Source organism: Epinephelus fuscoguttatus, linkage group LG24 (assembly GCF_011397635.1).
Source record: "Epinephelus fuscoguttatus linkage group LG24, E.fuscoguttatus.final_Chr_v1".
Lineage (NCBI taxonomy): Eukaryota > Metazoa > Chordata > Actinopteri > Perciformes > Serranidae > Epinephelus > Epinephelus fuscoguttatus.
Window position 1 is genome coordinate 18,108,320 of NC_064775.1, and position 72,089 is coordinate 18,180,408.

The following is a 72,089-nucleotide window of genomic DNA, read 5'->3' on the forward strand; positions in this document are numbered from 1 at the left end:
AGTAGTCGATCGCCCACATAAACACGTAACATGTCATCAAAATGTCACACCTGTCCCATCCATGGTCCCATCCTGATGACTGTTCCTTTTACACAGACATTGATTCCAAGCTTTTACGACCTCCACTTGTATAAAGGCGAGGCAACTCTCTCTCTACATTCCGCTATTATACCTTTAATGGAGAACAGCAAGGCAAAATAATGGCGTGGTATTCCTGCCATGAACAGGCAGTGTAAAAGAGGCTGGTGTGATTTTCACTCACTGACAGGCTCTGCTGGCTGTGCTGGCGATTTACCATACTGAACTGGCTGAAACAGCCGACAAGGGTCAACCAGTGCCAACGGTGCAGAACACACTGCAAAAAACTAGGGCGACAGACACTCACCAACGACATACTGTCTACATAGTTTGTCAGGATCCTTAGATAATAGCATATTTACAACTTTGTGGCAACAAAGCCCTGACCTCAGCCCCATCCAATAGCTGGCCTTATCACCCATCATCAGTCCTCACTGATGCTCTTGTAGCTGAATGGGGGCAAATCCCTGCAGCCAGGTTCCAAAATACTGTGGAAAGCCTGAAACCAGAAGAGTGGAGGCTGTTGAAGCAGCATATAAATGCCCATACTTTTGGAATGAGACGCTCAACAATCACACATGGGTGCGACGTCCACATACTTTTGTCCATACCAAGTAGAAAGAGGCAGAGAACACATCCAGATATGAGAGATGGCTGTTTTACATTGTCATCACAGAGATGGCTTGACCTGCCGCTCACCCCTCCATCTTGTTTGTGTACTGGTTTATTTGTTGGAAACAACAACAACAACAGCAACCAGCCTCTGTAATTATTCCTTAGTGCTGCTTCACTCACTGTAATTATATACCCATGCGGTGTGTGTTTTGCGCATGTACGTGTGTGAGATAGTCAATGTGAATATGGGAAACGTGTGTCGATCTGTGGATGGGGTTGTGCATGTGTGCGTGTGTGTGTGTGTGTGTGTGTGTGTGTGTATGTGTGTGTGTGTGTGTGTGTGTGTGTGTGTGTGTGTGTGTGTGTGTGTGTGAGACAGATGAAGAGTGAGAGAGAGGGGGATGAAGGGACAACAAGCTGAGGTCTTTGTTGCTAAATGACAGTGATTCACCATCAGGCCACCCATTTAGTTTAAGTGTGCTGCTCATTTGCCTGTGTGTGTGTGTGTGTGTGTGTGTGTGTGTGTGTGTGTGTGTGTGTGTGTGTAGATACAAAAGAGGGAGCGAGTGTGTGAAATGAAGATGAGAGGATGTAACAGACATAGACGAAGAGAAGGAGCAGGACAATGCAATGGTAAGAGTTTGTGTGTGTGTGTGTGTGTATGCGTGTGTGTGTGTGTGTGTGTGTGTGTGTGTGTGTGTGTGTGTGTGCACTCTCTCCCCTCTCAGTGTCATCAAGAACTGGCAGTACACCAAACTCTGTGTGCTACTTTGTGTGTTTTAGAGTGTGTATCTATGTAAGTGTGCATAAATATGTGTGTGCATGTGTGTAGAAGCATCTGTATTTTTTTGCCTCACATTTGTGTGTGCAAGCATCTGTGCATGTGTGAGTGTGTGTGCACAAGGGCCTTTTGTAAGTGATAGTTAGCTTGCGCCCTCTCCTTGTCGCTCCTCTCATGCAGAAAAATTTTAATTTTTGGTTCGTCTGATTTTCAATCTGGCATATAACCACTCTCGTTGGGAATATTTAAACTCAACCTCTGGGCTCTTTCGGGAAATGTTTTGGCATTTTTCTGTAATTTTACTTGAATTGAAGGTTTACCTTGTCCTTTTAAGGGTTGCAGTGTAACCACATGTCTCTCCTCACAGCTCATTTAAAATCAGACTCAGTGGGGGATTCAGAATGATTATCATTTCAAGCATCTGATTGAAACAACCACCAATCTTATTTACATTTACAGATTTTGGATACTTTTCCCCCATGTTTTTGTTATTGTTTTTGAAACACAGATACTTTCAAAGAATGCCAGATGATGATATTAACTGCTGTGATGACCAAGAAAAGTTGCTCCAAATATAATGCGATATGTTTTGAGGAAGTATTTCCTGTCAGGGACTTCTATTTCTTCCTGTGGGAGTCAGGTGTTTAACAGGAAATAAAGGGTCACATAATATGGCAGTGATATGAAAACACTCATGATACAATAACCAAAACATCCGACCAAAACAAACTTCATTTCGATATAAGTTAGAACAAAACATGAAAGTCTCTTAAGGTTGTGTTAACCACAGACCTTATTCCAGGCGTCTAACCAAAAACCCCTTTAAAAATCCATTGACTTTGAGACAAGGAACCAGAAGTGCAAGACTCATCTGAGGACTCATTCATGTAGCACTCTATCATTTTCTAACTTTCATGTATTACCATGTAAGAAAGTATCATGTGAGTTTCATAAAACTATCTCAGTTGGCAAAAAGTTTACTGAAATTTAAAGGAGCATCATACGAGCACTTTTCTCGTCTTTCCTCAGGTAAATTCTGCGAGGTGTTTCCTTGCCCCCTCCAGCTGAGCCTTGTCAATTATTAATGTCTGAACATGGTCTCTAAGGATCTGCAATCCATTATTAATGCCTGACAATTTCTCTCCTTCTCTTCCAGGATCTTCTTCTGTCTCCCCCTCATCCTTCTCATCGTCCCTCCTTCGATCTGCTCGTCCCAGAACTTCCATCCGATCAACCGTCTGGAGAAAAGCTAATAACAGGTGTGTCTTCCTCCCTCCTCGTATCATCTCCTCCTCCTACTCTCTTGCTCCTCTTGTTGTCCTATCTTCAATCTGTCTGTGATTTCTTCTGGGTCACCAGGGGTTTTCACAAGGTGTTAAACGCGCTAAATGTGTGTGTGCGCATGAGTGTGTGTGCCACCTGGGATAAGGTGGCAACCTGCTAAACATGTGTGTCTTTGTATTAATGATGCATGAAGGCTTGTCTTACTCCTTCAGACAATTAACTTGCATACAAACACACACACACACACACACACACACACACACACACACACACACACACACACACAGAAACACACCCTCAAACTTGCACATCATCTTTCATGTGTGTTTACTCACACCTGCCATTGTGCTTTTAGTCCACATCTGTGAGAGACTTAAAACAGCAAGCGCTATATTTGATTTTCACATTTTCATCAGTGGATTGTTTTTATAATTTGAAATACGAGAATATTTTTCTGTCAGTAGAAAAAAGACCAAAAACGTGATAGCAGGGGTTTAAGATTAAGTCATCTCATGCTGTACGTTTGTATGACACTGACAAAATACACCCTTATGTCAAACCCATCATCTTGTGACAGGTGTGGAGTTTAATTTCCTATTTAAAACATGAATGCAGTCTGTTACTATACAAATAAAATGCTGCATATTCAGTTGGCGTACTAGTGATGCAAGCGCCGTGAACTACATTGTCGATGGGTCAAAACATCCGGAGATCGACTGATCTATTTAACATAATAAGCTGGTGGGGGAATTTATATTTCCGTGAAGACATCAATAACTTTTAAATGGCCCCTTTACATATTGTGACATTCTGTTTAAAGTAACATAAATGGGCATCACATCATTGTATAGGAATAACCTTAACAATTTGAAAAAGAAAAATCAAAAAGGAGGCCAAACGTGCCAATAAGAGATGAACATTTGTTGAGAAAAAGAACACAAGATACAATACAAAATCTGAGGATAAAATTAAGAGGAAAATGAAGTGCTAAGAAGAGAGACGGAGGATGTGTGTGTGTGTGTGTGTGTGTGTGTGTGTGTGTGTGAGTGTGAGAGAGAGAGAGAGAGAGAGAAAGTGTGTGTGTGGCAGGAACAGACGGCGCTGTGGCCTTTTGCTGGCAAGTGAGTGTACTCAGGTGCAAGGATGTGTGTGTCTGTGTGTGTGTGCGGTGACAGTTATTCTTTCCTCAGGTGCATGTAGGAAGGGAGTACTGGGTGTTGTCTTTTGGCAGGAGCCATTCATGTGTGTGTGTGTGTGTGTGTGTGTGTGTGTGTGTGTGTGTGCGCGCACGCTCACTCGCTCCTGGATCATCTTCCAGAGAGACGAGAGTCTGTAATTACTGTAGTAGGAAGACTCTTGCCAGCCGCAGAAGAATCAGGCATTCATCTTACTGTATAACACACACTCTCTTGCACACACACACACACACACACACACACACACACACACACACACACACACACACTCACACTCACAATTATCTACCTGTGAAGTATAAACTGTCCTTTCCAATTACAGGCTCCCCCCTGCCTATTAAACACAACTTTAACAAAACCTACCTGAGGCTTTCTCTGTGCAGCAACTTTAAATGCAAAGACCCGTTAAATAACCTCAGTGTTTTTACTTTGCCTGCTGATAGTTGTTCTCTAAAGCCCAGTTCAGACCAAAGATTCACCACAAGACGAGTTGAAACAGGCAAATACTTGGAATGTGCCGTTCTGCAACATTCTAAAAACCTTCTGATTCACACCAATGCAACTAGATAAGACGGTGTATCATCTCTATGCAACAACTCTTTCTACTCGTGTACTGATTTCCAGCTTTTCAGGCTTATTTTGTGGCGGAATAAAATTTGTAACTTCTTAAGAATGAGGATACTGATGGTTAGATGTTGTGTAGATGCGAGAGGATAGTTATATGCACATCAAAAAAGGTGCAAGGCTGGCACAAAACATGAATGAAAAAGAGGTAGAGCCTGCACACTTACTCCATGCCACAAACTTTAATGAACAACGTTTCAATCCTAGAGGGATCTTCGTCAGGTCTGAATGTTGGAAAATGCAAACCACACCTCTATTTATAACGTTGTGTGCAACAGGTGTGGTTAATCATCCAAATATCATCTGGGGTTATTTTTTACCCCCCAAACCCCAAAAACAGTGTTCACAATCATGTCCCAGCAGACTACTTAGACATGATTGTGAACACTGTTTTTGGGGTTCAGGATCTGTGAGCTTAATCATTTGATTTTTTTCCATTGATGAGGTCTATTTGAATACATGAGATAAAGTCTTTGCTGTTAAGATGTATTTTTGATGTTTTGTTTAATTGTGATGATTTGTTAACGTCAATGTTATTCTGTTGAAGAGACTAATAGCTCATGCTGATTAATTGAATTTAATTGAATTTAATTCACTTAATATGATTTCTGCTCATGATACATTTTTCGATGTTTTTTAATTGTAGGTTCCCCCCCTCCTTTTTTCTGATGGAATTTTATAATATATATATATTCTCAGAGTGTTTATGATGTACTTTGTACTGAATTGTTACCCTGGATTGAATTTGATGTTTGTTTTTTTCTGGTCGGTGTTTTTTTTTAAAAATAACCCCAGATGATATTTGGATGATTAACCACACCTGTTGCACACAACGTTATAAATAGAGGTGTGGTTTGCATTTTCCAACATTCAGACCTGACGAAGATCCCTCTAGGATCGAAACGTTGTTCATTAAAGTTTGTGGCATGGAGTAAGTGTGCAGGCTCTACCTCTTTTTCATAGATGTTGTGTAGATGCCTGTTTGTCCAGAACTTAGCCCAGTGTTTTCCATCCTGGCAGCTGAGACATGTAATGGTTTTGGGAATAAAACAATATTGGATACTTTTACCTTTTCATTGACACCATCTGAGAAGTGTCAAGATGAAAATCACTCTTTGGTGGAACTGCTCACAGCTCATAGACATCTGACTGCTTCAAGTGCCAAAAAAGGCTGGTAGCCATTGGCCCTGTCATGAATAGAGTAGTCTGACTCACCGGATGTAGACTGGGGTTATCACCCTGCCATAAGCCGGCTATTTATTCCAGCATTCTCCCCACCTTCCTCTATCTGCACATTACCTTTTTCAAAATCCTCATGGATAGGGGAAACAGCAACCTTAAAACTAATAACCCAAATGCTGGAAATGACAAGTGTTGAGGAAGATTTGGATCGTGCAATAAGGCCTGCCCACTGTTGATCCATTTTCTGACACAGGTCCAATGACTTCCTCCAGAGCTGAAGTATAGTCAGGCACCAATTATCAAATTATGTTTTTCTCTTTTACCACTAAATATTGAATCACACAGTTGATTTATGTCTGTTATTGTTTTTTGTCGAGAATTCGCCATCTTAATGAGAGCGCTCCCCTCCTCACATGCAAATATTCCACCAAGTTCCCTCCCTACCTATTTTGCGAGAGCACCATCACTGCATCCTGGGCTTGGTGCCACCCAAGACGATTGGTTTAAAGAATCACAAACAAACCAGAGCATGTTTTCTCAATAGCAAACTAATAATGGGTGCTTCCAGACCTGTCTCTAGTGCTGACACAACATTATGTACAGAGAGGTTCAACACAGCAAGATTCAAAATGCTGTTATGCATATCTGGGGTAGTAAGTCACACGTGAAAATCATAAGCAAGTCTCAAGCAAGTCCCAAGTTACGGTGGGGAGAATCAAGCAAGTCAAGCCGAGTCCCTGCTATAAATTGACTAAGACCAGTCATGTCATGGCTCATGTCATGTCAAGACTAGAGATGTACCAATCGCACTTTCTCCTTCCTGATACCAATTCCGATCCCTGAACCTTAGGTATCTGCCAATACCAAGTACTGATCCGATGCCAGCATGTAAAATAAAAATGGATGGGATATGAATTGTTGTATGTCTCAACTCCTAAAACTGTAAAATATTAAGAAATAAATACATAATAGCAGAGTGAATGGCATGAAACTTTTTTTCATTATTATTATCCAGTGTTGACACAGATCAAGACACAGGTTAAAGTGCAGTCACACAATTTGGTAAAAAAGACATTTTAAAGGCTACATGTAGAGCTGCATGATATTGAAAAAAAAACTGACATTGCTATATATTTTTTTGTAATAATATATTGCATTATTAAAAAAATCAAGAATTTCCACCTGGTGACTTAAAGTAAGAAAATTTAAAAAAGTAAAAGTAATAAAAATAGGACAAGAATAACCTGATGACATCACACACGTCGTGAAAGATGACCGGGGATAATTGGTGTGTACCATCGTGTAGTGTGTCATGTCTGTCGGCCAAGTCACGGCACGATTTTATGACTTCACAGTCATGTAATGTGACATAGTGACTTTCAGAACGGGCAGAAAAGTCGTGTAGTGTGTACCAGGCATAAGTCCTCCTTAACCGTTCCTCCCTCCTGCATGTCGCTCATTTTCAGTGCGTGACTGCAGTGTGTGCATGAGAGGGGGAGGGGCTGCTGTTGTCAGAGAAGGAGAGAGAGAGGGAGAGAGAGAGAGAGAGAGACAGAGAGGCGAGCGGAGCTGAGCGGAGCTTCAGAGCTGCTTTTCTGAAGCAAAACAAAAGTTTACATGTTCTAAAAAAGAGAAGACATTTCATGTCCTGCTATGGCGATGGCGATGTTCAAACGATAGCGTGCATATCCGTAATGATGTGAGGCATTACGTGGTATCGGATTGGTCATAGGCTGTACTCGCTGATGCCCGATGCCCCATTTTAGGCAGTATCAGAGGCATTTCCGATACTGGAATTAACTCTAGTCAAGACATGGAATTCTGATGACCAGCCAGTAAGCTAATAAGTTAGCTGAAAAGACATTCACCTCCCTTTCTTTGTGGGTTGTGTAGTGACCAGTGAGATTAGGTATTGTGGTGGCTGTGTCACTGATTTTTGATTACTACTGTCATCGACAACATAGTCATTCAGTACGTTTACATGCACGGTTTAATTCCACTTTTAAATCAGAATGAAAGGCCATTCCAATTAAAAGTGGTCATGTAAACGGTCATTCCGATAGAAAATTAAATCCGATTAAAGGGGGTGGTTTATTCCGTTTGTCATTCCGAATGAAAGAATTTTGTGTGCATGTATACACTCATTCCTCTTTAAATTCATTCCGGTCTTCCTGCGCATGCTCGTTTCCTTGCCCTTCTGGCGCGATTACGTATATAGCTCGTATAGCAACAGGCTGCATAGCAACAGGCTGAGATAGAGCAGTCGGACTTGTTGCACTCACCGGTTTCCATTCGCCACAGCACGGTCTTCTATCTCCCTTCTTCAACCTTCTACCTCCCTTCTCCTCCTCAACAGATGAAGCATTAGCAGAACAAGGTTGTTGTCGTACTGCTGCTTCAAGAATATAAGCAAAACACGCCCGAAAAAGGCACTAAGAACGGCGTCGTCAAACATCTTGTTATCCGGAGCGAGGACTACAGTGTATTCTTCCGGTAAACGTAAACATGTAACATCCGCCCCGCCCCCTATCCAATGAGAAACCTTCCCTGCCCCAAACCTTGCGCAGACCTGAATAAAGGCGATTGAACTGATCTCCCGTGTAAACCCTCATTCGGAATGAATATTTCCCATGTAAACTACCTGGAAAGACTTTAATTCCGAATGATTTCATTCAGATTTATTTCATTCCGAATGAGAAGCTATCATGTAACCGTAGCCAGTGAATCCAGATTTTATTATTTTTGGACTGGCCCACTACATGAAAACTGCCTTGTGCGGTAGCTTGATGGGCAGCTGCGTCCTCATATGTCACCAGTTTTGCACACATTGTTGTGGTGAGCATGGCCCTTCGGCTTTTATTTTTATGTACATTTCCGGAGCCTTCTTCCTGTGTGGGTTGTTTGCTGCTGTGCTTACCTGTTTCCAGAGGCTTCTCCCTTCCCCCCGCTCTGCACTGAGGCTGAGTACACACACCTGCATTCCATCTGCAATCAACGGGCTGTTAAGACTGCCGCCGTCTCTAGCCTCAGTGCCAGAGTATCTACAACTGCTCGCAACGGTATCTCGGCTCTTCAGAGAATTAAGTATATTGCAAGTTTGATGGTTAATCCTGTTCCTCGTATGCTAACCCTCGTTCTCATGCTTTTATTCCAGTGTCTCCCTCCGTGCCTCTCCGTAACCCACAGCTCAGCACTCTCACCCGGTTTCCACACTCAGAACCTCGGCTCCAGATCTCCTCAGTTCTCTGCACTATTTTTGTACACAATAAAACCTGTTCACCCTTTTCCCCTCTGAGTCTGCATTTTGGATCCAACACCTCACGCTCATCACAATTGTGAGAGAAATCACTCAATCATGCTTTAAAGAGAAAACCTAATCAATATGTCAGTATCTGTTAAAAAAAAAAAAAAAAAAAAAAATCCATAATGCCATATTTGTTTGTAGTTACCTTACATTTTAGGTGCAATTTTATTTATATTCTTTTTGGAGATGCACTGTATTAAGGTGAAGAAGAACATGAAAGCAGTGATTTGTTGTTTTATTTTTGGTATAAAGCTTTGGTGCCATTTTATTTTGTTTATAGGGGATGCATTGTGACTAAGGACCAGTCTTATTAAGATTTGCACATTAGCAGCAATGTAGCACAACATACAAGTGAAGGCAGTGCTCTGTTTATTTAAATGTGACAGAGCAAAGAAAAATATTCTGTGCCTAAAATCAACGAATAATCATAATGAATAACTGTGATCTCAATATTGATCAAATAATCAAGATTATCATTTTTGGCTATTATTTTGCAGCTGGAGGACCTACTCCACCACCAGTGGGTCCAAGGGACTCCCTACATTGAAAACCTCAACATCACTGCTTCAGTGGTAAAAAAGTCAACAGTTTACTGGTATGACTTTAGAAAAACATTTTAACATATTTATGTTGCAATAAGGAACCATCATTCCAGTTATCATGCCGCGTGTGGGATGTTGTTAATACTCGCTCAGTATCTCCTCATATGTTCTTCTCATTTGTTTTAAAGCACCACTGAACATCTCTCGCTCCTTAACAGATTCTTGTAATGAAACACAGTTCTTGGGTTTTAATTAGTACTCAATCTGCTTTTGTATTCCTGTGAACTTCATAAATACCACATATTCAACAAATAACAATTAGGCTTAATTAAGATGATTAAAAACTCCCACCTAATCCGTCAACACACCGTGTTCATATTTTACACTTTCCATGTGTGTGTGCTTCTCCTCTTCACGCTTGACAAATCAAGAAGATCACTGTATAATGACTGCATAACGAGCATGTCCTTAAGATACACAGACACGCACCCACACACACACACATACATATTCACAAGCAAACATGTCCTTAAGACAGACGAAGCTTATCAATAGCCGTTAATTAAATTCTTGTGCGTATTAATAAAAGACATAGAACTGCTGTTTACGGTGCTCTCTAAGTGTGCGTGTGTTCTCAGCTTGTTTGTTTGCTTTAATGAAAAGATTTCACCTTGCAACAGTATTGGTTGTGGCAAGTGTTTGTGTGTGTAAATATGTGTGTAATGCCTGTAGATACAGTAGTTTGTGTGTTTTTTACCACAAAGTAAATGACAAATGATGGACAAATTGGACAAGAGGAAGAATCTATCAGTTAGTCAAGGGTGTGTAAGAGTGTAAGAGACGCTGTGGAGGAAGAAAGAGAAACATTTTTAAGGGTTGGTTGACTTAAATTACAAAAGAGATTCTCACTTCTAGTACTATGCAAAAAGGTTTATTTTGATGTGGCTCCAACCACATTGGTCCAGACTGAAATATCTCAATAACTATCAGATGGATTACCATGGCACTTTGTATGAACACTCAAATGGATGAAGCCTTTTGACTTTGATGACCCCCTCTTTTTCCTTTAGCACCACCATGATGGTAACATTTTTTTTATCTTTTGCAAATTGACACAATAGCTGCGGATGGGGATTATTTCTTAAATGGTGCTAAAATGCTAGCGTATACATTTCTACATTAAATCTCTGTTTTCAAATGAAAAAGTTTTACTATGGATGTGGCTTTAGTGCTAATTGGGACATGTAATCTTACACGCAAAAAAACTAAGATGGTGACCATGATAACATTGTATCTGATAAACATCAGCGTCTTGTAAATGTGATCATGTTGCCATGATAGCATTAGCATTTAGCTCAAAGACCTACTGTGCCTAGGTACAGCCTCACAGAACAGCTAGCATGGCTGTAGCCATCTAGTCTTGTTTGATTCTGTGAGAATCAAACATGCAATTCTAAGATCCTATGGTTTCCTTGATATGGAAAACATGGACAGAATCATCGAATTTGATAGTAAAAATGGAATTGACTGTAAAACACAGAGTATTGTGAAGTTAAGGCTGAGCAATATATGAATATAATATCGTTATTATTATATGAGACTAGATACTGTCTTACATTTTGTGAAAGCACCAACAGTCAACCCTAGAATATTATCATAATATTGACATCAAGGTATTTGGTAAAAAATATTACAAGCTCAAGAGCAGGGTTCGGCTCCTCCACACACACCAGCGGCTTGTTTGACCACAGAGAATCATGTGACAACTAGCCTGACTGCAGTTATTTTTTGGTCAGCCAGGGTGGGAAAAATCCTGTCCTCCTGGGCTTCTTGGGTCCACCCAAGGCAACATCTGATGTCACTTGCATTTCCGTGGTCAAACCAGGTGCCACTAAATTTGGAGTGCCCCAGTCCTCTGACTTGTAAATGCATTGAAACAGCGCAGGATACACATAAAACTATGTCTGCTTTTCAAAATAAGGTGTTAGCACAGTGTTAATACATTTTAGGAAAAGAGATTAATTGGATTATGTTCACAGGAAGTATAAAACGTTATCTGCATCCCTTATAAATTAAGAAATCCCACTACATTATGAGGTAAATTGTGAGGCCCTGCAGTCATGTGGAAGAGACCCTCTGAGATGCGACGTCATCCAAAAAACTGAGGAATTCAACACTATCAGCTAAATTTAGAGCAGAGTGATATGAAGCTCAGGTGTGCACTTTATATCACAAAAGGCTGGAATGTTTGGTTGTATAACTGTATTGAAGCACGTCCTTTGATTAGAAAATAGTGCAATGGTGTATTACATCAAATTGATTAGTATTCATTTAATTTTGAGTACTTTCTTATGGAAATTTATACATCCTCCACATGATTAGACATTCGCTCTGATGACATAATGTGCTTAAATAGCAAAACACAGAATTCAGAAAAAATGAATAAATATATAAATAAATAAAAATCAGGACAAAATGAAAACAGATTTAATATGGATCTTAAATTCTTATCATTGCAATTGTACTGACATTGCAGCAAAAATCTTTTAGAAAGATTTCTGAAAACCAAAGGGAATATAAACCACTACCTGCATAACTATATACTACTAGAGCTAAGTAGGAAAGTATGTTATTGTGTAATTTGAGTGACCACATATATTTAAAAATGATTATTATATGACTGTTTCTTTGGACGCTCAACCAAGACTGAAACACCAAGGCCAAGTTGATGATAAGTCTTTGAAAAGATCATTGATGAAAGATTCTGGTTCTGAATACAGATCATGACCCCATTATTTGACATACATTCCCCATTCCTTGGAAACATCCAAATAATTTCAAAGTTACTATTGACATATATTTCTATTGTCCATTTTTCACACAATACCATTGCCAATACCTTTGAGGCAGCAAAAGCAATCAATAACCTGAGTAACTTTTCTTGAGCTTTAATTGTGGAGTAAAATACTATAAATGCATTCTTTTTGTGATGGAGTTTGGTCAGTTAAAATGATCCACTTTTCAGAAACAAATGTGGCAACTCTTTCTTGAAATCCCCTCATCCCTTTCTCTCTCACCTCATCCTGTCTTATCCTTTTATATCTCCTCTTTCACGACCCAGCACCATCTGTTCATCTTTAATCGAGAAGGAGCTCACTTTCCTCTCTGGCTCTCTTCTGCTCTCTTTTTCAGACTCATTCTCTGACATTGGCCCTGTGCCCTTAGCTCTAATTTATCAGAAAGTGAGAGCTTTTCTTTAAATCCTCATCCTGACTGGCCTTGGAAGGCCTTCAACATGACCTACATGATAATCTGACACTCAGTTTGAGTCAAAATAATAGTTGCAGAGATTTTAAAAATTTATCGCATGATTTTTTAACATGCTACAGATTATCTAAAGTACAAGTGTATAAAATAACCCGAGGATGCTCCGCCGATTCTTCCCTTTCACCCCTCTTCCATCATTTCTCTTATCCTATCCTCATTTCCTCTGCTCTTTCCTGGCTCCTCCAGATTAACGCCCTCCTCCTCCCTCCTTCTTCCCCCTCTGATATTCCCTGCCTTCCCCTCCAATTCCCATCCACCCTGCTCCATCTCAGGGGCATATGTCAAGAGGAAGCAAGCATCTGCTCCTTGAGAGGGATTTTGTGTCCGCAGCGCTGCCATTTTGTGCCAGAAGTCCGTCAGTTGCACGGCGGCAGTATGGCCATGTACTGTCTGGCAAGGAAATGGGACATGGACCCAGGAGGGAAGCTCTGCTTGATTTCATTTGGGTGTCTGCATCTTGGTGTGAGTTTCTCAGCAGATTTCTGTGTAGCGGGGCCCAATATAAGAGAATAACAGAGCCGCACCTGGTGTTGAAAGGAATCAGAATGAAGAACGGTGAAAGACAAGAAGTGAAAATGAAACAAGGAATAAAGGTAGGGGGAACAAAAGATGCAAGTGCAAGTGTTTGTTGGTGGGGAGGGTGAATTATAAAGCAGCATATGAAGGCAAACTCTTAAACATGAATGCCAACTGAAGCATTGTGTTGAAGAGCCAAGTGCGAAGCAGGTGGGAAGACTTGGAACATTTAGGAGAATGTGGTAGATTAAGTTTTTTTCTGCTTGCAGGTGTGTGATCAAAATGAAGAAACCCTCCATTGCTACCACATGTTTATTGTCATTGTCCTACACATCAGTACCCAATTCAAGGGTAATTTTCTGCAATAATGAGCGTAAATAAATGAGGTTTTAAAATAAAAGGACTTTAGTGCATCTCAGGCAATTGCTTGGATTTACTTTAATGAAGACATGCTTTACATCACAATGTTTCCACACCTTATTAAAGCTCTGTGCCCCAGACCTCATCTGTCGAGGCACCAGTTTAGGCTTCGAATTAGCTGATTCACAGGGATACCATCAACTTTAAACTGCTTGGATCCTAGAAATGATCTGCTTTGTTATTTATTTATTTCAAATTAATAGCCACTCATTTTTGAGTTGTTTTGAGGATGGAGCAATTATATCTGAAGTTGATTCAATCAAACTTCAAACCATTAGAAAGTACTGTTCTACATCCAGAGCAGTGGCTTTCTGGGGGACATGAACTATGGCTCCATAACTAAATGTGGACCCTGGTTCCTCAAGTAAAAATGCATGTGAAGTTCATGAGCTCCTGAAGAGCTTCTCTGGTTCTTAGGAAAATGACTGCAGTAGAGGATGAGCCGTCTGTATGTGATATCCTCTTTTCTTTGATTTGCAGAAGTGAGGGTGAACTGTTTATTTTTTTGAAGTTTGGTCTCATAGCTTCCTTGGTGATTAAAATATGGATCCCTTAGCCATGTCTAGTCTTGTATGAGTCAGGATGAGTGATAGATTTTCCTACACCTATTTTGTGTCTTGGATACTGTCTATTATAGGTCTTCATGGATCCAAAATGACGGACCTGAACCCTAATGGACCTGAGGCCTGTACTACGAAGCAGGATAAAACAGATAATATTTTATTAGTAAAATAATCCACACACTGTTGCGTGCCAGTCAAGGAACCAGGACCCAGTAGCAGAGTTCAAACAAAATGTTTTATTGCCAAATGTTCACAAAAAGGACGTCACGAGGAACATGCTCAAAAAACAAAGTAACAACTGAAAACGCTTGACAAAGCACGAGGAAGACGCTGAGGACTACACGTGGCGACAGGCAGGAGATCACTGAGAGCTCGAGCGAGGTGCACAAGCATAGGGAACAATCCGGCACAGGAGACAATGAGAGAGTGGCTTAAGTAGCTGGCTGATTAGGCAGAAACAAGCTGCAGGTGTGCTGGAAGCCCTGCTCCCAGTGATCGCCCCGCCTCCCGGCACACCCCCTGCAGACGGAGGGAGAGAGATATCAGAAACATGCTTTCACAGAAAACGACAAAAAACAGGACCATAACACACACTGTTAATCGGCTCCCATTAATATAAATGCCACATTTCGGTCAGATAGACCTCATTTGTCATTAACTAGGCTACTTTTCCACCCTTTACTTCAGCAGCAGAAACAGTCTGGCATCACTTTAAAGTGTTTTATGTTACGTCATCATCCAACTAAACAGCAAAAAACACTCTATACTGATGTCACATAAGCTCATCGCACAGTGATAACTGCACATAAGTCTCAGATGACGGTGAATTTTTGGATAGCATTTTCAATGTTTCTAGATTTTCCACTTTAAGAATACACAGTCTTGTCTTCATCCCGCGGCACTGACATTTTACTGTCTCGTAATTGCAGACACTACCGTTAGCGTTTCATCAGCCTACTTCATTCATGGTTCTGATCATGATGCTCCTAATAAACAACCCCGCCCCTTTTACATGGACACGCTCGTGGCTGGAGAGGAAAACCCAGATTGACTAAAATAGTTGATAACCAGCTTCGTAGTACCAGTTATCCAGATGGCCAATGTTAGGGTTAGTCAAAACAGGAAATGAGAAGATATTCTGGGTAAGCTGAAGTGGCGTCGTAGTACAGGCCTCTGGAAAATTCTTTTTGAGATCTGATTGGACACAATAAATTTAGAAACATAGTAACCCAATTCATTTTTGTCCGAGATGTTACAGACCCGACCTGGTGCATGTCAGAGAGGAAGGATTTTACGGACCCAATAAATTTGGTAATTAATATTGCAACAAAAAATTGTGCTTAAAACTTTTTTCTTCATGTTGAACACAACATACTGTTGTTACCCATTTTACTGTATACAGTGTTTAATGTTTCACATGTTTTATATTATTTTATTCTATTGTCACCTATTTTATTGTTGTTGTTGAGATGTGAGCTGCCGTAATGCCCACAGTGACCAGATCACAATAGTTCTAAGCACCTTATATCGTGCACACAAATTTAAGTGTTTACACTATTGTCCTACACCTTATTAGCTTGGTTAGATCTTTCACAATTCAGTTGTTCAGTCTGTTTTATGGAAACCATGAGCACCAAAGAATGACTCAATCAAACATGGTTAACAAGCAGTACCATATACTGTAAAAGTGTTGACTCCCTACCTACCTATATTATGTCTATTCTTTGATTATTTAAATTCTTTTAGTCTGTAAGGGTCCACCGATCAAAAGACCCAAAAGGGCTTTCCATGAAATTAAGCAGAGTTGTGAATATTGTCAGGCTCACTATCCATCTGTGTTTCACTCATGATCAGTGCTGGATCTACTCGGGTATTACACATAATGATAAACGGACCCAGGATCAGCGGTAATAGAATGGGACCCAATCTGGACCTGATTGACCATGATAAAACGTGGACCCACCCTGCACATGTCCTAGGTAGTCTCAGCTCCTAGGGTCTGGGTAGAAGATCTCTACTGTCTATATAAACAGACTAAAGTGAATGTGTATATGTACTGACCTTGATGTGTACTTCAGTGCATGACAATGTCAGTGTCCTCACCATAGCTAACTGTGAAAGACACACAGTGATTGTGGCCATGAGCACCTGCTGAACTGCCAATACACTGACACACACACACACACCAAAACCAAGAGACAGAAGCACGCAGGTATTGATACATAAGCACATGAACACAACTTGTATACTGTAGTGTACACACAGTAAATAGGTGTAGCACCTTTAGGGGCACACAGCATGGGACTGAACACTTCCGCTCCTGCTTAACGTGTATTATCTTAGTCATCAACCCCTGCTGAATCAGTGAGGGTCACACAGTAAACAATCTGCATTTCAACTGACTGTAATCAAGACAAAAATGGCTTTTCTGACCTCAAGAAAGGAGGAAGGTCTGACTATTTTTTATAGTGTCAGTTATGCCAATGCAATATGCAGGGATTCCCTGTAATTATTAATTTGCGTCTTTCTCTGATGTATGAATCTTTGATTAACATTTAGTGTGATGGAGTGTAGAGTCATGTTACACAAATGATCATCATTTTCACTTAAATACACTGAACAAAAATATAAACGCACCACTTTTGTTTTTGCTCCCATTTTTCATGAGCTGAACAAGATCTCAAAGATCTAAAACATTTTCTATCCACACTAAAGACCATTTCCTCACAAATATTGTTCACAAATCTGTCTAAATCTGTGTTAGTGAGCACTTCTCCTTTGCCGAGATAATCCATCCCACCTCACAGGTGTGGCATATCAAGATGCTGATTAGACAGCATGAATATTGCACAGGTGTGCCTTAGGCTGGCTACAATAAAAGGTCACTCTGAAATGTGCAGTTTTGCTTTATTGGGGGGGGGTCAGAAAACCAGTCAGTATCTGGTGTGACCACCATTTGCCTCACGCAGTGCAACGCATCTCCTTCGCATAGAGTTGATCAGGTTGTTGATTGTGGCCTGTGGAATGTTGGTCCACTCCTCTTCAATGGCTGCGCGAAGTTGCTGGATATTGGCAGGAACTGGAACATGCTGTCGTATACGCCGATCCAGAGCATCCCAAACATGCTCAATGGGTGACATGTCCGGTGAGTATGCTGGCCATGCAAGAACTGGGATGTTTTCAGCTTCCAGGAATTGTGTACAGATCCTTGCAACATGGGGCCGTGCATTATCATGCTGCAACATGAGGTGATGGTCGTGGATGAATGGCACAACAATGGGCTTCAGGATCTCGTCACGATATCTCTGTGCATTCAAAATGCCATCAATAAAATGCACCTGTGTTCGTTGTCCATAACATACGCCTGCCCATACCATAACCCCACCGCCACCATGGGCCACTCGATCCACAGCGTTGACATCAGCAAACCGCCCCCCCACACGACGCCTCACATGCTGTCTGCCATCTGCCCTGAACAGTGAAAACTGGGATTCATCCATGAAGAGAACGCCTCTCCAACGTGCCAGACGCCATCGAATGTGAGTATTTGCCCACTCAAGTTGGTTACGACAACGAACTGCAGTCAGGTCGAGACCCCAATGAGGACGACGAGCATGCAGATGAGCTTCCCTGAGACGGTTTCTGACAGTTTGTGCAGAAATTCTTTGGTTATGCAAACCGATTGTTGCAGCAGCTGTCCGGGTGGCTGGTCTCAGACGATCTTGGAGGTGAACATGCTGGATGTGGAGGTCCTGGGCTGGTGTGGTTACACGTGGTCTGTGGTTGTGAGGCCAGTTGGATGTACTGCCAAATTGTCTGAAACGCCTTTGGAGATGGCTTATGGTAGAGAAATGAACATTCAATTCACAGGCAACAGCTCTGGTGGACATTCCTGCAATCAGCATGCCAATTGCACGCTCCCTCAAAACTTGCGACATCTGTGGCATTGTGCGGTGTGATAAAACTGCACATTTCAGAGTGGCCTTTTATTGTGGCCAGCCTAAGGCACACCTGTGCAATATTCATGCTGTCTAATCAGCATCTTGATATGCCACACCTGTGAGGTGGGATGGATTATTGCGGCAAAGGAGAAGTGCTCACTAACACAGATTTAGACAGATTTGTGAACAATATTTGTGAGGAAATGGTCTTTTGTGTGTATAGAAAATGTTTAAGATCTTTGAGTTCAGCTCATGAAAAATGAGAGCAAAAACAAAAGTGGTGCGTTTATATTTTTGTTCAGTGTAAGTTCCCCAAAAGACCAAACACAAAATTTTACCTGGATTTTTGTAATGTTTGCTGCTGCAAGATGATACTGCTCCTTAAAGGGAAATTTCGGTTTATTTCACCCTGTCTCCTATCGTCCTAAATTTTTTTATAATAATAATAATATATAAAATAATAATTAGCAAGTTAGCCGTTAGCCTAGATACAGCCAGGGCGCATAGTAGCATCAGACCTGTTAAAACGTAAGTGAACGGGCATACTTCAAGTGCAAAGTTAGTCCACTAAACAAGCTTTTTTTCCACAAAGACCGCCTCATATCGTTAGGATAAATGTCAGAGAACATATAGAAAATGACATGTAAATGTATTGTCTTACCTTACCGGTGTGGTGCCATGTTTGTTTACCATTTAGCTCTGCTTTCCAAAGCGCGGCTGAAAAATAGGGAGAACAAGCAGCGATCTCATACTGTGCCCGAAATCTTGCGAGCTCTAGATAAAGCCCAGCTGGATAGTACTCCAGGTGGAGCTGTCTCGTCCTCGGTCACATCCAGACCTTGAAAATAAGGCTGCAGCTGGTCCCATTCCTTGCAACAGAGGCATTCCTCTTCTGTGGGCACTGGGGCACAGCATTCACAGGTATACCACCAATCTCCAGAGCTACGCAGCCTTGCAGCAGCCATTCCTCCTCTCTCCTCCTCTACCTGTTGCGCCTCTCTCTCTCTCCTCCTCCATTCTTCAATTTCACGAAACTCTTCCTCAGTGTATTCTGGCTCAAATAAATAAGGGTGGCCATCAAACTCTGTAAAATCAAATTCCTCCTCTACAAAGTCGAAGTCTGGAAAAAGTCAGCCATTATTCTATAAATCTTTCATAAAATAAATTAATGAACTTTTCAGGCTACTGTCCAGTTCTTGAAGTTTTGAAGATCTGAAACTTTGAAGATCCCCAGTAAAATGATCTTTCATTAAGACTCTTAGTCTACATTTGTTTTCTGTGTGCGAGTCCTTTTCCGCTTTTTGACTTTCATCTCTGACTACCGCACCTGAATTAAGAAGATTTTGGACTGATGTTAAGTGTGCAGCTCTTTTTGCTCATTAGTACTGTCCGGTTCTGCCTTCCAGCTGTTGCTGCTTGTTCTCGCAAGATTTCGGCTGCGCTTTGGAAAGCAGAGCTAAATGGTAAACAAACATGGCACCACACCAGTAAGGTAAGACAACACGTTTACATGTCGTTTTCTATATGTTCTCTGACATTTATCCTAACAATATGAGGCGGTCTTTGTGGGGAAAAAAAAGCTTGTTTAGTGGACTAACTTTGCACTTGAAGTATGCCCGTTCACGTACGTTTTAACAGGTCTGGCGCTACTATGCGCCCCGGCTGTATCTAGGCTAACGGCTAACATGCTAACGATTATTTTTATGTCACTAGTCACTTGAAACAAATTTAGGACGATAGGAGACAGGTTGAAATAAACCGAAATTTCCCTTTAAGATAAATGCTTATAACTAATTACACAAATAGTAATTGGGAGAAAATGCAAATAAGATTATTATAGGATGATTATTTATTACAGTTATTAAGAAAGCGACAAATGGTTAAATTGCAGTGTCTTGAGTGCAAACAGTATTTTAAAAATCTGACTTTTACCTTGATTTTTGTGCTTTTTATTGTATTTTCTTGTGTTTTTTTTATTCAACATAAACAGTAATTAATTTATAGGTTTTATAAAAATAAAAAAACAAAAATAATGAGCCCTGGGCATATTCAAATTACACATACTGCCACACACCTACACACGCAGCATGCACTTTTAAGACCTCTTCGCTCTCCAATTTAGTGCAAGAATAAACAGCAGCGAGGGAAAAGAAAAGAGTAAATGTGTCATTAATAAAAAAGGAAGACGAGCTAATTGTGTTGCATGCTCTGGAAAAATCAAAAATCCATTAGAGAGGGGGAAAAAGGACAGTGAACACGGCTTTTTGAAAAACAGATGATGTCTCACAAAAGAAGAAAACCAAGAGCGCTTTTACCTTTAATTTAGTCCTATATCCTCGATTTAAGATGGTCTTTATGTGCATGTCTATTTGTGTGTATGTGTTTGTAAGTGTGTGTATGTTATTGTTGTACTCTACTTAATGCATGCCAATGAGTCATGCAAGAGGCAACTTTATCTAATCTCCATAAATGGCCATACAGTTCAGGAAGGTCACCCACACACACATGCACTAACACACACACACACACATGTCCCCATGAGAGAGAGCATAAGGAGCCGGTAATTGAGAGAAATTAGAAGAAATGATGGAAGGGACTGCTCGAAGTAAAGAGGAATGAGAGAGACAGAATGGACTCTGGGGTGAAACAATTAGCTCTGTCATTTAATGTTTGCTCTGCTTTACCAGCTCAGAAAGGTCAGTGCACTCCTACAAAGGATGAAGTCATTGTCCTACGAGGTCTCCAAAGGGACATCATATCTTGAGGATTTGTTTTTCTCAGTAATATGGCAGAGTTGGTAAAAGCAAGGTGAGTTAAGTCAAGGGTTAGATTTTTATTCTGCTGCAAAAGGGCATTTCTCTTATAAGAGAAAAAAAAATCTCATAATCATGACATCTCCATTTCTGAATGATGACGTATAGCTGTTAAGGTTACATACACATTTTGTAAGGATCTTTTGATAATCTGTATAAAGCAGGGTCCAAGGGCAAAAATGCCCCAAGAAATCTCAGAATGCCTTTAAACACCGTAGTCTTGGGGCAGAAATTGCCCCCAAGATTGTGAAATTATCTATATGTACCAGTTTAGGCCAATATTCTCATCTACATTCAGCTATCGTTTTATTTTATTTCATTTTATTTGATTGCCATTTCTGTCTCTAACACACACTTACTGTTGTTCACACACGCCACTGTTGTGATACTTGACAGAAGCAGGCAATCCAACCCTTGACCATATTTTTGTTCTTTACTCACTGGTTGAATGGTACTTGTATAAGAAAAAAAGACTGTATTGTGCTTTTGTTGATTATAAAAAAGCGTTTGATTTGGTAGATAGGTCATCACTATGGTTTAAATTAGTTGCACTTGGTATAAACGGAAGAGTATTAAATGTGATACATAATATTTATGAGAATGCCAAATCTTGTGTTAGACCTGGTTATGACTTATCTGAACAATTTGTATGTAATGTAGGAGTGCGTCAGGGGGATAATTTATCACCGCAATTGTTTGCACTATATTTAAATGACTTTGAAAAATATGTGAGTCAATGGTACAACGGACTTCAACTTTTTTCAACTGAATGCCGCAATGTGCTGAATGGTGAAATAGGGATATATTTGAAATTATATGTCCTGCTTTACGCGGATGATACGATTGTACTGGCAGAGACTCCTTCAGAATTACAGGTCGTATTAAATGCAGTTGCTTCTTATTGTAAAAACTGGTATTTACAGACCTGCCAATCTGTACGCATTTTGCGTACCAGGCACGCATTGTGACATCAAAGTACACTGGTACAATTTGATGCTCTAAAAGTACGCATATCTCTCGATCGCGCATTTTGCCGGTTTCAGTGTATTTCTCTATGCAAGATGTCACTCAGGTTGATACCCGGTGAATATAGGCGCGTAGGCAGAACGAAAAGATTTCGGCCAATCAGATTGCTGCATATTGCCCCCTCCCTCCCATCCACGGCTGACTAAGAAAGATGCGCTTGATTCAGTTCCATCCAGTTAGAGACAGTGCACTGTCGCCCTCACCGTCGAGTTAGATAAACCCTCTTCGCCCACACCTCTGGGTAGTCCTCAGTGATGACTCTATCAATTCAAACAACGCTGACAGGTAAAATGACGTAAGAAATGCAAAAATTGAGAGCTTTGAGAGCTTCTGTCTGTAAGCAGTTAGCTTTAGCTTGTGTCTATTAGAGCTAGCTTCTATCTTAGCAGTTAGCTTCTGTCTGTAAACAGTTAACTACAGTCTCATAGCAGTTAGCTTCTGTCTGTTAGCAGTTAGCTCTTATTAGCTCCTCACCGTCAGCTCAGACCGGAGTTACCGTGTGTTCAGTCCGGTAGACGGTATCACCTTCTCACGCCCGTTTAAGAAATCTCACTCCACCGCCGAGTCCTTTTTTATTTATTTTTTTACGCCCTCTAGCGTGTTCACTTGTGTGTGTGTGTTCACTTGTGTGTGTGTGTGTGTGTGTGTGTGTGTGTGTGTGTGTGCGCGGGCACGTGTGTGTGCGCGCCCAACAGGGCCAAACTCTGCCGTGCGCGATACAGAGAGCAGGGGAGGATTGTAAACGCGCGACCATGTAGAGACAGAAATGACACGCTGTCTGTAAATAAGATAAATAACATAAGGCTATTTAGTTTGTTTAATAAAAGGAGAAGGTATAGACCTGTTCTATAGGAAAGGTTACCTTAAGTGACTTCTTTGTGATCTGGCACTATATAGAAAATAAAATTAAATAAAATTAACTTGACCTTCAAGGGGGGGCGGGGCGGGGTGCCCCCCTAATAAAATGGTAGGGCAAACATTGAAGTAAATAGTCTCAAAGTCGCCTGTCGTCGATACATTGCAGGTGAGAATTGTACCAAGGTAAGCAAATTGCAGACAAATTTACATTCAACTGTGTTATGAAACCATGTGCCCTGCCTGAATAACTATAACACACTTATGATAAAAAGACTTTTTGTTTGATGAATCTCCTGAATTTCTATAAGAAAAAAACAAGGCAATAAGAAGAGAGTAGTTCTAATAGGTGTCGTACTACACAAGAACATGATGAGGAATGCTAATGTAATGCACTTGTCTATGATCTGTTATCTATTTCTGTATGAAATTGCATGAAAATAGGATTTCCCCATGTGATGTTTCAAAATTTTCTCGGGGGAGAACCCCCCAAATCCCACTTGAAATCTTTCTTTTTGTCACAACAGGACATAATACTGTATTTTTTAAGCAGATGATCAATACTACCATCAGATTGATGAAATTGACCTTAATCTGTGCCATAAAACAAATATTGGGCATCTATGGACATATGTGGGGCTTAGGCCTATAGATATGAATATGTAAACATATGCTTGTTTCTTCTGTTTGCCACAGGTGCATATTGACTTTTATGGTAAAAAAAAAAAAAAAAAAAAAAGTGCCACCGTGTCCACATATGTTCATGACCACGCACGAGTGTCTGGTAAGGTGGTACTCCTAACCTTTCTTCAAGGTTGGCAGGTCTGTATTTAACTGTCAACACAGACAAAACAAAGGTTGTTATTTTCTCTAGGGGGAAATTACGGATACTCCCAGAATTTAAGTTTGGTTCAGATAAATTAGAAATTACTTTTGAGTATGACTATCTTGGAACGTTATTTAATTTTAATGGACGATTTGATAAAGCAATAGCTAAGCAAGTTAAACTAGCTAAAAGAGCTTTATTCTCCTTGGAAAACAGAGTTACTAGATTACAGTTACCTGTTGATATACAGTGTGAGTTATTTGACCAGCTTATAGTGCCTATTCTTTTATATGGAAGTGAAGTCTGGGGACTTCATAAACTTGACCAAATTGAAATGCTTCACAGATCTTTCTTGAAACGTTTACTTAATGTTAATAAACGCACAGCAAATTGTATTATTTATGGAGAGTTTGGTCGAAATAGTTTAGATTTAAAGGTAAACATGAGAATGATTAACTTTTGGGTACATTTAATTAGTCATAATATGGCAAAAATCTCTTTGACTGTGTTTATTGTTTTCAAGACTTTGTATGATGACAATATTTTTCAGTGTAAATGGATTTCCAAAGTTAAAAATATTCTTGATGATTGTGGTTTATCGTACTTATGGCATGACGCTGGATGGATGAACCCTAAATATTTAAAATTAATGATTGAACGTAGATTATCTGATATGGAACTACAGAGATGGCATGAGAAATTACAAAGTAACCCTTTATGTGATAGTTATAAATTGTTTAAAACTGATTTCACTTTTGAACCTTATCTGATTACGTTAAGACCTGCCGAAAGAGTTTGTTTGTCTAAGTTTCGGTGTGGAAATCATAAGTTACCTATCTCTGAGCGCAGGTATGATCGTGAAAATGTCCCCCGGAAATGTACTCTTTGTTTGACTGGCAATCGAGGAGACGAATATCATTATGTACTTGTGTGTTCTTTTTTTGATAAAGAGAGAAGAGAGTTGGTCGGACAGTTCTATAGAGCAAATCCAAATATTTATAAGTTTCAAAAGTTAATGTCATCTTGAAAAGTAAAGGTCTTGTCAAATTTGTTGAAACTTTTAAAGAAAATCTTGAATAGTTTCTCTTGATTTGCTTTGACTTGTATGTATGTACACAAATTCTGTTTTATTTATTTTGCTGTGCATTGGCTGCCTCCTGTTCTGATTTGTTAATGTTATTTTTGTTGTCTGCCCCTTATACGCCGGGGAGGGGTCAAAAGGAATAAATTAAATGAAATGAAATGTACTGAAGTTGGCTTCTTTGATTGACTGGTGCCATGTGAAAAAAACCTGAACTCTTATGGAAGATAGCAACCCAAATCCTGAGATGTCACCAACTCAAATAAGATGGCAAAGAAAGTTGCTGCTTGAAAATAGACTGGCTTGGTGTTGAAGAGATAAATAAGGTCCTGATCAGACACACACTGATTCACCTGTCCTTAGCTTATTTTTTATTTTATTTATTTATTTATTTATTTTTTGCTTTAACGTTAGCCTTAAAATCTGCTTAAAAAATGGACAGGTTGAGGGCACTTGTTCTAACTCTGATTTAAGGTGAGAGGATGTTCCCAAATTGTTCGTTGGTCACAGGGAAATGGAGATCCATGTGGGTACATGAGACCCTCAGACAGAAGAGAAATCACAGGGAGTACCACAAGATGGTCCAGGAGCTTCGCCTGGATGATGGTCAGTTCAAGGCTTATTTTGGATGAATCTGGGACAGTTTGACAATCTGCTTTCAATCGGCAGGTGTAATTACAGTTGGTAAAATGTTTGTGATTAATTCAGGCTACAACAACATGCCGAGGGCGACGATGAAAAGTGAGCTTACATTAGCTTCACACAAACCATGTATGCTACCACTTGTTGTCATGGCCTTAACCAAAGGCCTGCCTTAATTCACTACTTAAGTACTCAGCTTACCTTCAACAAACAAGCAAGCAACATCAATTTGCACATTGTAAGTAACAACACTAACACTAAAGACTTTTGGGCCCTTTTGACAGGACTTGTAGGTACTAGTCTGCCAACCTTCTCTTTTCCCAAAACTTTTGATAGATCCTCTGCAGTTTCTAAAGTGGATGATGAAAAAGACCATAAACTAGTTCATTTAGATGAAGTTTTGAATTTACCTGTAAACTAATGCATTATAAATATATGAAGGCTATTAAGAGCTAAATAAATAGAACTGTTTCCTGCTTTCTCTCACACATACAGGTGATTGTACACTTCCGTCTAGTATGATTTTTATTAAGTCATGTTGGTATGCCCCCCAAATATCTTTTAAATGTCCTTAACTGGTACATGAAGTGATCAGTCACATAATGCTTGTGACCCGGACAGGGAGTGGGAGTGGAGGACTATAAGGAACATCAAATAGACTTTGCAATTCACTTGAATGATTCCAACAACTTAAGCTGCCCCACAATGTTGACATACTAATTATTAAGCACATTATTACGTCACTCAATCCAACGTCTCCCAACGCCTAAAATTAAGAAGGTGTCACCATGTCTTGGTGATGACATAGCTAACTGTGAAAGACACACACTATGATGTGACTAAAACTTATCCATCAACATATTCCCAGCAAAAGGTCGTCCTACTCTTCAAAGCTTTCAATCACATCTTGTGGACTACCTTTAGTTATAGTGTTTTTATTTGTCACTTTGGTAACATAGAAAAGTAGCAGTCATGCTTGCAAAGGGTTCTAAGAGTCAAGCTTTTACAGAGTTACAGTATTAACAGTAGCTATTGCGTATTGTGAATACCTTTTTTTTTTCATTGTTAAAAGGAAGCTGTGTATGTTTGTGTCATTAAAGACTCTCCTGGAGTTCATCATTTTGTATTTAGGGGCCCCACCCAAACTGCCAGAATCCCCACGGGAGTGCCTTATCATAAAAATGCAATAATGTTTCAGTAAATATATATTTTTTTAGAAATGACATCTTAGGAATATGTCTCATTGTAAAGAATAAAGAAGATAGGGGGCAAAAAAGCGTTGTCTAATTATGTCAATATTGGGGGTGTAATGCACCTTAAACTCTAGTTGCCATCTGCCTTTAAACCAAAGAAGTGGAAGTTCCTAATGTAATGCATGAGAATATGTATATAACCCACGTAAAGTTGAGCCAGTACTTCATATATAATCCACTTAATCAGAAAGGCTCCGATCCTGTGATCAATGCGCTGACGGGAGTAAAAAATGAAGTCTTATAAAGACCGAAAATCCGCATAAGAAGGCAGGTCGGGGTGGTGGATGAGCCAAAGAGCACAGGACTTTGCCCCAGGCGGCCAGTGTTTGTTTCCTGTGAAACCAAGTGAACTTTGAGTTATTTTAAGGAACATCATCACCATGTTTCTCTTCCACAACCTAAACCACTTAACCAACATTACTAAACCTAACCTACGTAACTTTACTTTCCTAAACCTAACCTACACAGCTGTACTGTACTGAACCCCAACCTACGTAACTTTACTTTCCCAAACCTAACCTACAAAACTTTACTTTTCTAAACCCTAACCTACGTAACTTTACTTTCCTAAACCTGAACTACGTAACTTTCCTTTCCTTAATCTAACCTTTGTAACTTTACTTTCCCAAACCTGAACTACATAACTTTACTTTCCTTTACCTCACCTGTGTGACTTTACTTTCCTAAACCTAAACTACATGACTTTACTTTCTTAAACCTAACCTGTGAACCATTACTTTCCTTAACCTAACCTATGAAACTTTACTTTCTTAAACCTAACCTATATAACTTTAGTTTCCTATACCTAAACTACATAACTTTACTTTCCTAAACCCTAACCTACGTAACTATATTTTTCTAAACCTAGCCTATGTAACTTTACTTTCCTAAACCTAACCTATGTAACTTTCCTATACCTAACCCTCGTAACTTTACTTTCCTTAACCTAACCGACCTAACTTTACTTTCCTTTACCTAACCTAACCTACATAACTTTACTTTTCTAAACCTAAACTATGTAACTTTACTTCCATGCTTACACATTGCGATTACACTTTTTGTAGGACACTAATTTATGCTGGCTCATTTGATATCATATGAATGAGCATTTTTGGCCATAAAAGTTAATTTAAAAGGAATTCCTTTTTTGGACCCCACTGTCATATTGAGCAATATGTAAATTTTAATAGACCTTAATTTTTATCTTGTTCATTGCCTGTCTAGTATGTGTGAGCTACACTTGCAGAGGCTCTTGGCATTGCTTTGATGTCATCACAAAGGTCTTTCCATTTTTCCTCTTATTGTAAGGGAGGTAATTTTGTCTCTCCTGCTCTTTAAAGTGTTCACTACCATCCGTTTTTGATTTAGCCTCCTTTTTTTTATTCTTTGTTTTTGATCCCAGCATAAAACCTGGATAGAGGGGTCTCAGGGGTGGGTCATTACTTTATATGTGTGTGTGTGTGTGTGTGTGTGTGTGTGTGATGTTGGCATTACCCTTGGTCTCTTTGAGGCCATCTGGAGTCGGCACATGTGGGAAAACCTAGTGTTAGCTCTGAATGTGAATGTGTCGGTGTGTGTGTATGTCACTTTGACATGCCAACACATTTATAATAGATAACATCACAGTTGATTTTAAATTGATCTCTGACTGAGTACAGCAGCGGAGGGACAGAGACAACAGAAATTAGTTAAAGATGGTAATTTATTCCTTTATTCCCTCATACATGGTTCTGTATGTCCATATTTTCTACAGTAGCACAGTTGTACAAACAGATCAAAATGCAGGGCCGCACACACACACACTTACACATGTAGTGTTTGAGCAGATGGGACCTGAGTGTGTGTGTGTGTGTGTGTGTGTGTGTGTGTGTGTGTGTGTGTGTGTGTGTGTGCGTGTGCAGAAAACAGTTCTGTTGATTCCTGAGCTGTCAGCCTAAACACGCTGACTCATGACTTAATAATGCCCCACTTATTCTCTGGGTGTGTTTACTTGTACATCCTTGTGTTGATTATATAAAGACTATTTGGCAGAGGTGTGGACTCAAGTTACGTGACTTAGGTCACAAATTTGAGAACTTTAGAAATGACTTGACAAACCTAAAAAAAGACTTGGAACTTGACTTAACTTGATTTGGACTTAAACATCAATGAGTTTTGACTTCAAAATACTCAATACCTTCCCCTAAGCCCAAAGATTAAAAAATATGCTATTTAAAAAGTGTGCCATGAATCAATCCATACCCTTTATTTTCTTAATTAACTAACATTAACATTAATCTTTTTATGTCATTAAAAAAAAACATGCAACAACATATGATATCACTTTAGAGGAAGACTAGTCTTCCTTCATTTTAGATTTCATTTTAGAAAACGGAAGTTGCTGGTCTACCAATGCCTCGATCACTGAGTGTGTAAGGCAAAGTAAGCAGTACATTGTTTACCTTCTGTGCATACATAATACATAAAAAAAAGCATAGCAGGAATCTCAGATATGTCAGACTACTGTGTTTGACTCTATCTCTTTAAAGGCGCTGTATGTAAGAATGTGGCCAAAACGGTTACTGCACTCAAATTCAAAATACTGCCGCGAGTCGTGTCTGCCCCCCCTCCCCTACAGATTCGAGGTTGCTGGACAGCAGCACGCTAGAGACTAATTTGTTTGTCCACGGGCGGCTGCCGTGGCAGGGCTGTGTCGCCGCGTCCATGATCTTCGGTTTTCCAGCGGACCATTCGAGCAAGTCCGGCTTCTCTGCTGCTAACGCTGCTGCCGGGATACAGCGGAGGAGCCAACTGCTAATGCTATGTACCAGGACACTGCTAATGCTGCTTGCCATGCTGCTGTAGCTCAGTCGTAACTGTAACTGATGCTGAGACTCTACTAACTGCGTAACTGGTAGACGGCGGTGGGTGGCGCAACAGGCCAAAACACAAATTCAAAACATAAACATGATTTGCGGACCGTAAAATATTTTTTTTAAATGCGAATATTCTGGCCGTACTATTGTTGTCGGTGAGATCAGTATGTTATATGAACATTATTCCTTAGTCTCTGTGACATATTAGGATGATTTTATGACTATTTGCTTTAGATTTCTTACATATAGCTCCTTTAAACATTACAGTTGAACTAATAATGACAACAGTTTGCCGAATGCACAAATCTCCACAATTTAAAACAGTTGCCAGTTGTCTGTCTGGAAGTCTTTGCGCGACGTCATGCTGATTCGGTCTCTGGGCTATGACAGTGTATGGGGGTAACAAGTGTGTTTTAACAAAAAAGCATTTGTGATTTTTTTTTTTTTTTTTTTTTGTTAAATTAAATATACAACTCTATTGTTAAAATAGCATTCAATTTGGTGAGGAGTGCATTATGAGTTGTTGAGGACTTGAAACTCAAAGTTTAGGATATGGCACTTGAGACTTGAGATAGGATTTGAGGACAAAGATTTGAGACTTACTTGTGACATGCAAAACAATCACTTGGTCCCACCTCTACTTTTTGGTGGTCTGGCAGTAGGTTTAGTTAGAGTTGGGATGCTGACCACACCAACCTTGGTATCCTGTTAGAGATAGTTAGAAATACTTAACGGTTAAGGTTAGCAGTTGGCATTAGAAGTGTAGCCAGTGGGACTGTAGCTAAAGCATCCACTGTGGAGGTATTTCATTTTTCATTTTACATCAGAATAAAGAACTTCAAGGATGTGGACTAGCCTCTCTTTTAACTAGTCTGAAAGTGTGGTGTATTGTATCTTCAAAAATATGTTTTTCTTTTTATTTCCAAATGCTGGTGTTATAAAGGGGGGGGGGGGGGGGGGGGTTTTATCATAAAATTATATCCAGGATAATTAAGTTTAAAGTAAATGAACCCTAGCTCAGGCAATATTAATATTTCTCCCGCATTTCCTTCAAAGCTTCTAAATTCAAACAAAAACTGTTTGCTTCTAAAATTACTTAAGCAGACAAGAATATCTGAAAAGGAGGGACATAAAGTTTAGGTTTTTTGGGGACAGGAAGGAATGAATTTATAAAAGAGTGGTGTGGATAAAATGAGAATGTGATAAAGGGAGCGGACACAACATGGTTGGAGGTTTGTTTAGGTGTGAACCTAGCTGCCAAAAGGAGTGAATAATAGATGTGAGGGAATGGGGGATAAAACATGGAGAGGAGGAAGGGAGGGATGAATGGATGACAGGGATGAAAATGTGCCCCCCCTCCTCCATTCTCTTTCACCACTCAGCTCTCTATTTTATCTAATTTTCCTTGTGATTAAGGATTTACATAGATGGGCTTGACTAACATCACTTCTTTTTTATTTATTTATTTATTTATTTTACATTTTTAAGCTTCAGTACAGTCATCAGCTAAACTGTTATCTTAGAAAGCCAATGGTCCTAATGCGTGAATGTTTTCTTACTTTTCTCTTATATTTGCACAAAGCAATAAGAGGAAGATCATAACATCCTACATGGGATTCATAAAAAATGCACTGACAGCCTAGTCTTTTATTACCCACCTGTATGTTGATGAACGGTGTTTGATCCTAAATTATACGGGTGTGCCAGGCAATTTGCAGTTAGCGCAGGGTAACGCCCCAGTACACCCATGTAAGAGCAACAGATTCAAGTGTCATGAGAAAACCACAAACCAACAGGCCAGTGACGTTTAACACATAACATTAAACTCAGACAAAAGAAGAGAAGATTTGCACGTCAGTTTCTGGTTACAGGCCACCTCCTGCTGGGTGTGAGGGTTGGTACACTAAGAACTAGATTCATGCTGAAAGGCAATAATGCAGACTCCATGTCCAGCAGCACCTTGATCCAACCACATATCCACCGAACTGTTATGCAGCATGAAAGAGTCGGGAGTTCACGGACAGACAAGCAGGTGTGTGTGTGTTTGTGTGCAGGCATATTGGTCTAATTTTGTTGTCATTTAGGTTAGTCCTCATCATTGTAACTGGGTTTCCTGCAAATAAAAATGCCTTTGCATAGGAGCCCCCGAAGGCTAGAACCAGCCATGCTAGCTGGTGTGTCTGGACAAGATGTAACTGTCATGGAGAGAGGCGCAGTGCCTGTCTGTGTGTGTCTGCTTGTCTATTTTGCTCTCTGTTTCAACACACCTGAAAGCATGGGATGCATACTTTATCATTTATCATAATCAGATCAATTATATCGTATTTATTGTAGTGTTTATATCATTCATGAAAAATATAAGTTTGTTGTCCAGCCAGATTCGCTCGTGGCTTGCTGAAAAAATACACCAGGTACTGAAACTATCGCTGCAGATTGTGAACAGCCCCGTTGCTTAACATGGGTGACATTGTGGAGGACTACAAGTACCTGAGAGAGCATATTGACAATAAACTCGGCTGATCTAGGAATGTGCTGGTCAGACACCGGAGCACATCAGTGTCCACAGAGTGCCACAGGAAATCATTCCTGCCTGTGGCCATCAATCTGTCCAACTCCTCCCTCAGTGTGTCAGCTGCTCTGAGTCAGTAGACTGGAATTTTGACTTTTTAACCTACTGCATTTATAATTCATAATCATCTATTGGGTGCAATAATTCAACTGCTGCAGTATTCTGTGCAATATTTTTCACCTCTTGAATGTATTTATTAATGCAACATACAGCGCACATAACTGTACATATTTCTCATGCTTACTCTATTTCTATTGTAGTTTATTCTACTGATATATATATATTGTAGCTGAATTTTCATACTTACAGACTCAGCACAGTGAAAATATGTATTTTATTTAATTTTTTTTTTTTAGATCAAAGTGTTAAACACAGTAGCATAATGCACATTTGTATTTATTTTAATACACATTTCATTTCTACTTTATTTAATTTATTGCTCTATATTTCCACACTTTTTTCATATTCTTACTCTTACTAATAATTCTCTATTCAGAGCAACTGTAATGCCTCATTATTTCCACATGGGTTATCAATGAAGTATTTCTGATTTCTGACTAAACGTTAGCACGGTGTATTGTAAAAAACATCTAAAAAAATACATCTAAACAAACAGAAAAATACAACTAAACAAACCCAGGTGCTTGGACAGGTGGGTCACGTGGCCTGCAATGCACTGGCGGAAATCCTGTTTAAAATAAGTGTAAACATTTAAAATGATTAAATGAATAACTAAATAATTGTAGAAGATTTTCTTCTGTTTTCATTAGGTAAATTTTTATCTAAGTGATACTAGTTCACAGCGCAAAACTCTAATGTGTATTGGCTTACATGTGGTAGTCTCGCCACCAGACAATCAGAGATCTCCGCCTTCTGATAGTCTGAGGACACTCCTTTCTAAAGTGTGTTTAACACACCGGCGAAAACGGCCGGCAACAAAGCAACACCTCTTGCATTTTTGAAAAGGACACACATTCTCGGAAATGTGCACTCCCCCTTTTCTCGTCCGCAAGGACACAAACACACAGAGAGCTTGAAAATGGACAATCTGGAAATCCATCGGTAAAAATAAATAAATAAATAAATAAATAAAAATAAAAATTAAAAAAAAAATTTTTTCTTCCTTTACCTCTGGAGGCACAGCCCGGAGTTTTTTGACTAACCAGAAGTGCAGGGGCCTCACGCCCTTCACTTCTGGCAGTGCCCCCAGGGAATCGCTGTGTTGTTTACAAATACTTCGGGTAGAAAACCAGCAGAGTTTAGCTATATATCACATTTTTCACGTCACTATATCACCGTGTAGACCAGGGGTGGCCAACCCGCGGCTCGCGAGCCGCATGCGGCTCTTTGCCTATCAGTGTGCGGCTCTTCCGTCATAAAAAAATCAATTTATTGTTATGAGTGCGTATGGCCCTTTAAGAAACGTAACAGGCTTAAGTGGAGCGAGTGAGTGAGAGAGGAGTGAGCACAGGCAGGTGAGAGGGTGTGGAGTTCGGGAGGAATGCAGGACTGCAGCGCGGTGGTGATATCGCACAACAAAAAAATGTCAGGGAAGAAGTGCATGTCTTTGTGTGTGTGTGTGTGTGTGTGTGTGTGTGTGTGTGTGTGTGCGCGCGTGTGTGGAGAGAGTATGAGAGAGGGAGAGACTGTGTGTGGATGTGTGTGGAGTAGTGTTGCACGGTATACTGGTACCAATGGTAGACCGCAGTAGGCTGCTACTTAAACACCACATTACATGACATGGTGCCACTACTGTGGGATAAGTTCAAAGTCCAATCACAGGTGGGTGAGTGTCCACGCGCTGGCCAATAACAGCCATAGTGAGAAACGAGTCATTCACATTTCTCTCTTTTGTGCCAGGTAACGGTCCACAAACCTCACCGCACTTTAGGGACTGTTCTTTACTTGTCAGGGGAGGAGGGTGGCTGGTTGATTTTTATTTTATTAATTTATTTTATTTTGATCCCCCCTATGGTAATCACTTATTGATGCTGTTTTTGAAGTATGAATAAGTCAATAAGTAATTTATTCCATTGAAATATTAGTGATGTATTATAGAAAAGTGATTTATCTTTTTATAAATGACAAAAGGCACATATGCCTCATTTTTGCTGTGGTATCCTGATACTACTCAGAACCGTGATACTTTCACTGGTATCGTACCGTGGGTCCCAATTTTAGTACCGTGACAACACTAATCTGGAGAGAGTATGAGAGTGGGAGAGACTGTGTGGATGTGTCTGTGGAGAGAGTGGGAGAGGGAGAGACTGTGGGTGTGGAGGGGGGATGGAGAAAGACAGTATGAGAGGGAGAGACTGTGTTTCTGTGTATCTTTATTCATGGTTATTCATTTGTGTGTGAGATAAATAAATCTGGCTTTGAAAATTGGAAATGCATGGATTTTGATTTTATGTCATTTCGTGTTTGTGTGAGAGAGGGAGCGCGTTTGTAAGCACACGTGTATGATGTGGCTCTTTGTACTACCACAGTGATTTTTGTGGCTCTTGGTCTCTGACTGGTTGGCCACCCTTGGTGTAGACTAATCTGATGTTTGTAAAGTCTATAAACACAATGACTGAACAAACGTTACTATTTCTGTGTGCACGTAATTAATATGGTTATTGTAGATTAGCTGGGCTAACCGTTAGCTGTTAACGTTAGCCGTTAACGTTGTCTATAACTATAGACTATAAAAATAAGGTAATAACTCAATAAACGGTCCGTGAATAAAATATTTTTTCCAGCAAATATCTTAGTTACAACATGATTGAGCTAGCAAAGCAGTTTTGTGTTGCTATGTGTGGTATTTATTCAGTTATGGGAAATCATGATGTCTAGAAAGCATCAGTGGCTGCAACTGACAGGGACAGTTATCAAAGCTAACATCAGGACGTCATCTGTAAAAAGCCTCCTGTTGCTGGATATGACATGAAACTACTCCAGTTAGCTCAATCATGTTGTAACTGAGACATCTGCTGGAATTTTTTTTTTTTTTTTCACGTTGACGAGACGGCATTACTGGAGCAGTCGCTATGGACGCGGAGCTTGCTGTTTCTGTAGGTACACATTTCCTGGGGACACCTGCACGTCTCGGCCGTGCCCCCTCCATTGTGATTGGCCAAAGTGCAGTGCAGCATGGTTCAAACTCAACGGGAGGCTTTTAACAGATGACGTCCTGATGTTAGCTTTGCTGCTGCTGTTAGCTGTCCCTGTCAGCTACAGCCACTGATGCTTTCTAGACATCATAATTTCTCAAAACTGAATAAATACCACACATAGCAACACAAAACTGCTTTGCTAGCTCAATCATGTTGTAACTAAGCTATCCGCTGGAAAAAATATTTTTTTCACGGACCGTTTAATGAGTTATTGCCTATTACAGACACCGCTAACGACTAAGAAATAGTAATGTTTGTTCAGTCATTGTGTTTATAGACTTTACAAACATCGGATTAGTCTAAACGGTGATACAGTGATGTGAAAAATGTGATATACAGTACAGGCCAAAAGTTTGGACACACCTTCTCATTCAATGCGTTTCATTTCTCATTCAATGCCTTCATTTCTTAAGGTATCAATGGGGTTGGGACCATCAGTTGTGTTGTGCAGAAGTCAGGTTAATACATAGCCGACAGCCCTATTGGACAACTGTTAAAATTCATATTATGGCAAGAACCAATCAGCTAACTAAAGAAAAACGAGTGGCCATCATTACTTTAAGAAATGAAGGTCAGTCAGTCCAGAACATTGCAAAAACTTTAAATGTGTCCCCAAGTGGAGTCGCAAAAACCATCAAGCGCTACAACGAAACTGGCACACATGAGGACCGACCCAGGAAAGGAAGACCAAGAGTCACCTCTGCTTCTGAGGATAAGTTCATCCGAGTCACCAGCCTCAGAAATCGCAAGTTAACAGCAGCTCAGATCAGAGACCAGATGAATGCCACACAGAGTTCTAGCAGAAGACCCATCTCTAGAACAACTGTTAAGAGGAGATCGCGCGAATCAGGCCTTCATGGTCAAATAGCTGCTAGGAAACCACTGCTAAGGAGAGGCAACAAGCAGAAGAGATTTGTTTGGGCCAAGAAACACAAGGAATGGACATTAGACCAGTGGAAATCTGTGCTTTGGTCTGATGAGTCCAAATTTGAGATCTTTGGTTCCAACCGCCGTGTCTTTATGAGACGCAGAAAAGGTGAACGGATGGATTCCACATGCCTGGTTCCCACTGTGAAGCATGGAGGAGGAGGTGTGATGGTGTGGGGGTGTTTTGCTGGTGACACTGTTGGGGATTTATTCAAAATTGAAGGCACACTGAACCAGCATGGCTACCACAGCATCCTGCAGCGACATGCCATCCCATCCGGTTTGCGTTTAGTTGGACGATCGTTTATTTTTCAACAGGACAATGACCCCAAACACACCTCCAGGCTGTGTAAGGGCTATTTGACCAAGAAGGAGAGTGATGGAGTGCTGCGGCAGATGACCTGGCCTCCACAGTCACCGGACCTGAACCCAATCGAGATGGTTTGGGGTGAGCTGGACCGCAGAGTGAAGGCAAAGGGGCCAATAAGTGCTAAACACCTCTGGGAACTCCTTCAAGACTGTTGGAAAACCATTTCAGGTGACTACGTCTTGAAGCTCATTGAGAGAATGCCAAGAGTGTGCAAAGCAGTAATCAGAGCAAAGGGTGGCTATTTTGAAGAAACTAGAATATAAAACATGTTTTCAGTTATTTCACCTTTTTTTGTTAAGTACATAACTCCACATGTGTTCATTCATAGCTTTGATGCCTTCAGTGAGAATCTACAATGTAAATAGTCATAAAAATAAAGAAAACACATTGAATGAGAAGGTGTGTCCAAACTTTTGGCCTGTACTGTATATATATATATATATATATATATATATATATAGCTAAAAGCTCTGCTGGTTTTCTGCCCGGAAGTATTTGTAAACAACAAGGCGATTCCGGGTGATTCCCTCTATAGTCCGGCCGGACAGATGAGTCATGGCCTTGTAAAAGATTATGTTTGTTTCTTTTAGTTGGCAAGAATGTGTCGCCACAAACACGACAAACATCCGCTAACTTTGACGGTATTTTCTGCGAGAACGGCTTAGCCATTTTGTACCGCTACACGTGTTTCTAGTCGGACTATGTTTACAAGCACAAGAGTTCAGCGAGCCACCAAAGGACCGCCCTACAGATTTACTATTGGTTCTGCAATGTCGGGAGTTTTTTTTTTAAACTCTTAAATTGTATCCGCCCATCTAAACACAAAATCAGGGAGAAAGTCATCAGTCTTGAGTTCAGCAAAGCGTCTAAAGACTGACTTGTGAGTCTATACATGTGGTCTTGGGCACTCTTAAAGTACGCAAGTGGTGATAAATGCCAAAAGTGTTACTTAATTGTTTGCACACACAGTTTAAGATCAAATCTGTGCCTATGTGCCATTCATGCATGACAGTTTTTTAGCATTCAGAATTTAAAAGTGTAGCTTAACAAACAAAATTATATAATACTAATCAGTATAAAACATATTGTACATATTATCATATTTGATTTACTATATAATGAGTACAAATTGTAGCCTTCCTTTCTATGTTCCCTCTGAAGCGCATACATTTACAAAGAAGCTGCACCATTACTATTTAAACCACGTGTACAAAGCTTTATTTGCGACAACAAAAAGAATTTTCAATTAGTATGCATGCTGTTCTTCAATGCTATGTTTACAGGCATCCTCTGTACAACCACACTCTGCTACTGCTGGTCACAGTTGGCTATATAGAAGTAGATGTAGAGGTTAGATGCAGTCCATCTTCACAAAATTTCATCCCAGGATTGGGATTTTGGGATAGAAAAGGCCTGAAGGTGGAGTCAGTTGCCCGAGGATGTCCTTACATGGCGTTGTGATTACGTTGATGTGCTGAAAAACAGCAAATGCAGGCACAGAATGGCATTGACGCAAACATCCATACATTAAGGTGTGAACATGCGTGCAAACAAGAATGTACAGAGACAGACACATACACAACCTTCTGACTATGATCAAGAGAACAATGTTCGGCACAGTGCACAGTGATCGGTTCCCCTCTTTCACCTTTCCCCATCTTTTATGTTTCTCTTTCATCCCTCACTCAATCCTGTCAGGCCGAGGACCTGAGCAGCTGAGCTCTGCCTCCACCGACTGCTGTTGGACACACACACTTACACAATAATTTGCATTCATGCTTGCACACACATGACCACACACACACACACACACACACACACACACACACAACCTGAACACTTCATACATTGCCTCCGATTAATTTTCTTGTCTCATTTGTTTGAATCAAGACCCTTAAGAGTGCGTACAAATGCTGACCTTGAGACACAGAAGATTAGACACTTGAACTCCGACTGAAGAGAGACGCATCCTCTGAGTGGGGAAACCTTGGGAGAAGCGACAACATACTTTTCTAAGAGATGGGAGGCAGGCACTTGAGGGAAAATTAAATCTCTCCAAGGATGCTGTCAGGGCATTGAGAAAAGATTGGTGTTTTGTGTCTAAATACATGTACGCTGAACTGGCTCAGTTCACTTATCGTCAATTTTTACATGTTTTTGTTTATGGTAGATTATTTTTTATGGCTTTAAATGCTGTTGCAAAGGTGGAGAAACTTCCCTTGGAGGTCTAGCACAAGATTTTTGTCTGCGGTCTCAGGTGAAAAAGTTTGAATTTAATTTCTTTTTAAATGGATCTTTTCTTCAACATATGAAGAGATGAAGAGGTTTCTCAATCAAACTTGGGAAATGAAAAAAATATAATTGAAATCTCTTTAGTCCAAAGTCAGAAGCAAGTCCCATCTGTAGCGCCAAGCTCACAGCAGTTCTTCCTACAAGTTTTTTTTCACTGATTCTCCAATTGTAGTAGTCTAAGTCATTACCTTGTCTGTTATGTCTCTTTGAAACTATTTTCCGTACCGTGAACTCTTTTTATCGCGCCATGACTTATGAGCAGGCTTATTTTTCTCTTGAATTGATGGATCTTGTGCATGACTGTTTCAAACCAAGTTTCAAATGATTATGTGTATTACCCATAAATACTTAAACAAATTGAAACAGTAACGAAATTTGTTCAATTTGTTATTTTCCATCAGTGTGTCTAACTTATGACAGATATCATTGTAAAAGAAATACAAACTAGATACCTTTGCTGGGGACATATGCTCACTTAAACAGCCAACACAGTTCATCTGAGGTTGTGGATGTCATTAGTTGTCATGTTATTTGGTATGAACCAAAGTTTTTGACAAATTGGAATTTTGACTTGGTGATCAAAGTTAGCGATCACCAAAATTTCATTTAATTATTCCTGAGGGCAGCAGGAATAGCAGCCAGACATTTCTGCTTAATATATTTAGGAGTGGCTAAGATTATCATTACAAAAACAACAGCAACAGTCCACCTTAAGGTACTTGTAATTACTTCAACCTGAGATGGAGTTTGCGACCCGCTTTGGGCTGTATACCCAAACAACCCAACTCCGAAAAGACTGGACCCCAGCATGACGGGGCCGTTACCGGCCTCACACTGTCCACGGGCTGAGCCTCGATCAGAAGGACTCAGGCCCCCCAGTGACATCGGGTAAGCGGTCTTTCATACGCCATATTTCCCCGGTCTGCCCGCTAGTCCGAGGGCCATTTGCCCCTGGTGCCCACCGGAAGTCCGAAGATGTGCACCCTACGATATGTTGATAGTTCCTGAATAAGCACCGATGCAAGACAGCGGTACTTACTCACTTTTTCATGCCCTGCAGCCTCTAGCGAGTCTTCCTCAGCTCATACTGAATCGTCATGTCCACCACCAGTGCCAAGTCGGGCATCAGAACCGTCCCTGTAGGGCAGGTCCAGCAGCCCTCCCTCGCAACACTCCAGCTGTAGTGCTGTGCTTCTGCGACAACAAGATCACACACCTTGTGGTGTCTTCTAATCCGGCTCCCACGAACCTTCGGGCAAGCCCCAAGTATGTGCAAACAGGTCTCTGGAGAGAACCCCGACAGTACTGACAGAAAACGTAGAAGGAGGTCCGTCTCCCTCTCATCGCAGGTCGGATAAACATTTGCCATAAGCCGCAGCGCCACAATGTACCGGCCATGAGTGAACCCCACTGAGTAAGGGTTGACTAGCCAGCAGTTACTGACCCTATCAGCCTCAAATGCCCAAATACCTTTCCCTTGAGATTTCAGTTCTGCCCATCTGTCGAACTTGACCTGGCGCAAGTCACATGGGACTGGACATCTCTTAGGCGTCAGCAAACTGGAGGTCCTCGTATTCCCCCCCACAGGGTAATCCAACTCTGGATAAGGCCCAAACTGAAACATGCTGTGAATCCTCCAGGCTTGTATGGCTGGGACAACCCTCGTCAACCTGCGGGTGCCCAGTCCACCACTGGACTTATGTAAGTATAGCAACCAGTCGGTTGTGCAAGTTGCGGATGGATAGGACACGCCGCCGTCATCCTAGCAATCAGGATCTGTGAGAAAAGCCTCAAGACCATTGACGCGATGGTGATGGGATGCCATTGGTCAGCATCCCAGAGCTGGCCTTGGTCAGTGGTCTTAGGTATGAGTCTTTGGCAGAGTCTCTGAGACCAGCCATCTGGAGAACATGTGTGCCAATTTCTCCCCATTTGGATCCCAACTGAGCAGGAGCGGCTTCATAATGCCATCGGGACCTGGGGAGGAACGGTTCTTTATAGTTAGGAGGTTCTTTGTGACTTCCAAGGGCGTAATCAGTCGACAGAAAACCGTGTTATCTGCACACCCTAGACGTCAAATTGACCCAACCCACAGAAGGGTCTGACATCACCCCACCTGCCTTTGAGCACTGCAGTGATCTCAGACCGTTTGCCCATCGCGGATAAGAGACGCCAACTTTACCCTATCCATCCGAAACAGATGATACGAGAATTGAGGGGCACACCACTTACACTCGTACCCCTTGCCTGTCCCGTGAACTGAACACTCGACTGGCCCCGGATGCGCTGAAGGACCGGCCGTCATCTACTGACACACCCGTTGAATCAATTTGGAGGAGGCAGAAGCAATTGCTTCCTGTGAGCAATCGCCCTACGTTATGGGGCCCTTGCCTGACCACTCAGCCCTCCCCTCAGCCACAGCATTCAGGACCTCTTGGAGTGAATCCTTGACCATCTGCTGTGGCATTGGTGGAGTTGAGGGAGCCACCAGGAATTCCCTCAGACGATTGCCCTCCGATACCTTCAGCTGACTGAGTCTCCCCCGTTTTCAGATGGCCCTGTGCAAGAGTCTGCACTTTGACTAACCTGCTTCCCTGTCTGCTCAGTGTCAAGGGCAGTGGCCACCAGTCCGCATACACGGGCTGAGGGCATGTCCCAACACAGGGGAGCCAGCTCGTTGACCTCCTCGGGCATCCACAGGCGAGAACCAAGGACACACAGATGGAGGCCGCCCAGAGCTGACCTTTCCCTCATGTAGGGAGCCATGTGTGCACGCAGCTTGTGCAGAGACAGACCTCTAGCAGAACGGAACACCCTAGAACAGTGTTCACACAGGAAGCTGCCCCCAGCCCCTGACACTTGGGTAAGTGACAGGAAATTTAGTGGCAGTTCAGCCGGGTCCACCCACACTTACCGCACGCCCACAGCACAGACACCACCCCATGAGAACCCACAAGGTGACTCACGAGTTCAGAAGCAGTGCCCACGTGTGCATCACACAACCCACAAGGTTCCAGATCGGCTAGACAAACCACATACAACGGATCACCAGAGTCACCCAGGTCCCCTGATTCGTGCACCAGACTGGCGGGTAACATCTGGAACGACAGCACGCCCGAGTGCTCACTTCCACTGATTTCGGGCAGTGTTTCGTCAAGTCCCATAGGCCAGTGTTCCTGCACAGTGAGCTCACCATCCGAAGTCCGAACTGAGAACCATGTACGTTCTTCAGGGCTTCATTTTACCATCACACGCATGCTCTGTGTCTCTGTCTGCTTCTTTGTCGCACACTTGCTCCATCCCATAGGTTTCACCTACATTACATTACATTATGTTAGTATAAAACATACTAATTGTAACCCCAACCATGATCTTTTTTTTTTGTAACAACTACTTTTGTTTTCCTCAGCTAAAGGAGGTAAACCTAAAAAAAAAAAACCTATGTTCGAAGTTTAGTTTCATACGAGACTGAACACAAATGTTTACTTGAAGAGACACCATACATATAAGGAGTGGAAATTGATTTGCTGTGCCTGAAAGTCATAAAGTGATGCCAGAGGGGTACCTAGAATGTCATAGTTTGATTTGTAGGGGCGCTGACCATGCATCAGTATTTGACGAGTCTTGAGTAATAATAATGATGATAATAATAATAATAATACATTGGATTTTTATCGAGCTTTTTTGGATATTCAGAGACACTTTATGGAGGACAAAAACAACAAAACAAAAGAAAAAAACAAAAATTAAATGATCCATAAGAAAGGAAACAATGCCGAGAGGGTGAAGAAGAACAGTTTTTTTTAAACGTTGTAGGCAGTTCTGAAGAGGCGTTATCAAGGGATTTCTTCTCTGATGTATTTACGTACTGAGTTCTAGAGGATGGAAGCAGCGATGGTGAAGGCCCTGTCCCTCCAGGTGCGGTGGTTAGTCCTGGTGGGGGAAGGTCAGGAGGTTGGCATGTGTTGAAGATTACCAAAGTCATAGGATGCACACTTGCTTGTGCGCTGTGATAGGGTTGGTGGGTGTAGTTTTGTAGAGGGAAAAGTTCCTCCATGAATATGCTCACAACGTCTGTGGATCATCTTGAGTAATTGGGTGATGATTTCTGGAAAGAGACATTGCTGTTGAGTTTTTCCAAATTATTTTTGGGTGCTTTGAGCACCACAAGCTGAGTGTCATCTACTTCCATTATACTGGAGAGCAGGCAGACATTTCTCATGCCAATATCTCCAGCACACTGCAGCTCACACCTAAACAATCAAGATTGATACATAGCACTACAGTTAAAAGGGAAAATTTGTAGTTTTGATTTTGGGGTGAACTGTCCCTTTGACATTTATGCCCATTTCTGAGCCAATTTTTTAGCGGACGTTGAGCTATTTCACTACATATGTCAAAACGTTGACCTGCTAGTATGACAAGTCAGGGGAGTCACAAAAGTCATTAGGATTAATCCTCTGGGCACAAACGATATCTGTACCAAGTTAAAGTTGTTAAGATATTGTATCCAACATGTTGGACCTATTTACTGACAGATCACCATTGCCCCAGAGAGAATGTCACTTGTGAGGCTAAAAAAATATTCATATTGTATTTTTCTGTCATTATGCCTCTGAACTGGTGATAACCGTGGATGGAGGCATTATGTTTCTGGCTGTACATCTCATTTTTGTGAACCCAATATCTCAGTAACACCTGAAGAGAATTTCTTCAAATTTGGCACAAATGTCCACACGGACTTAATGATGAACTGTTTTGATTGTGGGGGTCATAGATAAAAGGTCAAGGTCACTGTGACCTTGTCTGTATCATTCTTGTAAATGCAATATTTCCAGAACAGGGATTTTTTTCTTGGCACAAGAAATGTTCGCTTGGACTTAATGATGAACTAATTTGATTTGATTTTGGTGGTCAAAGGTCAAGATGACTGTGACCTGGCATCTTACTCAAATTTATTAATGCAATATCTCAAGAAGACCTTGAGGGATTTTTCTCAAATTGACACAAACGTCCACTTGGACTTAAGAATGAACTGATTTGATTTTGGTGGTCAAAGGTCAAGGTCACTGTGACCTGCATCCATTTCATTCTCATGAATACGGTATTTCAAGAACATCTTGAGGGAATTTTTCTTTTTCAAATTTGGCACAAACCTAAACCTGGATTAAATGATGAACTGATATAATTTTGCAGTGAAAGTTCAAGGTAACTGTGACCTTGCATCTGTTTCATTCTTATTAATGCAATATCTCAAGAAGGCATTGTGGGATTTTTCTCAAATTTGCCACTTTGAACTATTTAGAATTTGGTGGTCAAAGGTCAAGGTTACTGTGACCTTGCAAAACATGCTTTTTGTTTTAACTTAAGAATTCATATGCTAATTTTGACAAAATTTCATACAAATGTTTAATAGGATATAATGAGGAAGGTATGACATTTTACATCCTAAAGGTCCAAGGTCAATTCAATTCAATTCAATTTTATTTATAAAGCCCAATATCATAAATCACAATTTGCCTCACAGGGCTTTACAGCATACGACATCCCTCTGTCCTTATGACCCTCGCAGCGGATAAGGAAAAACTCCCCAAAAAAACCCCTTTAACGGGGAAAAAAAACCGGTAGAAACCTCAGGAAGAGCAACTGAGGAGGGATCCCTCTTCCAGGACGGACAGACGTGCAATAGATGTCGTACAGAACAGATCAGCATAACAAATTAACAGTAATCCACATGACACAATGAGACAGAGAAAGAAAGAGAGAGAGAGAGAGAGAGATGCAGGTAATGACAGTAGCTTACAACAACATTATTGAAGTGTGACAATAGTCATGTATAATGTATAATGTGTATAATAACAGTAGAAGTATGACAATGACTAATGATGGCAGCAGCAGCAGGAGGCATCTGGCAGGACCACGACAGCAGCACAACCACACACGTCACGCTGTCCAGGCACCGCTGCAATATGAGTTAATCTGAGAGACAGTAGAGCACAAAGGCTCCGGAGAAGAAGCCGAGTTAGTGACATCCAGAATGGCCGAGTTAGCAAGATGCAGTAATAGAATACGAGAGAGAGAGAGAGAGAGAGAGAGAGAGAGAGAGAGAGAGAGAGAAAGAAGGAGAGAAGGTGCCCGGTGTATTATAGGGGGGTCCTCCGGCAGACTAGACCTAAGTCAGCCTAACTAGGGGCTGGTACAGGGCAAGCTTGAGCCAGCCCTAACTATAAGCTTTATCAAAGAGGAAAGTCTTAAGTCTAGTCTTAAATGTGAAGACGGTGAAGGTCAAGTCCACTGTGACGTCATAATGTTCTGCAAAAACACTTTTCTGGCCGTTACTCAATGTTATTACTCAGGAAAGGGAAAGGGGGCATTTGGTCAGGTACGAAACTGATATGTGTGAAGCATCTGTGTTTTCACAGGAGGCATACAAGCACAAGGCAGTAATTCTAGGTTTTTTTTCTCCTTACAACTTAACTCACTTTAACCCACAGAATTGTAGGGACTGTCAGTAAATGCAAACTTCATAACACCAACAGCACAGCCCCCAAACCCAATGCAGGACTGTGGAAAAGAGTGAACTTACACTACCTTAATGCCTTTGACTGTTTCTGCCAGTTTGAATACAAATAGTCACACAGGAGCTTTCTCAGACATAAAAAAATATATAACTATTTCTCTTTGTGCCATCTGAAAAAGAAACCTGTGTATATGTGTATATATATATATATATATATATATATGTACTGCAGCATTAAGAGGATTTGAAATTATTTTCTGCATTGAAGAAAGAAAATTTATTCTGCCGCTGCCCTGCTTCTTATTGTACATTTGAATGAAGTTTCAATTATAGTCGTAAAAGAGATTTCTTTTGAAGGATGTGCTTGCATTGAGAAATTTACAGGGACTTTACTGCTCTCTTTAGCTTTTATTGTAAGTTATTTTTCCTTTTACTTCTCTCACATGAATGAAGGGCACAATGGCACTGACCCAAGTGCTCCTCACTAAAATTAAGCTTATTTTATTGCCAAGGCCATCTTGTTTGTTACATAGTGTTAGCTGAGCTACCAGCAATAAATTTAATATAATGTGAAAAGGCTGAATTTGGTGAGAAAAAAATGGTTTTGCAACTTTCTTCAAAGTTAGATGTTCAGAGAATACTTAAAATCTTCTGGGTTTACCAAAAATCAAGGAGCCTTTACAGCCTTAGTGTTAGCTCTGCTCTCCAGTTTTTGAAGTCAAGGTCAAAGCCCTGCTGCGTCTTCCATTTTGATTTTTAATAATGACTTCCAGTGTTAAATTCTGCTTTTTGTTCAGCATTGAATTGTAAGCAGGAACTCTCAGAATAAGTCAAGGCTTTTTATTTTTACCCCAACAAGTTTGAAAGACTAGATCAGCAGACAGAGGCAAAAACAGCTGATTGAGACTGACACACACGCACACGCGCGCACACACACACACACATGCATGCACGCACACACGCACACACACACACACACACACACACACACACACACACACACTGATGAAAAGATAAAAGAATCAGTCACTCAAAACTTTCTCAGAAACCACAGGCTGTGTCGCAGAGGGAACAGAGGGATGAAAGGAGAGGAAAAGTGCGAATGAAAGAGAAAGGTAGATCGGCGGGGTGACTGACTGGCAGGGCAGATCGCATGCCAAGTCACTGTCACTGGCACTTAAAGGGCAGACACACACACCAGTACTCGCACACAGACTGCACAGTCCAACCTCAGACATGTACACATGCACCTGCTGCCACATTTTTGGAGTAGAAGTCAAATATTTTTTAAAGAAGTGCACATTTTAACCAATTATCAAATGAAAAATTTCTGCATTTGGCCTTTGCCAGAGTCACACTTACACACACGCACACACACATCAGCTAATGATGTTTTGTCAAAAGTTTCCTCCCCATCTCTCCACTTTGTTTCTGCACCTGTCTGGTTGCCGTGACGCCCAGGGTCTGTCACTCAGACAACTGTGCAAAAGATGAGTAAAGCACACATGCATGTACACAAAGGCGCACACACGGTAATGCACGGTGGGCGACGGTGTACAAGTGACTGCTCCTGGTGCCCACATCAGAATGCAGGTTGGAGGTTTGACATTCCTGGAGGCTGTGTCCGTCTAGCCAGTTAGGGGGAGGACAGCCAATAACACACACACACACACACACACACACACAGCACTGCCCTGACTATCTGATGAGCCTAATGCTGATCCAAGTCAATAGTGAGAAAAAAAAGATGGTTTTTAAATGTTCCACCTCTTACCAGGCCTGTGTGTGTGTTCATGTATGTGTCTGTGTGTGTAGGTGTGGTGTGGTCATGTTGGGGCTTGAATGTATGTGCTTTTCCTTGATGCTTGTCTCTGCATGTGTGTGTGTGTGTGTGTGTGTGTCCTATAACAGTAATGAAGGCAGTCTGAGAGATTATCACAGTTGGGCGCTTGCAGACCTCAAGGTTAAAGGAGCACAAAGGCGCAGCAGAAACAGTGTGTTGTGTGTGTGTGTGTGTGTGTGTGTGTGTGTGTGTGTGTGTGTGTAATTGTGTGCATGCCTTTGTATATGTGTACATGAGGGTGTATGTGTGCCTATCAGTGTGTGTGTGTGTGTGTGTGTGTGTGTGTGCGTGTGCGTGCATGTGTGTGTGTGTAAGATTTTAGGACGAGACAGCAGAGCCACAAAAGACAAGATGATTGATTGGCTTGATGCTGAGAGAGAGAAAGGGAGAGCCAGCCATTAAGAGAGAAACAATGAAAGATTGAGAAAGGTAAATGGCAGGACTTGTGATTTTAAAAGAAAAGGTAAAAATTAATAAATTATAGAATGCACATATTTAAGTCAAAGTTTAAAGGAATAATTCAACATTTTGTGATATGCATGCTGGTTTGACAAGGCAACGTCTTTGTCATACTTTCCACCTTGTTACTTGCAGGACGGGGCAAGTCCTGTTTGTTTGTTTTTCGCTTATTTATTTAATCCAGTGCTTTTAAAAAGCAACATTTGACTAGGAAGACATGACATTTAAGTGCAAACTGTGTCAATATGTAATTGAAAAGTATACATTAATAAAATAATAACCCAGCGAGCGGTTTCAGTTGAAGAGACTTTTAAAAAATTACTTAGGTCACTGGTGAAAAGACGTTCTAAACTGGCTCAAAAGTGACAGTATTTTCACCAAGTAGTTGAAGAAGTTGATTGAACGTTCACATTTAGACTATATTTCACCGGGAATTGCAATAGTAAGATTTATCATCCTCTACAGTGCTCAAATAATACCCTATCGTCATTTTGGAGCCTAACTAAGAAATCACATCCAAATTTCTAAGCTTAAAGTCAATATTGCAAATCCTGGTGAAATATGGTCTAAATGTAAACATTCAAACAACATCTTCAAATAGTCGGTAAAAAAACTTTCACTTTTTAACCAATTCTGAACGTCTTTCCACCATCATCGTTTTTTGAATGCTAGGTCTGAAACTGAAATGTCCTGAAAGCTTCTTGCTGGCAGCACATAGACTATATAGTTTCTTATTTATGATATTTTATATGAATCATTATGAGCCTAAACCACATTTCACCAACCTGTGCAGCATGAATTTGGAGAAATACCTGCACACTTATCAGTATTGTCTCTCTTTTAACATACAACTTAAACAAATTTGTTTTTTTGACATGTTGATGTTGTAACTGCATTTTAGCTGGTTGAAAAGAGGGTGAAAATAGGTCTTATATGTTCAAACCAAGTATCAACCTGTTTTCAATCAGAAATCAACATAGAAATCTTGGTTGGTGTTCACTGGGAATGATTTCAAAGTACAGTAAGTTTAACCGAGTAGTATTTCTGGTGTTGACTAGTGAGGGGAGCAACATTTAATCAATTGATCAACTAATCACACACAGCCCTAATTAATCTCATTTCTCACAGTTGTAGATTTAGGGAATTTGTGATTCTTTTGGATGGAACTGGGTTAGCTCTTTTTACCTGTCTCCAGTTTTGTTGCTCATGCCTAGACTCTAGGGCTGTCACCTGAAAGTCAGAGATACTAATCATCAGTCGGAGACCCCTCAGTCGACTGAGATTGCTTCAAGTCGAGCAGTCTTTTTACTTTTGTTTTATATGTTTTTGTTTTTTGCTGGTCTATACTTTAGTCCCCAGATTTTGCTGTGGAGTGAGCGTACTTGACTGTCATGATACTCTATGGTACAGTCAGCTGTGGACATGATACAGGGAATTTACAGCTCACAGCAACTTAATTTGATACAATCTTTGGCTTTCGCTTTGATATGTAGTGTTGGAAAAAATTTTGTTGTACATTTCCGATCTGTTGTTAATATTATGATATGTTGTTATTAATATTGTTAATATACGATAGTATAGTATAGTATCGTTGATCCTCTAGTGAATCCCACCCCTGGTGTTGAGACGTAAAATGTGTGTGAAAATCTGTTAACCAGCTTTTAACAGTTAATTAGATTCCTCCTCACAATATAATGCAGTCCCATAAGGAGCAGTGACAGTTCATTAAAACCTGAACTCTAGGAACTGTGATCTATCAGGTTGTACAACTGTACATTTTTCTGGGCCCAAAGTATGAAACTTAAACTTACTCAATTTGGATGATGGCTTCCCTAGAGCTAAAGGAAGAGGACACTTTTGATGGTTTTTGAGAAGCCTGTCGCCTGAGCTCGAAGTGTTTCCTTTAGTGTTTACGACTGTTTAGTCAACCTTGCCAAATGGCCTCTGAAGTTTTTAATGTCGCTCATTCAATTAAAGTTCGAGGGAGAGCTGAACCTGGGGGGGCAATAAGTCACATATTGGTATTATCCTGCCCTGCTAATTACTGAAGCAATGAACTTTAATTAATATCCGAGCTAGGTGTGTGTGTGTGCGTGTGTGTGTGTGTGTGTGTGTGTGTGTGTGTGTGTGTGTTAAAGCATGCAAATGTGCATGTGTGAGCATGTGCATGTTTGTGTGTTTCTTTGCGCACTTATGGCCAATTCTCCTTTATCTTAAGCCATCTCTCTTCAACACACATCCATACACACACTTATCCACACGCGAGGCGGAGGCTGACATTTCGCCGAGTGTCTCGGTTCACCTGAGAAAAGCTGACACCATGAACCCAGGAAGGCTAGCAGCGCCGTTAGCATTAGCATAATTATCTCAGTTATCAGGAATGTTGAAGACCAGATCCAACAACTGAAAGGACGACAACAAAATACACAGCTCAGTGGACTCCTCTGCTCTCATTTTAGTCTTAGAAAGGTGTGTGGCAGTAATATGCTTATTTGAAATTTGAGTCAAGCCACATTCCAACACTGTTGATGCAGAATTATCCTTTTATTTTCATTATTTTCATTTTGGTTTTCTTATGCGCAAATACAGATTGAATAAAAAGGTGGATGGTGCATACAGTGCATGCACAAAAATGTGTGAAATCTGCACTTGTCTTCAGCATTGACTGTATAAAATAATGGATGTACTTTCCATGATTTCATGCACTGGTTTGTGAACCCCTGTTTTGAAGCCCTGAGTTCGCATTTTTCCCATGGCTACCTTTGTTTCTGTTTAAAGCCAGAAATTACCATGCTAGGAAGAGAGGCTGGAGCTGTGAAGGAGCAAGGGTAGGATCTGACTCATAGAAAGTGAGAACGCCTTGCAGACAGCCTGTCACTCAAAACGTACTTAATCATGCATAGGGTGAGTGAAAAATTCCCCCGTACAGTTGTTTTGAAAGGGGAAGTAAGCTATGGAGACCGTAACCTTTTTTGTACCAAGCTGTTAACATGTTAATTTTTTGCCATAAAGTTGTGGGAATTGACTCGCTTCTGGAGCCAGCCTCAGGTGGCCATTCAAGGAACTGTTCATTTTTCAGCCCTGTTGGTCGTTGCTTGGTCTTCACCACACCAAAGACTGTATGGGTTGTAGCTGCTGTCGAAAAAGGGTTGAATGAAGGAATTGATTCTACTTAGTACGGGGTTATTTCAGTTGATATCTTAAATGTATTAAGTCAAGGCTACAGTGGTTGCTCCTAACAGCAGTAAAAAAAAAGAACCTCTCAATGCTGAAGACACAGTTTTGCTTTCTATGGAACATATTCTGTTAACATTCCTTCATTTACTCCACACCTCCGGTGTGTTTTGTGTTCAGAGAAAGGGGCATTTAAGATGCTGAAATACCAATAAATCTGCTCTATAAAACACGGACAATTACAAGTAGAAGTACAACAAAGGTGCAGTTCATGTAAAGCTAATGCCTCTGTGTGTGTGTGTGCGTGTGTGTGTGTGTTTATCTGAAATTTTGTGAGTCATGCTACCTACTGGGCTTTGCCTTGAGCTAGCGGTGCCCTTCACTTCCCTTTGCCCAGAGCTTCGCTATGGCCACGACTGCTGTGAGGCAGACAGAGAAACTCTCACAACTAAAACAGCTGTCCTGATGAGAACAGTGGCTTCTTGGACGTGTAAAAACACTTTGATTTCTCCCTGTCCTTGCTAGACTGGGGTTTTGGTGGTTTGCTTGAAGTTCTTGTGACAGAAGACATCTTGTCCAGTTATGTGGTTTATAAACGTAGTTAACGCTCAGATTTTGGACCTTGTCCTTTCCTTTCCATCTTTCCTCTCTCCTTCCTTCCCTTTGTAACTTTTACTTTCATCCTTTTCCTGCCACTAGCCTCCCTATGATTTTTTTCCTTCCCCACATCCTCTCCCTCCCACCTCTCCCTCCCTCCATCTTTTTGTCCCTCTTTATGATCGTTTCATGTGTGCTGATCTCACCTTGTGTGTTTGAAGCCCAAAGAGTAGCGGCAGGCAATTCTGCATCACACTACTAAAGACCCCGACACATCTGAGAGAGACGATAGATAGATAGATAGATAGATAGATAGATAGATAGATAGATAGATAGATAGATAGATAGATAGACAAAACAATTGTCAATAGCAGCAGGTAGACAAAGAAAAGAGAGATGGGAGCGTAAAATGTGCCTTTAATGTCTGTCTTTAATGCCACTCATCTGCAGATGTCACTAGTTGTTCTTGCCAGCCAAGCACACACACACACACACACACACACACACACACACACACACACACAGCGCTCTCTCAGTCACCTTGCCACAGGCTGTGTCCTCCTGCTTCAAGCCGGCACTGCCTGTGAGTGTATTGAGTTGGTTCAATCAATGGTAAATTGTGTGTGTCTGTGTCTGTGTGTGTGTATGGTGAGCACAACTTCTGTGTATTCCTCTACACTCCCAGTGAGTTATATGACAATATGCGCACATTAAAGTAGATTAATTGAGTCAGGAACAAGTGCAACACACAAACAAAGACTTGATAAAAAGAGCAGCAACATTTGCTCCAACAAACAACAGGAAAGACGCACCTCAGTGAGTGTCGTCTTAAATCCAAAGATGTGTGAATGGCTGCAAGTTGAGGTTTGAAAAACATACACGCCCACCCAGAGACACAAGCATTTTGCCATATCCTTGCGGATGCAGCTGCAGTTCAGTGTTACACCTGCCCCTGACCTTTGGCCCAGGAAGTAAAAGTTGTTTCACCTCTTGTCTGACCCTGAACAGGAAGGAGAATGACTCTAGTTAAAGACTTTTTCCCCCCACTAACCCTTGCAATGTAAATCCATTGTGTTCTTGATTGTATTTTTAATACATCATTGTTGTATATCCATGATTTATATATTGAAATTCATCAAAATGTTCTTGAAATTGTAATGTAGCCCTGTGTAATATTGCAGGAGCTGCATTTTATTGATAAAGGAAAAATGTGTCACAACATACCATTATGAATGAAGTATTGTGGTACTACAGAGATGCCACAGCCTGCAAATCATATTCTGGAACTCAGGGAACATGTTTGTTCAGTACAGACCACAGCAAGAATCACATCATCATCATTTTAATTTTTTTTTATTAGTCAGTGGTGTTTGCAAGGCATTCACTGATGTCCTGTCTGTATCCTGAACTTCATCTGAACTGTCCAAATAGCAGAACAATACCACTATAAAAACACCGCTGTGTATTACTCATGGGGCTCATGGAGCAGGTTTTAAGACAACCCTTGTGTTTCCTGTGCTGAAATTTCGACGCTTGACTTATAGCCCGTAAGTGTGCGTGACTTTGTAGATTGTACATTAGTGCGTATTCATGTGAACACATAGTAGGTGTGGTGGGCATTCTTAAACTTTGTTAAGCATCAGGAAGAGTAAATCTGTCAGCACCCATTATACACAGCTGGTGTGAGGAAATCACTGGGTCAGTGCGTCCATAACAGCTCTAAACTGGCTTTTTAACTATGTTGATGTGGAAGCAATCATTTTATAAGGAATACAACAAAATACACTTACGTATTGTCAATTTCAGTGTTTTAAAGCTGGAGTACAAATCTGCACATTTGGGATTTTGGCAAAGAATGGCTTTTTTTGTTGTTTCTACTTCTGAAATGTATTTCTGACAATGGGCCAAAGGATAACCAGAGTTTAGCTTTTGTGAACAGGCCCACTGGCAGCTCACCAGGAGTTTCCTCTGTCATTAAGCAATGACGCACTAGATCTAGATCTTCCTAAAATTAAAAATGGAAAATAGGCACACCTTGTTACTGAGCTGTATCCCATGCGAACAAAGCCACTAGCAGCACTTTATAATGTTTATTTATTTATTTTTTTTTAACAAGAGGCTGGGACAATTGCAGGGAGTTTTTCAATGAGATTTTAGGCCATTTCCAGCTGTTTTTGTGGTGACAAAAGCAGGTATTTTTTAACAACCTGTGGAACATTTCTAGCTGTGTTTGTAGCGATAAAATGGGTATTTTTTTAATGACAGTTCTAGGCATTTTCAGTTGTGTCTGAAGCGATAAAAGTGGGTATTTTTTAACAAGAGGTTGAGACATTTAAAGGTGTGTTTGTTGTGAAAGGCGGCTATTTTTAATGAGATTTGGTGACATTTTCAGCTATGTTTGTAGAGACAAAAGAGGGTATCTTTTAATGAGAGTTCGAGACACTTTCATCCCTGTTTGTAGCGGTAAAGGCAGGTATTTTTTAATCAATGTGCAGGACATTTCTAGCTGTGTTTGTAGCGACAAAAGATAGTATTTTTTAATCAGAGCTTGAGACACTAGTCCCTGTTAGTAGCAGTATTTTTTAACTAAACTGCGGGACATTTCTAGCTGTGTTTGTTGTGACAAAAACAGGTATTTTTTAAGAATGGTTTGGGACATTTTCAGCTGTGTTTGACGCGATAAAAGTGGGTATTTTTTAACAACAGTTTAGGAATTTTAAAGTTGTTTGTTGTCACATATTTTTTTAACAAGACTGCAGCTATGTTAGTAGCGACAAATGCAGGTATTTCTTTACAAGAGGTCGGGATATTTTCAGTCATGTTAGTATTTACAAAAGTGAGTGTTTTTTAAAGTGAGGTCTGGATATTTCCAAATGTGTTTGTAAAGACTAAATTGGGCATTTTAAGCCAAAACATATTTTTCCTAACCCTAACAAAGTGGATTTGTGTCCAAACCTAATCAAACGTTAACCATGGCTGGTCACAGCATAAAATGGAACATTAAAACAAAAAGAAACAATTTTTGAACATATCCACTACATGTGAAACCTACAAATGTAACATATTTGTGGTTTACTCAAACCTACTGTTCCACATACATTTATTCTGGCAATTGGGTTGAATATTATCAGAAGCAGCACAATCTGCTTTGGTGTAAATAAAGCCGTAAATGTGTTTCTCTGAATGCTGTGTCGGCAAGAAACCTCTAATTCTTGCTGGTTTTAATAATGAAATACTGCTGGCTGCAGAGGCCAAGATCTCAAGTCATCAAGACACAGAGTTTTCTATCTTTATAATGCTGAATGTATGTGTGCGTTAACTTTGGGTCTGAACTTGTTGCAAAATTAACTTTTTCCTGTCTGGCTTTATTTAATTCAAGGGAATTAAGTTGCATCCACCTGTTAGTCCAGTTGGTTGCCAGTATGGGCACAGTGAGCTGTAGGACCAAGAAATTTGTAAATCTGGAACTTGTCAATATCCAGTTCCAGCAGAAGTGTATAATCTTTAGTATTGTAGGTCATATTAGCATTAAGCAGTAATAGGACTGATATTTTTCTTCAGTCAGTGTTTAGATGAATGCCACTGAGTGCCTTTATCAAACCAAGTGCATCTGGCCCTAGGTGTTGAGCTTAGATAGATATATTTTGTTTGATTCAAAGAAAATGTGTTTAATGTTGAAGTGGTTGTGGTTGCTGCAAAGATTTGCACTTTTAATTCTTCTTATTGGTCTCCTCTTTGTCATAGTTGTTTTCATCAGTGAGAAGACATGTAGCTCATGTAGCTCACCTTCCTACCTTGAGTGTGTGCAGAGCTTAATAATGTAGAATGATTCACAGGCATTATAGGACAATCATTTTAGCTGCTCTGAAAACACAGTGGATCTGTGTAAATGACCCCTGAACTGTCTGTCTGTTCGCCGATGTCTTTGTCTAGTCGCCCTGCTGTGGCTCTGTGTGTGGCTGTATGTGTTATTGTCGTCTATATTTCTGTGTTTGTCTTGTCAAAGTACTGTATCACAGTGCACATACTGTCAGTCCATTTCCTGTGGAAACCTCTCCATGCAGAGTCTCGTTTTAAACGGCAGGTCCAGAAGGTGAGAGTTGTGTCATTTGACATTGTTTTCAGTAGAGGTACAAAGAGCAGTGGTGTACTGCCCTGTGCACGCCCAGGAAGAAAGCACAGATTCCTTTCCATATGGAAACTGGCAGATTATACTGTATTTTAGTAAAGATGGAAAGAAAATGTCTTTTGTTGTGTCTCTGAGTGTGTTTATGCGCTTGTCTTTGCCTTCGATTGACCAGCAGTTCTGTGTGTGTGTGTGTGTGTGTGTGTGTGTGTGTGTGTGCGTGTGTGTGAGTGTAAAGCGCTTAGAGGATAAAATTCACACACTGAGCTGTGTTTGATGTCCAATTGATCTGAAAAGCCTGATTACCCTCCATGCATCTCAGAAATGACCAGGTGAACCCTAATGTGTGTTTGGGTCTAGCGGTAACTTGGGCGCACTGTTGGAGCAGATCAGCTTGTGTTTTTGTCCATAAAGGACTTTCTGAAGGTCAGCCTATTGTTTTTTTTTCCCTTTCTTTATTGATACTCCACATTGGTGTCATTTTGATAGTATACAAAGTATTCACAGAAAGGCAAAAAGAAAACACAGAAAGACATTTTAATGTAATCCTTGTATTTTTATCATCAATTAGAAGCTGTATGCAAATTATAACTTCAAACTGGAGCGCAGAATTTTTGTCTTCCTCTTCTGGCTGTGAGGGTAATTACATAAACACTGTCGATGTGTGCTTAGCCCCCAGGAGTGCTGTCTTCCAAGTCTTTTTATGCCTCTGTGCTGGTGAAGGCATTTTGTTTTCAAGTGGTCTGTCCATATCATTTTCGTGAACACAGTATCTCAAGAAAGTTTCAATGGAGTTTCTTCAACTTTGGCTCAAACATCCACTTGAACTCAGATATGAACTGATTAGAATTTGGTGAGCGAATGTAAAAGGTCAATTTCACTGTGACCTCCATATATCCAAAAGGTCAAAGGTCAGCCTTACTGTGACATCATAATATTCTGCTTCATATCTCAGGAATAGAAGGGGTGCCCATCTTGAAACTATGATGAGTGATAGATGATCCTCTTCATCCTCTCTTGAGGGTCGCGGGGGGGCTGGAGCCTATCCCAGCTACATCGGGCGAGAGGCAGGGTACACCCTGGACAGGTCACCAGACTATCGCAGGGCTGACACATAGAGACAAACAACCATTCACGCTCACATTCACACCTATGGACAATTTAGAATTATCAATTAACCTAGTCCCCAATCTGCATGTCTTTGGACTGTGGGAGGAAGCCGGAGTGCCCGGAGAGAACCCACGCTGACACGGGGAGAACATGCAAACTCCACACAGAAGGGCTCCCACGCCTGGGATCAAACCGGCAACCCTCTTGCTGTGAGGCGAGAGTGCTAACCACCACCACCGCCGTGCTGCCCTGATAGATGATCCATGTTTTCTAAGATGTTGCTGTAAACTGTAAGTGCAACTTGACAGGTGCAGGCGTACGACTGCAAGGTGGAAATTATACTTTTGACTTTAAATCTTCCTCTGAACGCTGAATTTCTTTTGCATCTGGAGTGTGTGCTATAGAAACTTTTAAGGATGCTTTTTGGGGTTTTTTGGGGCACTTTGGCTGGTTTGTGGGTTGGAAGAATTTGAATATAATGGATGTTTATTTAGGCGATACATAAAAGCCCCTCACTATAGCTTTAATATATGCTTTGTTTTTGCACTTTATTTTGCACAATTTGCAGGCAGTCTTAGTATTGTTTTGAGGAAAAATGTTGCACAGTTTCACAAACATATGACTACAGAGACTGATGAAATATTTGTTGTATTGTCATTTTTAGGAAGCTATTGGCATTTTATACCTCACATTTTTCTTATATCTCAGTCAGCACACTCCTCCCTCTCGGAGTACTCCTCACATGCATCCTTCTTTACTATTTGTCTTCCTCCTCCTCCTCCTCCTCCTCTCTCTAACATTCCTGTGCCACTCCCCTCTCATCACAGCTCTAAACCTCCTCTTCTTTGTTGTTAAATATTAGAAAGCTAGCAGCTTGTTCTTTCTCCTTCTTTAACCTCTGCCGCCCCTTGCACGTGTGTGCATGTCATTTTGTGTGTGTGTGTCTGTAAGCCCAAGGCACTAAGGCAAATGGAAAAGTCCAGCGGCACAGGCTACATGCCAAGAAGCACTATAAGATGGACACACAATACTCCTGGATAGTTCATAATTATTACACTGAAACTTTATCATGAAGAAGCTGTTTTGAAATGGCACATCTTGTCACAGACTTTAAGTTTAATCTGCCAGTGAAAGACCGGGACGTCTCAGTCAGTTAATCAGAGTCCTTCGTGCTTTGTGTCTTTGGCACCTGCTTCCAGGAGTGAAGCAGCGGCTGCGGTCGATGGAGCAGAAAAACACTGAGCTTTTCTTCAGCTTGTCTGATCAGCAGGGTGGCACTGAGACACCTGGAAGGACTCCAAAGGAAACACACACACAAACACACACTATGTCCACGAGGATGAGTGGCCAATGTGTAATGAAGAAGAAAAGACACATCTGCACATCGCCGCTGTGTTCTTGGAGGGGGGAGAGAGACAGATAAAGAGAGAGACATGGGGAATAATAAAGACGTACAGCATGCATCAGCTGCTGGAGTCAAAAGAGTCGTAATCTGTCTCACATGCTGCCAATCATGAGCAGGACGCAGCAGGTGAAGTTTGCACTGGGAATTTCGTAAGTCATTTTATTTAACAGAAGTGACAGAAGAAATCATATAGGCATGGAGGCTTGTTATTGTTGCCTATTTAGTGCAAACATAAATCCTTTTCATAAGTCTCTCTTTTGCACCAGTTCCACGTAGTCCATATGGGTGCAAGAGCTCTGTTCAGAAAAGGACTTCTGTCAAAAGTGTTTCATCATAGTATGTTTATTTTTACTATCGCAACAAACAAAACAGAAAAATTACTTGTATCAATTTCTTCACATTATGCATCTTCAAAGGGGAGGTCTATATGTCTGGGGCTTTTATTGCAAAGGGTTAAACAGAAGCAATGAGGCTGTAATGTGCTGGTGTTTGGTTCAGACTACAGAGTCTGTTTTAATATTTAATTACCTTCATAAGCTTAGGCGCAACTCATAACCCTTGGCTACATTAATGAAGTCTGTTGTATTTATAACCTCTGATGTTACATTTCATTATATTCTCTTATTGGTCCTTTTTAACATTTTGGTGTAATGTATTTTCACGTTGCAGAATCTCATCTGTTCTGTGTGTTGGGCTGAGCTTCTCCAACTAACGTTGCGACTTGTTGTGTTGAGGTCAAGAAATATCCTGAGCTGAATGACCCACATTCCCGTCATTATAAAGACAATGGGCAAAAATATATTTCCTGGTGAGTCATAGCTCTGGCTCTTCAGATGAGAAATCAAGTTTAATTAGTGGCTGCCCACACATGATTTTAAGCTAATGCATAAGCGGAGGAAGCACAGATCTTTCAAAAAAAGTAGTAATAACTTAGTGTGCTCGTCTGTTGACGCGCTGCAGCGCAACTCGTTCAGTGTGAGCAAGGGGCAGTACATGATGTGCGTTACATGACACGCCGCACAGCAGCGGCGTTGGTATGGTTTAAGCTTTATTGTTTAGCTTTGCCTTGTATCTTAAAATCTAACGCAATTCTTAGCAAGTGACTGATACTGTTTGTGTTTTTTCATTTTTTCTGAACATCACTCAGTAGTTTGATGTCAGGCATATTATTGATTACTGACATTTTAGATTTGTTTCCAGAGGGATATTGACTTGAAACAGCAACTTTGCTGTTGTAAACATTACTGTTGCTGCTCAAGAAACAACATTTAGTTGTATTTAAAACATGTTTGATATGTTTAATATATTTCTGAATTTACACATTTTTAAAATAATATATTTTTAAAAAAGGCATTTTTTAGTAATGCAAAATAACCAATAAGAGTATCAATAAGAGAAGTAGTTGCCATAAAATCTCAGTAATACCCATCCCTTTTCTTGTGGCCCTGTTTACACAAAGATCACGCTATAGGGCCACCACAAAGTCCCTTCTTTACACCGCCTTTGTATTTTTACATGGAACCACACAGCGCTGTCATCATGCTGCACCAGATGGGGCATGACATGTAACACAACAATGTTAGCTTCTCGTGTGACAAATAACACATGCAATGGCAGTGCTTTACAAACAGTAACGATGGCATAACATGGCAATAACAATCTTATACCATCTCTGTTATATGGCAGCTGATCTCATCCTCTGTTTGAAGGGTAAGGAGCTCCCAGATCTCATTGTTTTCCCAGTTTGCAGACATTTTTGGCTGCTGTTCTTTTTCTTTGAGTTAGCCACTAGCTGCTATCAGCTCGTCACAACATCTAACTTGTTTTACCCATGATCCCGTCCTGCTGGCTTCCCTGACCTGTCAGAGGTCATTTCAATGATGTTACTACCTCTGTTCACTGCTCAGAGGTGATCGTACCTTTCATACAGAGCAGTGAGGTGGAGTAATGGCATGAAATTCCTTCCTTGAAGAGACAGTGAAAATAGGAGCTTCTGTCAAATTATGAAAAAGGAATAGACTGAAGGTCGACCCCTCATTAAAAGGTTTTAATTTATACTTTTCAAGTATTTTTCACACTTTTCACATTTTCAAGGGATAACAATCATGGCCAGAAAGCACCAAATTCCACCATTTAAAAAAAAATGTATTATCAGGGGGACATGCCTCTGAACCGCTCGAGGTGACTTCACACCATTGCCGCTCATTGGTTTCACTGCATAACCTGGACACCAGTAAAGTAAAAAGTTTATTTAAAAAAAAAAAAAGATAAATACATTCATGAGTCAGTTTGAGCTAAATCAGTCACATTTTTACTTTTTTCTTATTTATTTTATTTGAAAACCTTGTGTCCTTGTTGTTTACTGTATCAATAGTTGTTTATATCCTTCATAAATTCAGTGAAACTAACAATCCACTCCATCACTTTCACTGCACTTTAACCACAATTACACAAACAAAATTAACAGCTCACACTGTAAATCGTTCGGTTACTGTGTAGCCTTGGTTCCCTGAGTGAGGAGATCAACACCCCATCCAGTTGTTATATCATAGCTATGGGAATTAGCCCCATCTGGGGTAATCAATGTGTAAAATTAATAATATTTAAGACAGACCACTGTACGTGACTGGCATGCACCAGGCAAAAAAGCCCCACCTTGGGCATGCACCCACTGATTAACATTGATTGGAATGGGTCCCGATTGGCCTTGAGCCTGTTATAATGAGGAAATGGGAAGCCTCTGCAGGTGCGAACAGGAAAACTAGCTACACCTAACTAACTGTGGAGTTAAGTTGCTTACCACCCCCCGACTCTGTCGGGTTCAAGCAGGCAACTAAACGTTGCAAACTGCCCCCCGACCTGGGTGGGTTTGATCCAGCATCGACCTCTTACTGTACGTTCACACCAATAACGACCAGAGCTTCCAAAACGGCAGAAGTCATTAATTTTCAATGAGAGCCTGGGCTCTCGGGTGACCAAAGCGACCGGAGCAGTCCGGAGGGGAGGTAAAACTCGTTTAACTTTATGGTAATGAGCTCTGACGTGGTTCAGCAACAACCAATCGGAATGCTGACGTACTTCAATGAAGCAGGTCCCAGAGAACAAGCCATGTAACTTTGGTTCCTACAGCACACTTGTTCCGACAATGGATGTCGAGAAGTTTATTACTTGCATTCGTGCCCACTCAGTCCTTTATAATGTGTCGCTGTTTGGTTACAGAGACCAATATAAAAAGAATGAGGCTTGGGACCGCGTCGCAGAGGTAGCTGGTTGGTCTGGTGAGTTTTAAAGTGAGTAATGTTAGTAATAGAGGAGAGAATTGCAGGCTAATGTAGCGATGTAGCATGCAAGTCTTCCTTGCTTGGTTTGACATACATTTTCTGTTTTTACTGACCAAACGTAACTTTCTGTAGGTCAACTATGAGCTTTTTGACTGGACAACAGCAAGCTGCAGCTACGCTGCTTTCAAGCTAGTAGTCCACTTTGCGGCACCTTTAAATTGACAAGCATGATTGAACGTTCAATGATTCATGTGATGAGCGACTAGAGTGACCAAAGCTGCCACAGATATTTTTGACAGTCGTGCTTCTTGGGCGTCTGCGACAGACTTTGCCTCTTTGGAAGCTTATGGTGTGAACGTACAGTTACAGGAATGCAGCACGCTGCCCCCTGACTAAGTCAGGCTTGAGGGAGCTGCTATGCCTCCACCGTGCATAAACAGACAGCTGCAATACAGGGATATGGCGCCCCCTCAACTATTTCACTCCTTATTGTCAAAATGAAGAAACAGCATTTAGCTATCCTCGAGAGGGACCCGTGAAGGCCAGCTCTCCAGCCTAAACGAATGTAACTGGACAAAACGCTTAACTCCTCTCTCGTTTATTTGTGCTCTCACGTCGATTCCAACAGGTGGATTATTAATTTTCCACACTGATTACCCCAGATGGGAATAATTCCCAAAGTTATAATATAACTACTGGGTGGGGAGATAATCTCGATACAATAGAGAACATGTATTCAAAAGACGAATATTTCTTTTGGAACCTCGAGTGCTGATTATGTTTCACTATAGGTGCGTATTAGAAGAATATGCAGATTAATTTAATGCCTGAAAAGCAGACTGTCTGCTCTCTGGGTTATACACATTGTGAGACTTTAGACATTAACTGTAAGGAATTAGGAGACAGTCAAAAGACAAAACACCAAATCCACAAAAACATAATGTGAGATTATACATGTGCCATTTTTGGAGCTCAGAATATAAAAACACAAGATTAGGAAGGACAGATTTAGAAGATTTAAGAGAAAGATGTGAGGAGACCGAGGGAGAAAGAGACAGAGGGGATAATAAAGAAAGACGTGTAGCAGTTGTAAGGACATGGATTTACTGTCTTAATACAGTTACATCTCTCCCAAGAGGACCAAAGGATTAGATATGGTCATTTCATCAGACAGGGGAGCGGATGGGTGGAGGATTAAGAAAAGACTGAAAGAGGAGAGGAGAAAATAGATGGTAAGAAACAGAGATGGATGAGGGGATTGAGGGATAGACCGGAGGAGGAGACAGAAAATTATTTTGGCTCATTGCTTTTATGGAATTGAACTAAATCTTTACAATCAGGGACTACTTAGGAGTTGATTTATATATGTGGTGCATTTTTACCAGCAAAAAGTGAATTTCCAACTCGGAAATTCCAAAAACAATACTGCCCTCGTTTTCAGAACCACTGGCACTCAAAACCTGCGAGGACCCAAATGGCCCCGGGAATTGTGGGAAGGGAGACATGAAAAAGCATGAGGCTTCCTTCCAGCCGGGGTCACTGCCACACCAGCTGTCTCCACACAGGGGACCGGGACACACACACACACACACACAAACACACACACACACACACAAAACAGCCCGCTAGATGAATATAAACACAAATAAATTCACCTATAGATGATTATTGCATTTTCAAGGACTGACATTTTTGATTAAAAAATAAAAAAAAGTGAAGATCAGATTGGAAATAAAGTGGAACATAAAAAGATGATACAACAGGCAGTTTGTGGTGATACAAACCAGCTGAATAAATACACCCAGTTACACATATTTATACCATTTTAAATTTTAATCTATTTAAGTCCATAATTCTGCTGTAAAATGTATGTTTTTTAGCAGCTTTGTGTATAAAAGGTTCTCTCCTCTACACGTTATCCTCCATTGAGACATCAAATCAAGAAAAAATAATGACACATGAAGAAAAACAGAGAGCAAATAAGACCTCAAGTCGATGTAGAGACAGAGAATGAAGAAGACAATGGAAAAACTGAGAGAGTGAGACAGTTTAGAAGGAGAAGAGAGGCCAAGGCTCAGCACTCTCAGACATATGGCTGTCTCCTTCTGGATTACACTTCAGCTGGCTGGAAGATTACCAGCTCTGTGTGTATATGTGCGAGTGTGTGTGTCCTCCTGCATATGCTCGTCAATGTGTCCAAGAGCTCCTACTGTAGCCTGCTAAAGATTACTCGATACCACTTAACTTGTGTTTGCGACGCTTATTTAAGATTACAAGGCTCTGTCGGAGTGTGCCATCATGCTTAGTGAGCTGTAAGAAGTCAGTGAGTTTGTGCCAGATTATGAGACGACACTACATTTATTTTTGCTTGTGTACAAGATTAAGTGTGTGAGTGTGTGTGTGTATGTGCTCACACTTCTTCAGCTGGTCTTCGGTGGATTACTGGCATATTGAGTGCTGTGTGTTTGTGTGTGTGTGTCTTAACACCAAGATTACTCCAAGTCAAGTAGATTGAGCCCCTGGGTCACAGAGAAGATGAGAAGTGAGATCAGATAGCTTGTGGTTTCCTTTAATCTCAGACACTTACACCGCCAGTGTGTATTTGAAGTTGTGTGCATGTGTGCACTGTATACTGGCATAATAAAACATAGATATACTTGAGTATCGCAAAATTATGTTTTGTGATCCCAGGGGTGGGTAGATAGGACCATCTGTGTTTTTCGTGATTTCACGTCAGCCACCACAGTTAGCAGCCTCTCAATGACAAGAGCATTAGAGAAACACGTGAAACTGCTATATTAATTGTTTTTAGTATTTCACTCACCTGGTCCATTTGTTTTGGGGGGAGGAGACATCTGAGGATAATGCGGCTCCTGGTAAAAACCTGCTCAATGTCTGTATCTTAAGTTATAAGAGGAAAAAAAGTGAGGACAGTGAGGAGCAGGTGCAGGGCTAGCAGCACATCCCATACATGCCAAACAGCATTGGAAAAACACTGATTTGTAATATGAAACTACTTTATTCAGAGTTTTGGAGAGTAAGAGACCTCTCTGGATATTTTTGCTCCTGGTAAAGACTTTATTTACAATGAAAACTAAGGAAATTCTAACCTTGAGAAGTTTCAGGTGGTTGCAATTTGCAATCCTCACCACTGGGTGGCACTAAATCTCACACACTGTTCCTTTAAGGGTCATTGTAAATCATGATGATGATAATAGCAGAGATGGGACCAAGTCACACATGTGCAAGTCTCAAGTAAGTCTCAAGTCTTAACCTTCAAGTCTCAAGTAAGTCCCAAGTCATTTTTTCTTGGGCAAGTCAAGTCAAGTCAAGTCAAGTCAAGTCAAGTCAAGTCACAGGTTATGTCAAGTCAAGTCCTGTAATAGGTCAAGTCAAGTCACCTTATTATTGTAATTTTACCTGCAGAATCTGATCTTAATAAAGTGAAAAGACAAGATATACACTAAGTAACTGTCAGTAAACATTGACTTCATCACTGCAATGTTTACTTTGCAGGGATGATCCCCATGCGTGCGCGCATGCACACACACACACACACATACACACACACACACACACACACACTAACCAAGGCAGCGGCCAAAATCACCCATTTAGCTCATTTAACCCTGTGTTGCTCATTCATAAAACATACAGCTGGTCTTGTGATGAACCAGAAAAAATGTGATGTGATGAATGAGAATGTTCGCTTACGTTTTCTGGGGTTAATGTTAGCAAATAAATTAAAAAACAAGTCATCAAAACAGCGACTCGAGTCGACTCGAGTCCAAGTCACAATGACTCGAGTCCCCATCTCTGGATAATAGTAATAATACTAATAATAATAATACTAATAAGAGCAAGAAGAAGAAGAAGAAGTTTTCTGAGAGTTAAATAGCAAGTAATTTGTACTTGCCTACTCGACTAGGTTTCTGAAATGGCAATTTTCACTTACTTGAGCTATTGTAGATATACAGTGGTATACAATGACGGTTTTCCATAAATTCAATGTAGAAAAAATACAGTATATGGCCTTGCTGACAGTATCACAAAATATTGCAATAGATTGAATCGTAACTCCTTCATCCTGATAAGTGTTGTATTACCAGATTCTTGCCAATGCACAACCCCAGTTCTGTATGTCTGCAAACATGCATGTGTTTTTTTTCCATAGTATTTTTTGTGCGTGTTTCTCGATGCATTGTGTGTGTGTGTGTGTGTGTGTGTGTGTGTGTGTGTGTGTGTGTGTGTGTGAGCGGGTGTGAGCGGGTGGGTGTGTGTGTGCATGTGTGTGGTCTCATCTGGCTGGGGTTTTCTTGGAAGGAAACAAGTCCATATGCTACAAGAAGGCTGCCTGTGACCTCACACCAGGACCCTGCTGTAGTCTGCCACTATCTGCAAGGAGGGCGAGAGACATAGACCAACTGAGACGGAGAGAGAGAGAAATAAAATGGCATGATGGGCAGAAAGATGAACAGGGAGGAATGGAGGGAGGAGCGAGAGATGCCAAGACAGAGGGAGATAACAGCAGAGAGAGATACTGCAGAAACTGTAAAAGTCTATACATCATTTCTCTCAAAGCTGCATGAGACGTACTGACGAGGAACCCCGAATAGTTTAACCTCATGAAAGTAAACTCATGCTGATGTCTACCAAACCACAGCTTAAAGATGACTCCATGGTTTTATTTTGACCTACCACCTTGCCATATTTGTGCATGCACAGTTTTTCTCCACATTGAGGGATTATTACTGACATTTTGGGTGCATCCAGTTTTGGTGTAGCAATGTTACTGCTTTCCCACATCACAGCGGTTAGCAGGTGATCAGACCAAAATCGATTCTCCATTAAAACAATGCAGCGTGGTTCAATTGTGCAGGTGTGCAGAAAACAGTTTTGGTCTCTTTAACCAATTTTCCCAGGGGTGAATTTTTTTCAGTAAGGGCGGGGTGACTCTGAGTGACAGACTCTCTGTGAGATGTCACCTTAGGCCCTCAGTGAAATCTACCCCTTGCTCCCCCACTGCACCCTCTTGTCCAAATATGGTCACTTCTGGCTCCAAAAACCAAGATGGCCAAAATGCCAAACTTGAGGTTTCACAATCCAGACTCCACAAACCAATGGGTGACATCATGTGGCTTTGCCCCTTTTTTTATACAGTCAATGGGAAGAGACATGGAATATAGTCACATCACTTAATTGGCTTAAAAGGTTCAGCACTAAGCTGGTTTAAATCTTATTTATCTGATCGTTTTCAATTTGTTGACGTTCGCAATGAACCATCCTTACGTACTAAAGTTTGTTTTGGAGTTCCGCAAGGTTCTGTGCTCAGACCAATCCTGTTTACTCTATATATGCTTCCTTTAGGTAACATCATTAGAAATCACTCTATAAATTTCCATTGTTATGCGGATGATACCCAGTTGTATTTATCAATGAAGCCAGAAGAAAGCAATCAATTAACTAAACTCCATAATTGCCTTAAAGACATAAAAACTTGGATGAGCACCAATTTCCTGATGTTAAATTCAGACAAAACTGAAGTTATTGTTCTTGGCCCCAAACAACTCAGAGACTCTTTATCTGATGACATAGTTTCTCTAGATGGCATTGCTCTGGCCCCTGCCACTACCGTAAGAAACCTCGGAGTAATATTTGATCAAGATTTGTCTTTTAATTCTCATTTAAAGCAAACCTCACAGACTGCATTTTTTCATCTGCGTAATATTGCGAAAATTAGGCCTATCCTGACCTGAAAAGATGCAGAAAAATTGGTCCACGCTTTTGTTACCTCAAGGCTGGATTACTGTAACTCTCTGTTATCAGGTAGCTCTAGTAAGTCCTTAAAAACTCTCCAGCTAATTCAGAATGCAGCAGCACGTGTACTAACAGGAACTAATAAATCATATCTCTCCTGTTTTAGCTTCTCTGCACTGGCTCCCTGTAAAATCCAGAATTGAATTTAAAATCCTACTGTTAACTTATAAAGCTCTAAATGGTCAAGCTCCGTCATATCTTAGAGAGCTCATAGTGCCATATTATCCCACCACAACACTGCGCTCTGAGAACGCAGGGTTACTCGTGGTCCCTACAGTCTCCAAAAGTAGATCAGGAGCCAGAGCCTTTAGCTATCAGGCTCCTCTCCTGTGGAATCATCTTCCTGTTACGGTCCGGGAGGCAGACACCGTCTCCACATTTAAGACTAGACTTAAGACTTTCCTCTTTGATAAAGCTTATAGTTAGGGCTGGCTCAGGCTTGTCCTGTACCAGCCCTTAGTTAGGCTGACTTAGGCCTAGTCTGCCAGAGGACCCCCTATAATACACCGGGCCCCTTCTCTCCTTCTCTCTCTCTCTCTCTCTCTCTCTCTCTCTCTCTCTCTCTCGTATCCTATTACTGCATCTAGCTAACTCGGCCATTCTGGATGTCACTAACTCGGCTTCTTCTCCGGAGCTTTTGTGCTCCACTGTCTCTCAGATTAACTCGTATTGCAGCGGTGCCTGGACAGCGTGACGTGTGTGGTTGTGCTGCTGCCGTGGTCCCGCCAGATGCCTCCTGCTGCTGCTGCCATCATTAGTCATACTTCTTCTGTTATTATACACATATGATTATTGTCACACATGTACACTGCCAGGTATTAATACATACTTTCAACATATTGTACCACAGTAACCAGAACTATAACTATAATATTATTACTTTCATTAATGTTGTTGTAAGCTACTGTCATTACCTGCATCTCTCTCTCTCTCTCTCTCTCTCTCTCTCTCTCTGTGTCATGTGGATTACTGTTAATTTATTATGCTGATCTGTTCTGTACAACATCTATTGCACGTCTGTCCGTCCTGGAAGAGGGATCCCTCCTCAGTTGCTCTTCCTGAGGTTTCTACCGTTTTTTTTCCCCGTTAAAGGGTTTTTTTTGGGGAGTTTTTCCTTATCCTCTGTGAGGGTCTTAAGGACAGAGGGATGTCGTATGCTGTAAAGCCCTGAGGCAAATTGTGATTTGTGATATTGGGCTTTATAAATAAAATTGATTGATTGATTGATTGATATAGTCCAGGGAGTCCATCTCTTGCTCAGTTTCTACCAAACACTTTCGGTATGGTACCTTTGGAACCAAAAGTAACCCTTCAGAAATGGTACCTAGACCCTAGTACTCTTTTATGGGGGCGGGGTTGTTGTCACTCACTGCTCCATCCAGCCCTCGCTGTATTTCATCCTCTATCAGTCTGCACCTTGTTTATTGTCCCCAGAATGAGGTTGCACAGCACCATTTTCAGAACAAAATAGAACAGGCTGCAGTGAGAGTTTCCCTTGATGGGATATAAAGATAGTGGGCTTGTGCATTCAGTCCTTCTAAGGCAAGCTCAGGGGATTAGTGTTGCCGTAGCCCACAGGAACGACGCTCCATGATGCTTTTTTTTTTTCTCCAAGTGAGGATTAGAATATATGCAGAATATATCCACCCATTACTAAAAGTATATGTCATCCAAGAGAGACAATATAAACTAAATTAATGGTCAAAGTTGTCACATTGAAATTTAAGGTGTGCTGATGGAGTCATGTCGCCAACTCAACTTGAGTAACATTACAAGTTAAAGTTATTTTTTCTCACACTACAGCCGCTACTAGAGGCAGCAAAAGATCTTTTCATTTTATAGTTACAATCTACTAATATATGTAAAACTCTCCACACTATAAACAGTGGTTACATGAGTCTCAGAACCAGCCACAACTCAGCCCTGAGCAGAGTGACCATCTTCAACTGACCAATCAATGGACTGCAGTGTTCACAGCTCCACTTTTTAGTACTGTACTGCTTGGTGGAAATGGACACAGATCTGCGAATTTAAAGGCCTCTTTGATACCAAAACACTGCGCACACACACTGCTTGTGCTGTCCGTGGTGCTGATCTCACTGTGCACCCCAGTGCAGAAACCAGCCTTCCCCTGGGAATGTGCTCAGACAGATTTTGTGCTCTTTAGTTTTCAAGAATAATTGCTGTCAATCACTAGACTAACTCAAATATTATCACGTTCCTTTATTGCTTTTAGCCTTATCTATAATATGTTTGAGCAAGTGTGTGTCTGTATTAGTGTGTGAATACACCTCAGCAGTCTGTACGTGTGTTCAGGGTATGCCAGCACACGTCTGTCTACAATAAGTTTGCGTGAGGAGGTTGAGCCTTGAGAGCAGGAGACAGATAAGTTAAATCCAGATGGACACTAATGGGTCAAGGATTGTTTTTTTGTGTTTCAAGCATGCATAAACATCATTCAAACCCATTACAGCTGACGTCTAAGGAAACGCTGTCTCGCAGAAGACACAGATAGCCTGAGGGCGGCGAAAGAAGAATAATAAGAAAAAATTATCGTGTGTGTGCCAGATCATTCCCTGCAATCAGAAAGCACCTTACTTATCCACATATTTATAAATACTCAATATGCCTATGTACATATTAGCGTGAGTGTGTGTGTGTATGCATACCATTGCTCCATATAGCCAGTGGCAGTGTTGTGACTAAGGAAAGTAGTGCTGTCTAACATACTACATTCAAATCAATTTCTTTTCTATAAATGATACCTAGAATACCTAGAATTGTCTCCGAGACGCACATTTACTGTTGCATACTTTGCCCTCGTATATATCGTCAACATCCATCAACAAGCAAAGCTCTCGCGAGATGACGTCACGGCCGGGAAGAGGTGAAAGGTCAGGGAAACGCTAGTATGCTATTTACAGAGATAGCACTGGCGATCTGAACCGGTCAGTGGCGAGAAAAAAAACACTTTTAATGCGCAAACTTATATGGGACGCATTTGCCCCCATATCTACCTCACGGCTGCTGGCTCCCTCAATACTGAACCAATTTTAGAACGAGTTGTACCCATGAATCATACGCACACATACACATGGGGAAATAGAGCCCAGGCTGAAAAATACCGAAGTTGTCCTTTAAAGCAGCTGTAACCCTAGAAAATTGTAGGCCCCTACACCACAGCTGTGACCCAAAAAATACCCACAATCCCTGGACAGAGTCAGGGGCGGGCTTGTCCAGCACTGCCCTCTTGGAACATTTAACCCCCCACCACTGTGTTGAAGGGCAATCTCTATAACCATTAATACCCCCACACACTTCACCCACCCAACCTCTGGGCCACTGATCTGGCTAAGGACCTGAAATGGCTTCCACAAATGGGAGCCATGACATCAACTGGGTAGACAGATACAGAGCTTGAAATATCCCGTGGTTTTTAAAGGACTTTGGCCTGGATGTGTGTGCGAGGTGGTGGTGGTGGGTTGTCAGGGCCACAGAGAGAGAAAAGCTCAAGCATGAATGCCGTCTGCGTGTGTGTTGCCATGAAATCTTTAGTAAAATATTTGCACAGCGGCCACTGTGGATGAGCGAGATAACCTCGGAGCTTGAATTCGATCCCCCCGCGCTGAAAACAACAGCCGGGATCTCTCTTTTTCATTCTGTCTCCACCTCTGAACCTATTCCTCTTCCACTCTCTAATATATTCATTTTTATAAACTCCTACTGTGTGCTTTTCTCAGCTCACCACCCATGATGACCAATCATCTATTATTAGCTCGCATTGAGCCGATCACTGTGTGTGTGCAAGTGTGTGTGAGCGTCCATCAGATGTAAAACTCTTGCTGTCTTGTTCGACTTGCAGAACAGCGTGTGTTCCAGAGCGCTCATCGATAAAACAGAGGGAGATAGAAAGACAGGGAGAGAAAGAAGGAAAGAAAAAATAGAGAGAATGAAGGGCATAAAGGGAAAAGAGGACAAAAGAGAAGAAGAAGTGAAGAGAGGGATTTCTGGGTGATGAGTGAAAAGGTAAAGAGCAAGGTATCGCCAGAGGAGTGGATGGAGGGATTGGGCAGAGGGAGAGGACTCTTGGCAGAGCGCAGTGATAATCCGGTGCCTGTGTGAATGATTAGCATATATGCTAAACACTTCAATTCTATCAGCTAACACTGAGAGGCCGAGATAACTAACACAGTACGTGCTCCTCCCTCCACCTCCGTCTCTGTCACTTTCTGTCTTCTGTCTCCTGTCATTTGCCCTTCGTGTTATTATTTTCACCCCCCGCCCACCCCCCCGTACTTTTCTCCATTTATTCTTTATAAACCTTTTGTGTCCCATTTGTCAGGAGCTTTTTGTGGTCTGTTTTTCCTGCTTGTTTTCTCCTCAGAAATCCTCATTTTATGTTCATCTTCTTTACTTTTGTTCACTCTTTCTGTCTTCCTCTTGCAGCTCTCCTTTTCTTTCACACTTTCTCCAAACAGTTACCACAAAGAAAAGCTAAATATATACCAATAGACTGACAACAGCATCCCTCATTAAAAGATATGATGAAACTAGGGCTGCACTTAGTCGACCAAACATTAGTCGACCAGAAAGGCCATTAGTTGACAATACTTCATTGGTTGCTTAGTCGCAGAAAAAAATAAAAAAGTGAAACTCTATTAGGAGATGTGCCTAGGCAAAGCAAATCAATACCTGTATGACTGGACCATGTGGGAAT